The sequence below is a fragment of the Nicotiana tomentosiformis genome, chromosome 5 (genome assembly GCF_000390325.3).
Source record: "Nicotiana tomentosiformis chromosome 5, ASM39032v3, whole genome shotgun sequence".
NCBI lineage: Eukaryota > Viridiplantae > Streptophyta > Magnoliopsida > Solanales > Solanaceae > Nicotiana > Nicotiana tomentosiformis.
Window position 1 is genome coordinate 118,952,986 of NC_090816.1, and position 70,642 is coordinate 119,023,627.

The window sequence follows — 70,642 nt, forward strand, 5'->3', positions numbered from 1 at the left end:
CCGAAGGCGTACTGGTCGAGTGAGTGCTTGCTCGAACTCGTAATAAATGTAGCCTGTAGGCTTAGTAATCAAGTGAATGATTCGAACTCGAAGTAAGGTATCCCGTAGGCATAATGGCTGAGTGAGTGCTAGCTCGAACTCGAAATAAAAGTAAACCGTAGGCTTAGTAGTCGAGTGAATGATTCGAACTCGAAGTAATGTAGCCCGTAGGCGTAATGGTCGAGTGAGTGCTTGCTCAAACTCGCAATCAAAGTAGCGCGTAGGCTTAGTAGTCGAGTGAATGATTCAAACTCGAAGTAATGTAGCCCGTAGGCATAGTTGTCGAGTGAATGATTCGAACTCGAAGTACAGTAGCTCGTAGGCGTAATGCTCGAGTGAGTGCTTGCTCGAACTCGAAATAAAAGTAGCCTGTAGGCTTAGTAGTCAAGTGAATGATTCAAACTCAAAGTAATGTAGCCCGTAGGCGAAATGGTCGAGTGAGTGCTTGCTGGAACTCAAAATAAAAGTAGCCCGTAGGCTTAGTAGTCGACTAAATGATTCGAACTCGAAGTAATGTAGCCCGAAGGCGTACTGGTCGAGTGAGTACTTGCTCGAACACGAAATAAAAATAGCCCGTAGGCTTAGTAGTCGAATAAATGATTCGAACTAGAAGTAATATAGCCCGTATGCATAATGGTCGAGAGAGTGCTTTCTCAAACTCGTAATAAAAGTAACCCGTAGGCTTAGTAGTCGAGTGAATGATTCAAACTCGAAGTAATGTAGCCCATCAGCTTAGTAGTCGAGTGAATGATTCGAACTCAATTTAACATAGTCCGTAGGCGTAATGGTCGAGTGAGTGCTTGCTCGAACTCGAAATAAAAGTAGCCCGTAGGCTTAGTAGTCGAGTGAATGATTCGAACTCGAAATAAAAATAGACCGTTGGCTTCGTAGTCGAGTGAATGATTCGAACTCGAAGTAATGTAGCCCGTAGGCGTAATGGTCGAGTGAGTGCTTGCTCAAACTCGCAATCAAAGTAGCGCGTAGGCTTAGTAGTCGAGTGAATCATTCGAACTCGAAGTAATGTAGCCCGTAGGCATAGTTGTCGAGTGAATGATTCGAACTCGAAGTAAATTAGCCCGTAGGCGTAATGCTCGAGTGAGTGCTTGCTCGAACTCGAAATAAAAGTAGCCCGTAGGCTTAGTAATCAAGTGAATGATTCGAACTCAAAGTAATGTAGCCCGAAGGCGTAATGGTCGAGTGAGTGCTTGCTCGAACTAGAAATAAAAGTAGCCCGTAGGCTTAGTAGTCGAGTGAATGATTCGAAATCGAAGTAATGTAGCCCGAAGGCGTACTGGTCGAGTGAGTGCTTGCTCGAACACGAAATAAAAATAGCCCGTAGGCTTAGTAGTAGAGTGAATGATTCGAATTAGAAGTAATATAGCACGAATGCGTAATGGTGGAGAGAGTGCTTGCTCAAACTCGTAATAAGAGTAGCCCGTAGGCTTAGTAGTCGAGTGAATGATTCGAACTCGAAGTAATGTAGCCCGTAGGCGTAATGGTCGAGTGAGTGCTTGCTCAAACTCGCAATCAAAGTAGCGCGTAGGCTTAGTAGTCAAGTGAATGATTCAAACTCGAAGTAATGTAGCCCGTAGGTATAGTTGTCGAGTGAATGATTCAAACTCGAAGTACAGTAGCCCGTAGGCGTAATGCTCGAGTGAGTTCTTGCTCGAACTCAAAAGAAAAGTAGCCCGTAGGCTTAGTAGTCAAGTGAATGATTCAAACTCAAAGTAATGTAGCCCGTAGGCATAATGGTCGAGTGAGTGCTTGCTCGAACTCAAAATAAAAGTAGCCCGTAGGCTTAGTAGTCGACTAAATGATTAGAACTCGAAGTAATGTAGCCCGAAGGCATTCTGGTCGAGTGAGTGCTTGCTCGAACACGAAATAAAAATAGCCCATAGGCTTAGTAGTCGAGTGAAAGATTTGAACTAGAAGTAATATAGCCCGTATGGGTAATAGTCGAGAGAGTGCTTGCTCAAACTCGTAATAAAAGTAGCCCGTAGGCTTAGTAGTCGAGTGAATGATTCAAACTCGAAGTAATGTAACCCATAAGTTTAGTAGTCGAGTGAATGATTCGAACTCAATTTAACGTAGTCCGTAGGCGTAATGGTCGAGTGAGTGCTTGCTCGAACTCGAAATAAAAGTAGCCCGTAGGCTTTGTAGTTGAGTGAATGATTCGAACTCAAAATAAAAATAGACCGTAGGCTTCGTAGTCGAGTGAATGATTCGAACTCGAAGTAATGTAGCCCGTAGGCGTAATGGTCGAGTGAGTGCTTGCTTAAACTCGCAATCAAAGTTGCGCGTAGGCTTAGTAGTCGAGTAAATGATTCGAACTCGAAGTAATGTAGCCCGTAGGCATAGTTGTCGAATGAATGATTCGAACTCGAAGTAAAGTAGCCCGTAGGCGTAATGCTCGAGTGAGTGCTTGCTCGAACTCGAAATAAAAGTAGCTCGTAGGCTTAGTAGTCAAGTGAATGATTCAAACTCAAAGTAATGTAGCCCGTAGGCATAATGGTCGAGTGAGTGCTTGCTTGAACTCGAATAAAAAGTAGCCCGTAGGCTTAGTAGTTGAGTGAATGATTCGAACTCAAAGTAATGTAGCCCGTAGTCGAAATGGTCGAGTGAGTGCTTGCTCGAACTCAAAATAAAAGTAGCCCGTAGGCTTAGTAGTAGACTAAATGATTCGAACTTCGAAGTAATGTAGCCCGAAGGCGTACTGGTCGAGTGAGTGCTTGCTCGAACACTAAATAAAAATAGCCCGTAGGCTTAGTAGTCGAATGAATGATTCAAACTAGAAGTAATATTGCCCGTATGTGTATTGGTCGGGAGAGTGCTTGCTCAAACTCGTAATAAAAGTAGCCCGTAGGCTTAGTAGTCGAGTGAATGATTCAAACTCGAAGTAATGTAGCTCGTAATTTTAGTAGTCGAGTGAATGATTCGAACTCAATTTAACGTATCCCGTAGGCGTAATGGTCGAGTGAGTGCTTGCTCGAACTCGAAATAAAAATAGACCGTAGGCTTAGTAGTCGACTAAATGATTCGAGCACTAAGTAATGTATCCCGAAGGCGTACTGGTCGAGTGAGTGCTTGCTCGAACTCGCAATAAACGTAGCCTGTAGGCTTAGTAGTCGAGTGAATGATTCAAACACTAAGTAATGTATCCCGAAGGCGTACTGGTCGAGTGAGTGCTTGCTCGAACTCGCAATAAACGTAGCCTGTAGGCTTAGTAGTCGAGTGAATGATTCGAACTCGAAGTAATGTAGCCCGGAGGCGTAATGGTCGAGTGAGTGCTTGCTCAAACTCGCAATCAAAGTAGCGCGTAGGCTTAGTAGTCGAGTGAATGATTCAAACTCGAAGTAATGTAGCCCGTAGGCATAGTTGTCGAGTGAATGATTCAAACTCGAAGTACAGTAGCTCATAGGCGTAATGCTCGAGTGAGTGCTTGCTCGAACTCGAAATAAAAGCAGCCCGTAGGCTTAGTAGTCAAGTGAATTATTCAAACTCAAAGTAATGTAGCCCGTAGGCGAAATGGTCGAGTGAGTGCTTGCTGGAACTCAAAATAAAAGTAGCCCGTAGGCTTAGTAGTCGACTAAATGATTCGAACTCGAAGTAATGTAGCCCGAAGGCGTACTGGTCGAGTGAGTACTTGCTCGAACACGAAATAAAAATAGCCCGTAGGCTTAGTAGTCGAATAAATGATTCGAACTAGAAGTAATATAGCCCGTATGCGTAATGGTCGAGAGAGTGCTTTCTCAAACTCGTAATAAAAGTAGCCCGTAGGCTTAATAGTCGAGTGAATGATTCAAACTCGAAGTAATGTAGCCCATCAGCTTAGTAGTCGAGTGAATGATTCGAACTCAATTTAACGTAGTCCGTAGGCGTAATGGTCGAGTGAGTGCTTGCTCGAACTCGAAATAAAAGTAGCCCGTAGGCTTAGTAGAAGAGTGAATGATTCGAACTCGAAATAAAAATAGACCGTTGGCTTTGTAGTCGAGTGAATGATTCGAACTCGAAGTAATGTAGCCCGTAGGCGTAATGGTCGAGTGAGTGCTTTCTCAAACTCGTAATCAAAGTAGCACGTAGGCTTAGTAGTCGAGTGAATCATTCGAACTCGAAGTAATGTTGCCCGTAGGCATAGTTGTCGAGTGAATGATTCGAACTCGAAGTAAATTAGCCCGTAGGCGTAATGCTCGAGTGAGTGCTTGCTCGATCTCGAAATAAAAGTAGCCCGTAGGCTTAGTAATCAAGTGAATGATTCGAACTCAAAGTAATGTAGCCCGAAGGCGTAATGGTCGAGTGAGTGCTTGCTCGAACTCAAAATAAAAGTAGCCTGTAGGCTTAGTAGTCGAGTGAATGATTCGAAATCGAAGTAATGTAGCCCGAAGGCGTACTGGTCGAGTGAGTGCTTGCTCGGACACGAAATAAAAATAGCCCGTAGGCTTAGTAGTCGAGTGAATGATTCGAACTAGAAGTAAAATAGCACGAATGCGTAATGGTCGAGAGAGTGCTTGCTCAAACTCGTAATAAAAGTAGCCCGTAGGCTTAGCAGTCGAGTGAATGATTCAAACTCGATTTAACGTAGTCCGTACGCGTAATGGTCGAGTGAGTGCTTGCTCGAACTCGAAATAAAAGTAGCCCGTAGGCTTAGTAGTCGAGTGAATGATTTGAACTCAAAATAAAAATACACCGTAGGCTTCGTAGTCGAGTAAATGATTCGAACTCGAAGTAATGTAGCCCGTAGGCGTAATGGTCGAGTAAGTGCTTGCTCAAACTCGCAATCAAAGTAGCGCGTAGGCTTAGTAGTCGAGTGAATGATTCGAACTCGAAGTAATGTAGCCCGTAGGAATAGTTGTCGAGTGAATGATTCGAACTCAAAGTAAAGTAGCCCGTAGGCTTAGTAGTTGAGTGAATGATTCGAACTCAAAATAAAAATAGACCGTAGGCTTCGTAGTCGAGTGAATGATTCGAACTCGAAGTAATGTAGCCCGTAGGCGTAATGGTCGAGTGAGTGCTTGCTCAAACTCGCAATCAAAGTAGCGCGTAGGCTTAGTAGTCGAGTGAATGATTCGAACTCGAAGTAATGTAGCCCGTAGGCATAGTTGTCGAATGAATGATTCAAAATCGAAGTAAAGTAGCCCGTAGGCGTAATGCTCGAGTGAGTGCTTGCTCGAACGCGAAATAAAAGTAGCTCGTAGGCTTAGTAGTCAAGTGAATGATTCGAACTCAAAGTAATGTAGCCCGTAGGCATAATGGTCGAGTGAGTGCTTGCTTGAACTCGAATAAAAAGTAGCCTGTAGGTTTAGTAGTTGAGTGAATGATTCGAACTCAAAGTAATGTAGCCCGTAGTCGAAATGGTCGAGTGAGTGCTTGCTCGAACTCAAAATAAAAGTAGCCCGTAGGCTTAGTAGTCGACTAAATGATTCGAACTCGAAGTAATGTAGCCCGAAGGCATACTGGTCGAGTGAGTGCTTGCTCGAACACTAAATAAAAATAGCCCGTAGGCTTAGTAGTCTAATGAATGATTCAAACTAGAAGTAATATAGCCCGTATGTGTATTGGTCGGGAGAGTGCTTGCTCAAACTCGTAATAAAAGTAGCCCGTAGACTTAGTAGTCGAGTGAATGATTCAAACTCGAAGTAATGTAGCCTGTAATTTTAGTAGTCGAGTGAATGATTCGAACTCAATTTTAACGTAGCCCGTAGGCGTAATGGTCGAGTGAGTGCTTGCTCGAACTCGAAATAAAAATAGACCGTAGGCTTAGTAGTCGACTAAATGATTCGAACTCTAAGTAATGTATCCCGAAGGCGTACTGGTCGAGTGAGTGCTTGCTCGAACTCGCAATAAACGTAGCCTGTAGGCTTAGTAGTCGAGTGAATGATTCGAACTCGAAGTAAGGTATCCCGTAGGCATAATGGCTGAGTGAGTGATAGCTCGAACTCGAAATAAAAGTAAACCGTAGGCTTAGTAGTCGAGTGAATGATTCGAACTCGAAGTAATGTAGACCGTAGGCGTAATGGTCGAGTGAGTGCTTGCTCAAACTCGCAATCAAAGTAGCGCGTAGGCTTAGTAGTCGAGTGAATGATTCAAACTCGAAGTAATGTAGCCCGTAGGCATAGTTGTCGAATGAATGATTCGAAATCGAAGTAAAGTAGCCCGTAGGCGTAATGCTCGAGTGAGTGCTTGCTCGAACTCGAAATAAAAGTAGCTCGTAGGCTTAGTAGTCAAGTGAATGATTCGTACTCAAAGTAATGTAGCCCGTAGGCATAATGGTCGAGTGAGTGCTTGCTTGAACTCGAATAAAAAGTAGCCCGTAGGTTTAGTAGTTGAATGAATGATTCGAACTCAAAGTAATGTAGCCCGTAGTCGAAATGGTCGAGTGAGTGCTTGCTCGAACTCAAAATAAAAGTAGCCCGTAGGCTTAGTAGTCGACTAAATGATTCGAACTCGAAGTAATGTAGCCCGAAGGCGTACTGGTCGAGTGAGTGCTTGCTCGAACACTAAATAAAAATAGCGCGTAGGCTTAGTAGTCGAATGAATGATTCAAACTAGAAGTAATATAGCCCGTATGTGTATTGGTTGGGAGAGTGCTTGCTCAAACTCGTAATAAAAGTAGCCCGTAGACTTAGTAGTCGAGTGAATGATTCAAACTCGAAGTAATGTAGCCTGTAATTTTAGTAGTCGAGTGAATAATTCGAACTCAATTTAACGTAGCCCGTAGGCGTAATGTTCGAGTGAGTGCTTTCTCGAACTCGAAATAAAAATAGACCGTAGGCTTAGTAGTCGACTAAATGATTCGAACTCTAAGTAATGTATCCCGAAGGCGTACTGGTCGAGTGAGTGCTTGCTCGAACTAGCAATAAACGTAGCCTGTGGCTTAGTAGTCGAGTGAATGATTCGAACTCGAAGTAAGGTATCCCGTAGGCATAATGGCTGAGTGAGTGATAGCTCGAACTCGAAATAAAAGTAAACCGTAGGCTTAGTAGTCGAGTGAATGATTCGAACTCGAAGTAATGTAGCCCGTAGGCGTAATGGTCGAGTGAGTGCTAGCTCAAACTCGCAATCAAAGTAGCGCGTAGGCTTAGTAGTCGAGTGAATGATTCAAACTCGAAGTAATGTAGCCCGTAGGCATAGTTGTCGAGTGAATGATTCGAACTCGAAGTACAGTAGCTCGTAGGCGTAATGCTCGAGTGAGTGCTTGCTCGAACTCGAAATAAAAGTAGCCTGTAGGCTTAGTAGTAAAGTGAATGATTCAAACTCAAAGTAATGTAGCCCGTAGGCGAAATGGTCGAGTGAGTGCTTGCTGGAACTCAAAATAAAAGTAGCCCGTAGGCTTAGTAGTCGACTAAATGATTCGAACTCGAAGTAATGTAGCCCGAAGGCGTACTGGTCGAGTGAGTACTTGCTCGAACACGAAATAAAAATAGCCCGTAGGCTTAGTAGTCGAATAAATGATTCGAACTAGAAGTAATATAGCCCGTATGCGTAATGGTCGAGAGAGTGCTTTCTCAAACTCTTAATAAAAGTAGCCCGTAGGCTTAGTAGTCGAGTGAATGATTCAAACTCGAAGTAATGTAGCCCATCAGCTTAGTAGTCGAGTGAATGATTCGAACTCAATTTAACATAGTCCGTAGGCGTAATGGTCGAGTGAGTGCTTGCTCGAACTCGAAATAAAAGTAGCCCGTAGGCTTAGTAGTCGAGTGAATTATTCGAACTCGAAATAAAAATAGACCGTTGGCTTCGTAGTCGAGTGAATGATTCGAACTCGAAGTAATGTAGCCCGTAGGCGTAATGGTCGAGTGAGTGCTTGCTCAAACTCGCAATCAAAGTAGCGCGTAGGCTTAGTAGTCGAGTGAATCATTCGAACTCGAAGTAATGTAGCCCGTAGGCATAGTTGTCGAGTGAATGATTCGAACTCGAAGTAAATTAGCCCGTAGGCGTAATGTTTGAGTGAGTGCTTGCTCGATCTCGAAATAAAAGTAGCCCATAGGCTTAGTAATCAAGTGAATGATTCGAACTCAAAGTAATGTAGCCCGAAGGCGTAATGGTCGAGTGAGTGCTTGCTCGAACTAGAAATAAAAGTAGCCCGTAGGCTTAGTAGTCGAGTGAATGATTCGAAATCGAAGTAATGTAGCCCGAAGGCGTACTGGTCGAGTGAGTGCTTGCTCGAACACGAAATAAAAATAGCCCGTAGGCTTAGTAGTCGAGTGAATGATTCGAACTAGAAGTAATATAGCACGAATGCGTAATGGTCGAGAGAGTGCTTGCTCAAACTCGTAATAAGAGTAGCCCGTAGGCTTAGTAGTCGAGTGAATGATTCGAACTCGAAGTAATGTAGCCCGTAGGCATAATGGTCGAGTGAGTGCTTGCTCAAACTCGCAATCAAAGTAGCGCGTAGGCTTAGTAGTCGAGTGAATGATTCAAACTCGAAGTAATGTAGCCCGTAGGCATAGTTGTCGAGTGAATGATTCAAACTCGAAGTAAAGTAGCCCGTAGGCGTAATGCTCGAGTGAGTTCTTGCTCGAACTTGAAAGAAAAGTAGCCCATAGGCTTAGTAGTCAAGTGAATGATTCAAACTCAAAGTAATGTAGCCCGTAGGCATAATGGTCGAGTGAGTGCTTGCTCGAATTCAAAATAAAAGTAGCCCGTAGGCTTAGTAGTCGACTAAATGATTCGAACTCGAAGTAATGTAGCCCGAAGGCGTACTGGTCGAGTGAGTGCTTGCTCGAACACTAAATAAAAATAGCCCGTAGGCTTAGTAGTCGAATGAATGATTCCAACTAGAAGTAATATAGCCCGTATGTGTATTGGTCGGGAGAGTGCTTGCTCAAACTCGTAATAAAAGTAGCCCGTAGGCTTAGTAGTCGAGTGAATGATTCAAACTCGAAGTAATGTAGCCCGTAAGTTTAGTAGTCGAGTGAATGATTTGAACTCAATTTAATGTAGACCGTAGGCGTAATGGTCTAGTGAGTGCTTGCTAGAACTCGAAATAAAAGTATCCCGTTGGCTTAGTAGTCGACTAAATGATTCGAACTCGAAATACAAATAGACCGTAGGCTTCGTAGTCGAGTGAATGATTCGAACTCGAAGTAATGTAGCCCGTAGGCGTAATGGTGAAGTAAGTGTTTGCTCAAACTCGCAATCAAAGTAGCGCGTAGGCTTAGTAGTCGAGTGAATGATTCGAACTCGAAGTAATGTAGCCCGTAGGCATAGTTGTCGAGTGAATGATTCGAACTCAATGTAAAGTAGCCCGTAGGCGTAATGCTCGAGTGAGTGCTTGCTCGGACTCGAAATAAAAGTAGCCCGTAGGCTTAGTAGTCAAGTGAATGATTCGAACTCAAAGTAATGTAGCCTGTAGGAGTAATGGTCGAGTAAGTGCTTGCTTGAACTCGAAATAAAAGTAGCCCGTAGGCTTAGTAGTCGAGTGAATGATTCGAACTCGAAATAAAAATAGACCGTTGGCTTCGTAGTCGAGTGAATGATTCGAACTCGAAGTAATATAGCCCGTAGGCGTAATGGTCGAGTGAGTGCTTGCTCAAACTCGCAATCAAAGTAGCGCGTAGGCTTAGTAGTCGAGTGAATCATTCGAACTCGAAGTAATGTAGCCCGTAGGCATAGTTGTCGAGTGAATGATTCAAACTCGAAGTAAAGTAGCCCGTAGGCGTAATGCTCGAGTGAGTTCTTGCTCGAACTCGAAATAAAAGTAGCTCGTAGGCTTAGTAGTCAAGTGAATGATTCGTACTCAAAGTAATGTAGCCCGTAGGCATAATGGTCGAGTGAGTGCTTGCTTGAACTCGAATAAAAAGTAGCCCGTAGGTTTAGTAGTTGAATGAATGATTCGAACTCAAAGTAATGTAGCCCGTAGTCGAAATGGTCGAGTGAGTGCTTGCTCGAACTCAAAATAAAAGTAGCCCGTAGGCTTAGTAGTCGACTAAATGATTCGAACTCGAAGTAATGTAGCCCGAAGGCGTACTGGTCGAGTGAGTGCTTGCTCGAACACTAAATAAAAATAGCGCGTAGGCTTAGTAGTCGAATGAATGATTCAAACTAGAAGTAATATAGCCCGTATGTGTATTGGTTGGGAGAGTGCTTGCTCAAACTCGTAATAAAAGTAGCCCGTAGACTTAGTAGTCGAGTGAATGATTCAAACTCGAAGTAATGTAGCCTGTAATTTTAGTAGTCGAGTGAATAATTCGAACTCAATTTAACGTAGCCCGTAGGCGTAATGTTCGAGTGAGTGCTTTCTCGAACTCGAAATAAAAATAGACCGTAGGCTTAGTAGTCGACTAAATGATTCGAACTCTAAGTAATGTATCCCGAAGGCGTACTGGTCGAGTGAGTGCTTGCTCGAACTAGCAATAAACGTAGCCTGTAGGCTTAGTAGTCGAGTGAATGATTTGAACTCGAAGTAAGGTATCCCGTAGGCATAATGGCTGAGTGAGTGATAGCTCGAACTCGAAATAAAAGTAAACCGTAGGCTTAGTAGTCGAGTGAATGATTCGCACTCGAAGTAATGTAGCCCGTAGGCGTAATGGTCGAGTGAGTGCTAGCTCAAACTCGCAATCAAAGTAGCGCGTAGGCTTAGTAGTCGAGTGAATGATTCAAACTCGAAGTAATGTAGCCCGTAGGCATAGTTGTCGAGTGAATGATTCGAACTCGAAGTACAGTAGCTCGTAGGCGTAATGCTCGAGTGAGTGCTTGCTCGAACTCGAAATAAAAGTAGCCTGTAGGCTTAGTAGTAAAGTGAATGATTCAAACTCAAAGTAATGTAGCCCGTAGGCGAAATGGTCGAGTGAGTGCTTGCTGGAACTCAAAATAAAAGTAGCCCGTAGGCTTAGTAGTCGACTAAATGATTCGAACTCGAAGTAATGTAGCCCGAAGGCGTACTGGTCGAGTGAGTACTTGCTCGAACACGAAATAAAAATAGCCCGTAGGCTTAGTAGTCGAATAAATAATTCGAACTAGAAGTAATATAGCCCGTATGCGTAATGGTCGAGAGAGTGCTTTCTCAAACTCTTAATAAAAGTAGCCCGTAGGCTTAGTAGTCGAGTGAATGATTCAAACTCGAAGTAATGTAGCCCATCAGCTTAGTAGTCGAGTGAATGATTCGAACTCAATTTAACATAGTCCGTAGGCGTAATGGTCGAGTGAGTGCTTGCTCGAACTCGAAATAAAAGTAGCCCGTAGGCTTAGTAGTCGAGTGAATTATTCGAACTCGAAATAAAAATAGACCGTTGGCTTCGTAGTCGAGTGAATGATTCGAACTCGAAGTAATGTAGCCCGTAGGCGTAATGGTCGAGTGAGTGCTTGCTCAAACTCGCAATCAAAGTAGCGCGTAGGCTTAGTAGTCGAGTGAATCATTCGAACTCGAAGTAATGTAGCCCGTAGGCATAGTTGTCGAGTGAATGATTCGAACTCGAAGTAAATTAGCCCGTAGGCGTAATGTTTGAGTGAGTGCTTGCTCGATCTCGAAATAAAAGTAGCCCATAGGCTTAGTAATCAAGTGAATGATTCGAACTCAAAGTAATGTAGCCCGAAGGCGTAATGGTCGAGTGAGTGCTTGCTCGAACTAGAAATAAAAGTAGCCCGTAGGCTTAGTAGTCGAGTGAATGATTCGAAATCGAAGTAATGTAGCCCGAAGGCGTACTGGTCGAGTGAGTGCTTGCTCGAACACGAAATAAAAATAGCCCGTAGGCTTAGTAGTCGAGTGAATGATTCGAACTAGAAGTAATATAGCACGAATGCGTAATGGTCGAGAGAGTGCTTGCTCAAACTCGTAATAAGAGTAGCCCGTAGGCTTAGTAGTCGAGTGAATGATTTGAACTCGAAGTAATGTAGCCCGTAGGCATAATGGTCGAGTGAGTGCTTGCTCAAACTCGCAATCAAAGTAGCGCGTAGGCTTAGTAGTCGAGTGAATGATTCAAACTCGAAGTAATGTAGCCCGTAGGCATAGTTGTCGAGTGAATGATTCAAACTCGAAGTAAAGTAGCCCGTAGGCGTAATGCTCGAGTGAGTTCTTGCTCGAACTTGAAAGAAAAGTAGCCCATAGGCTTAGTAGTCAAGTGAATGATTCAAACTCAAAGTAATGTAGCCCGTAGGCATAATGGTCGAGTGAGTGCTTGCTCGAACTCAAAATAAAAGTAGCCCGTAGGCTTAGTAGTCGACTAAATGATTCGAACTCGAAGTAATGTAGCCCGAAGGCGTACTGGTCGAGTGAGTGCTTGCTCGAACACTAAATAAAAATAGCCCGTAGGCTTAGTAGTCGAATGAATGATTCCAACTAGAAGTAATATAGCCCGTATGTGTATTGGTCGGGAGAGTGCTTGCTCAAACTCGTAATAAAAGTAGCCCGTAGGCTTAGTAGTCGAGTGAATGATTCAAACTCGAAGTAATGTAGCCCGTAAGTTTAGTAGTCGAGTGAATGATTTGAACTCAATTTAATGTAGACCGTAGGCGTAATGGTCTAGTGAGTGCTTGCTAGAACTCGAAATAAAAGTATCCCGTTGGCTTAGTAGTCGACTAAATGATTCGAACTCGAAATACAAATAGACCGTAGGCTTCGTAGTCGAGTGAATGATTCGAACTCGAAGTAATGTAGCCCGTAGGCGTAATGGTGAAGTAAGTGTTTGCTCAAACTCGCAATCAAAGTAGCGCGTAGGCTTAGTAGTCGAGTGAATGATTCGAACTCGAAGTAATGTAGCCCGTAGGCATAGTTGTCGAGTGAATGATTCGAACTCAATGTAAAGTAGCCCGTAGGCGTAATGCTCGAGTGAGTGCTTGCTCGGACTCGAAATAAAAGTAGCCCGTAGGCTTAGTAGTCAAGTGAATGATTCGAACTCAAAGTAATGTAGCCTGTAGGAGTAATGGTCGAGTAAGTGCTTGCTTGAACTCGAAATAAAAGTAGCCCGTAGGCTTAGTAGTCGAGTGAATGATTCGAACTCGAAATAAAAATAGACCGTTGGCTTCGTAGTCGAGTGAATGATTCGAACTCGAAGTAATATAGCCCGTAGGCGTAATGGTCGAGTGAGTGCTTGCTCAAACTCGCAATCAAAGTAGCGCGTAGGCTTAGTAGTCGAGTGAATCATTCGAACTCGAAGTAATGTAGCCCGTAGGCATAGTTGTCGAGTGAATGATTCGAACTCGAAGTAAATTAGCCCGTAGGTGTAATGCTCGAGTGAGTGCTTGCTCGAACTCGAAATAAAAGTAGCCCGTAGGCTTAGTAATCAAGTGAATGATTCGAACTCAAAGTAATGTAGCCCGAAGGCGTAATGGTCGACTGAGTGCTTGCTCGAACTAGAAATAAAAGTAGCCCGTAGGCTTAGTAGTCGAGTGAATGATTCGAAATCGAAGTAATGTAGCCCGAAGGCGTACTGGTCGAGTGAGTGCTTGCTCGAACATGAAATAAAAATAGCCCGTAGGCTTAGTAGTCGAGTGAATGATTCGAACTAGAAGTAATATAGCACGAATGCGTAATGGTCGAGAGAGTGCTTGCTCAAACTCGTAATAAGAGTAGCCCGTAGGCTTAGTAGTCGAGTGAATGATTCGAACTCGAAGTAATGTAGCCCGTAGGCGTAATGGTCAAGTGAGTGCTTGCTCAAACTCGCAATCAAAGTAGCGCGTAGGCTTAGTAGTCGAGTGAATGATTCAAACTCGAAGTAATGTAGCCCGTAGGCATAGTTGTCGAGTGAATGATTCAAACTCGAAGTACAGTAGCTCGTAGGCGTAATGCTCGAGTGAGTGCTTGCTCGAACTCGAAATAAAAGTAGCCTGTAGGCTTAGTAGTCAAGTGAATGATTCAAACTCAAAGTAATGTAGCCCGTAGGCGAAATGGTCGAGTGAGTGCTTGCTGGAACTCAAAATAAAAGTAGCTCGTAGGCTTAGTAGTCGACTAAATGATTCGAACTCGAAGTAACGTAGCCCGAAGGCGTACTGGTCGAGTGAGTACTTGCTCGAACACGAAATAAAAATAGCCCGTAGGCTTAGTAGTCAAATAAATGATTCGAACTAGAAGTAATATAGCCCGTATGCGTAATGGTCGAGAGAGTGCTTTCTCAAACTCGTAATAAAAGTAGCCCATAGGCTTAGTAGTCGAGTGAATGATTCAAACTCGAAGTAATGTAGCCCATCAGCTTAGTAGTCGAGTGAATGATTCGAACTCAATTTAACATAGTCCGTAGGCGTAATGGTCGAGTGAGTGCTTGCTCGAACTCGAAATAAAAGTAGCCCGTAGGCTTAGTAGTCGAGTGAATGATTCGAACTCGAAATAAAAATAGACCGTTGGCTTCGTAGTCGAGTGAATGATTCGAACTCGAAGTAATGTAGCCCGTAGGCATAATGGTCGAGTGAGTGCTTGCTCAAACTCGCAATCAAAGTAGCGCGTAGGATTAGTAGTCGAGTGAATCATTCGAACTGGAAGTAATGTAGCCCGTAGGCATAGTTGTCGAGTGAATGATTCGAACTCGAAGTAAATTAGCCCGTAGGCGTAATGCTCGAGTGAGTGCTTGCTCGAACTCAAAATAAAAGTAGCCCGTAGGCTTAGTAATCAAGTGAATGATTCGAACTCAAAGTAATGTAGCCCGAAGGCGTAATGGTCGAGTGAGTGCTTGCTCGAACTAGAAATAAAAGTAGCCCGTAGGCTTAGTAGTCGAGTGAATGATTCGAAATCGAAGTAATGTAGCCCGAAGGCATACTGGTCGAGTGAGTGCTTGCTCGAACACGAAATAAAAATAGCCCGTAGGCTTAGTAGTCGAGTGAATGATTCGAACTAGAAGTAATATAGCACGAATGCGTAATTGTCGAGAGAGTACTTGCTCAAACTCGTAATAAGAGTAGCCCGTAGGCTTAGTAGTCGAGTGAATGATTCGAACTCGAAGTAATGTAGCCCGTAGGCGTAATGGTCGAGTGAGTGCTTGCTCAAACTCGCAATCAAAGTAGCGCGTAGGCTTAGTAGTCGAGTGAATGATTCAAACTCGAAGTAATGTAGCCCGTAGGCATAGTTGTCGAGTGAATGATTCAAACTCGAAGTAAAGTAGCCCGTAGGCATAATGCTCGAGTGAGTTCTTGCTCGAACTCGAAAGAAAAGTAGCCCGTAGGCTTAGTAGTCAAGTGAATGATTCAAACTCAAAGTAATGTAGCCCGTAGGCATAATGGTCGAGTTAGTGTTTGCTCGAACTCAAAATAAAAGTAGCCCGTAGGCTTAGTAGTCGACTAAATGATTCGAACTCGAAGTAATGTAGCCCGAAGGCGTACTGGTCGAGTGAGTGCTTGCTCGAACACTAAATAAAAATAGCCCGTAGGCTTAGTAGTCGAATGAATGATTCAAACTAGAAGTAATATAGCCCGTATGTGTATTGGTCGGGAGAGTGCTTGCTCAAACTCGTAATAAAAGTAGCCCGTAGGCTTAGTAGTCGAGTGAATGATTCAAACTCGAAGTAATGTAGCCCGTAAGTTTAGTAGTCGAGTGAATGATTCGAACTCAATTTAATGTAGCCCGTAGGCGTAATGGTCTAGTGAGTGCTTGCTAGAACTCGAAATAAAAGTATCCCGTAGGCTTAGTAGTCGACTAAATGATTCGAACTCGAAATACAAATAGACCGTAGGCTTCGTAGTCGAGTGAATGATTCGAACTTGAAGTAATGTAGCCCGAAGGCGTAATGGTCAAGTAAGTGCTTGCTCAAACTCGCAATCAAAGTAGCGCGTAGGCTTAGTAGTCGAGTGAATGATTCGAACTCGAAGTAATGTAGCCCGTAGGCATAATTGTCGAGTGAATTATTCGAACTCAATGTAAAGTAGCCCGTAGGCGTAATGCTCGAGTGAGTGCTTGCTCGGACTCGAAATAAAACTAGCCCGTAGGCTTAGTAGTCAAGTGAATCATTCGAACTCAAAGTAATGTAGCCTGTAGGAGTAATGGTCGAGTGAGTGCTTGCTTGAACTCGAAATAAAAGTAGCCCGTAGGCTTAGTAGTCGAGTGAATGATTCGAACTCGAAATAAAAATAGACCGTTGGCTTCGTAGTCGAGTGAATGATTCGAACTCGAAGTAATATAGCCCGTAGGCGTAATGGTCGAGTGAGTGCTTGCTCAAACTCGCAATCAAAGTAGCGCGTAGGCTTAGTAGTCGAGTGAATCATTCGAACTCGAAGTAATGTAGCCCGTAGGCATAGTTGTCGAGTGAATGATTCGAACTCGAAGTAAATTAGCCCGTTGGCGTAATGCTCGAGTGAGTGCTTGCTCGAACTCAAAATAAAAGTAGCCCGTAGGCTTAGTAATCAAGTGAATGATTCGAACTCAAAGTAATGTAGCCCGAAGGCGTAATGGTCGACTGAGTGCTTGCTCGAACTAGAAATAAAAGTAGCCCGTAGGCTTAGTAGTCGAGTGAATGATTCGAAATCGAAGTAATGTAGCCCGAAGGCGTACTGGTCGAGTGAGTGCTTGCTCGAACACGAAATAAAAATAGCCCGTAGGCTTAGTAGTCGAGTGAATGATTCGAACTAGAAGTAATATAGCACGAATGCGTAATTGTCGAGAGAGTGCTTGCTCAAACTCGTAATAAGAGTAGCCCATAGGCTTAGTAGTCGAGTGAATGATTCGAACTCGAAGTAATGTAGCCCGTAGGCGTAATGGTCGAGTGAGTACATGAAATAAAAATAGCCCGTAGGCTTAGTAGTCGAGTGAATGATTCGAACTAGAAGTAATATAGCACGAATGCGTAATGGTCGAGAGAGTGCTTGCTCAAACTCGTAATAAGAGTAGCCCGTAGGCTTAGTAGTCGAGTGAATGATTCGAACTCGAAGTAATGTAGCCCGTAGGCGTAATGGTCGAGTGAGTGCTTGCTCAAACTCGCAATCAAAGTAGCGCGTAGGCTTAGTAGTCGAGTGAATGATTCAAACTCGAAGTAATGTAGCCCGTAGGCATAGTTGTCGAGTGAATGATTCAAACTCGAAGTACAGTAGCTCGTAGGCGTAATGCTCGAGTGAGTGCTTGCTCGAACTCGAAATAAAAGTAGCCTGTAGGCTTAGTAGTCAAGTGAATGATTCAAACTCAAAGTAATGTAGCCCGTAGGCAAAATGGTCGAGTGAGTGCTTGCTGGAACTCAAAATAAAAGTAGCTCGTAGGCTTAGTAGTCGACTAAATGATTCGAACTCGAAGTAACGTAGCCCGAAGGCGTACTGGTCGAGTGAGTACTTGCTCGAACACGAAATAAAAATAGCCCGTAGGCTTAGTAGTCAAATAAATGATTCGAACTAGAAGTAATATAGCCCGTATGCGTAATGGTCGAGAGAGTGCTTTCTCAAACTCGTAATAAAAGTAGCCCATAGGCTTAGTAGTCGAGTGAATGATTCAAACTCGAAGTAATGTAGCCCATCAGCTTAGTAGTCGAGTGAATGATTCGAACTCAATTTAACATAGTCCGTAGGCGTAATGGTCGAGTGAGTGCTTGCTCGAACTCGAAATAAAAGTAGCCCGTAGGCTTAGTAGTCGAGTGAATGATTCGAACTCAAAATAAAAATAGACCGTTGGCTTCGTAGTCGAGTGAATGATTCGAACTCGAAGTAATGTAGCCCGTAGGCATAATGGTCGAGTGAGTGCTTGCTCAAACTCGCAATCAAAGTAGCGCGTAGGATTAGTAGTCGAGTGAATCATTCGAACTGGAAGTAATGTAGCCCGTAGGCATAGTTGTCGAGTGAATGATTCGAACTCGAAGTAAATTAGCCCGTAGGCGTAATGGTCGAGTGAGTGCTTGCTCGAACTCAAAATAAAAGTAGCCCGTAGGCTTAGTAATCAAGTGAATGATTCGAACTCAAAGTAATGTAGCCCGAAGGCGTAATGGTCGAGTGAGTGCTTGCTCGAACTAGAAATAAAAGTAGCCCGTAGGCTTAGTAGTCGAGTGAATGATTCGAAATCGAAGTAATGTAGCCCGAAGGCATACTGGTCGAGTGAGTGCTTGCTCGAACACGAAATAAAAATAGCCCGTAGGCTTAGTAGTCGAGTGAATGATTCGAACTAGAAGTAATATAGCACGAATGCGTAATTGTCGAGAGAGTACTTGCTCAAACTCGTAATAAGAGTAGCCCGTAGGCTTAGTAGTCGAGTGAATGATTCGAACTCGAAGTAATGTAGCCCGTAGGCGTAATGGTCGAGTGAGTGCTTGCTCAAACTCGCAATCAAAGTAGCGCGTAGGCTTAGTAGTCGAGTGAATGATTCAAACTCGAAGTAATGTAGCCCGTAGGCATAGTTGTCGAGTGAATGATTCAAACTCGAAGTAAAGTAGCCCGTAGGCATAATGCTCGAGTGAGTTCTTGCTCGAACTCGAAAGAAAAGTAGCCCGTAGGCTTAGTAGTCAAGTGAATGATTCAAACTCAAAGTAATGTAGCCCGTAGGCATAATGGTCGAGTTAGTGCTTGCTCGAACTCAAAATAAAAGTAGCCCGTAGGCTTAGTAGTCGACTAAATGATTCGAACTCGAAGTAATGTAGCCCGAAGGCGTACTGGTCGAGTGAGTGCTTGCTCGAACACTAAATAAAAATAGCCCGTAGGCTTAGTAGTCGAATGAATGATTCAAACTAGAAGTAATATAGCCCGTATGTGTATTGGTCGGGAGAGTGCTTGCTCAAACTCGTAATAAAAGTAGCCCGTAGGCTTAGTAGTCGAGTGAATGATTCAAACTCGAAGTAATGTAGCCCGTAAGTTTAGTAGTCGAGTGAATGATTCGAACTCAATTTAATGTAGCCCGTAGGCGTAATGGTCTAGTGAGTGCTTGCTAGAACTCGAAATAAAAGTATCCCGTAGGCTTAGTAGTCGACTAAATGATTCGAACTCGAAATACAAATAGACCGTAGGCTTCGTAGTCGAGTGAATGATTCGAACTTGAAGTAATGTAGCCCGAAGGCGTAATGGTCAAGTAAGTGCTTGCTCAAACTCGCAATCAAAGTAGCGCGTAGGCTTAGTAGTCGAGTGAATGATTCGAACTCGAAGTAATGTAGCCCGTAGGCATAATTGTCGAGTGAATTATTCGAACTCAATGTAAAGTAGCCCGTAGGCGTAATGCTCGAGTGAGTACTTGCTCGGACTCGAAATAAAACTAGCCCGTAGGCTTAGTAGTCAAGTGAATGATTCGAACTCAAAGTAATGTAGCCTGTAGGAGTAATGGTCGAGTGAGTGCTTGCTTGAACTCGAAATAAAAGTAGCCCGTAGGCTTAGTAGTCGTGTGAATGATTCGAACTCGAAATAAAAATAGACCGTTGGCTTCGTAGTCGAGTGAATGATTCGAACTCGAAGTAATATAGCCCGTAGGCGTAATGGTCGAGTGAGTGCTTGCTCAAACTCGCAATCAAAGTAGCGCGTAGGCTTAGTAGTCGAGTGAATCATTCGAACTCGAAGTAATGTAGCCCGTAGGCATAGTTGTCGAGTGAATGATTCGAACTCGAAGTAAATTAGCCCGTAGGCGTAATGCTCGAGTGAGTGCTTGCTCGAACTCAAAATAAAAGTAGCCCGTAGGCTTAGTAATCAAGTGAATGATTCGAACTCAAAGTAATGTAGCCCGAAGGCGTAATGGTCGACTGAGTGCTTGCTCGAACTAGAAATAAAAGTAGCCCGTAGGCTTAGTAGTCGAGTGAATGATTCGAAATCGAAGTAATGTAGCCCGAAGGCGTACTGGTCGAGTGAGTGCTTGCTCGAACACGAAATAAAAATAGCCCGTAGGCTTAGTAGTCGAGTGAATGATTCGAACTAGAAGTAATATAGCACGAATGCGTAATTGTCGAGAGAGTGCTTGCTCAAACTCGTAATAAGAGTAGCCCATAGGCTTAGTAGTCGAGTGAATGATTCGAACTCGAAGTAATGTAGCCCGTAGGCGTAATGGTCGAGTGAGTACATGAAATAAAAATAGCCCGTAGGCTTAGTAGTCGAGTGAATGATTCGAACTAGAAGTAATATAGCACGAATGCGTAATGGTCGAGAGAGTGCTTGCTCAAACTCGTAATAAGAGTAGCCCGTAGGCTTAGTAGTCGAGTGAATGATTCGAACTCGAAGTAATGTAGCCCGTAGGCGTAATGGTCGAGTGAGTGCTTGCTCAAACTCGCAATCAAAGTAGCGCGTAGGCTTAGTAGTCGAGTGAATGATTCAAACTCGAAGTAATGTAGCCCGTAGGCATAGTTGTCGAGTGAATGATTCAAACTCGAAGTACAGTAGCTCGTAGGCGTAATGCTCGAGTGAGTGCTTGCTCGAACTCGAAATAAAAGTAGCCTGTAGGCTTAGTAGTCAAGTGAATGATTCAAACTCAAAGTAATGTAGCCCGTAGGCGAAATGGTCGAGTGAGGGCTTGCTGGAACTCAAAATAAAAGTAGCTCGTAGGCTTAGTAGTCGACTAAATGATTCGAACTCGAAGTAACGTAGCCCGAAGGCGTACTGGTCGAGTGAGTACTTGCTCGAACACGAAATAAAAATAGCCCGTAGGCTTAGTAGTCAAATAAATGATTCGAACTAGAAGTAATATAGCCCGTATGCGTAATGGTCGAGAGAGTGCTTTCTCAAACTCGTAATAAAAGTAGCCCATAGGCTTAGTAGTCGAGTGAATGATTCAAACTCGAAGTAATGTAGCCCATCAGCTTAGTAGTCGAGTGAATGATTCGAACTCAATTTAACATAGTCCGTAGGCGTAATGGTCGAGTGAGTGCTTGCTCGAACTCGAAATAAAAGTAGCCCGTAGGCTTAGTAGTCGAGTGAATGATTCGAACTCGAAATAAAAATAGACCGTTGGCTTCGTAGTCGAGTGAATGATTCGAACTCGAAGTAATGTAGCCCGTAGGCATAATGGTCGAGTGAGTGCTTGCTCAAACTCGCAATCAAAGTAGCGCGTAGGATTAGTAGTCGAGTGAATCATTCGAACTGGAAGTAATGTAGCCCGTAGGCATAGTTGTCGAGTGAATGATTCGAACTCGAAGTAAATTAGCCCGTAGGCGTAATGCTCGAGTGAGTGCTTGCTCGAACTCAAAATAAAAGTAGCCCGTAGGCTTAGTAATCAAGTGAATGATTCGAACTCAAAGTAATGTAGCCCGAAGGCGTAATGGTCGAGTGAGTGCTTGCTCGAACTAGAAATAAAAGTAGCCCGTAGGCTTAGTAGTCGAGTGAATGATTCGAAATCGAAGTAATGTAGCCCGAAGGCATACTGGTCGAGTGAGTGCTTGCTCGAACACGAAATAAAAATAGCCCGTAGGCTTAGTAGTCGAGTGAATGATTCGAACTAGAAGTAATATAGCACGAATGCGTAATTGTCGAGAGAGTACTTGCTCAAACTCGTAATAAGAGTAGCCCGTAGGCTTAGTAGTCGAGTGAATGATTCGAACTCGAAGTAATGTAGCCCGTAGGCGTAATGGTCGAGTGAGTGCTTGCTCAAACTCACAATCAAAGTAGCGCGTAGGCTTAGTAGTCGAGTGAATGATTCAAACTCGAAGTAATGTAGCCCGTAGGCATAGTTGTCGAGTGAATGATTCAAACTCGAAGTAAAGTAGCCCGTAGGCATAATGCTCGAGTGAGTTCTTGCTCGAACTCGAAAGAAAAGTAGCCCGTAGGCTTAGTAGTCAAGTGAATGATTCAAACTCAAAGTAATGTAGCCCGTAGGCATAATGGTCGAGTTAGTGCTTGCTCGAACTCAAAATAAAAGTAGCCCGTAGGCTTAGTAGTCGACTAAATGATTCGAACTCGAAGTAATGTAGCCCGAAGGCGTACTGGTCGAGTGAGTGCTTGCTCGAACACTAAATAAAAATAGCCCGTAGGCTTAGTAGTCGAATGAATGATTCAAACTAGAAGTAATATAGCCCGTATGTGTATTGGTCGGGAGAGTGCTTGCTCAAACTCGTAATAAAAGTAGCCCGTAGGCTTAGTAGTCGAGTGAATGATTCAAACTCGAAGTAATGTAGCCCGTAAGTTTAGTAGTCGAGTGAATGATTCGAACTCAATTTAATGTAGCCCGTAGGCGTAATGGTCTAGTGAGTGCTTGCTAGAACTCGAAATAAAAGTATCCCGTAGGCTTAGTAGTAGACTAAATGATTCGAACTCGAAATACAAATAGACCGTAGGCTTCGTAGTCGAGTGAATGATTCGAACTTGAAGTAATGTAGCCCGAAGGCGTAATGGTCAAGTAAGTGCTTGCTCAAACTCGCAATCAAAGTAGCGCGTAGGCTTAGTAGTCGAGTGAATGATTCGAACTCGAAGTAATGTAGCCCGTAGGCATAATTGTCGAGTGAATTATTCGAACTCAATGTAAAGTAGCCCGTAGGCGTAATGCTCGAGTGAGTGCTTGCTCGGACTCGAAATAAAAGTAGCCCGTAGGCTTAGTAGTCAAGTGAATGATTCGAACTCAAAGTAATGTAGCCTGTAGGAGTAATGGTCGAGTGAGTGCTTGCTTGAACTCGAAATAAAAGTAGCCCGTAGGCTTAGTAGTCGAGTGAATGATTCGAACTCGAAATAAAAATAGACCGTTGGCTTCGTAGTCGAGTGAATGATTCGAACTCGAAGTAATATAGCCCGTAGGCGTAATGGTCGAGTGAGTGCTTGCTCAAACTCGCAATCAAAGTAGCGCGTAGGCTTAGTAGTCGAGTGAATCATTCGAACTCGAAGTAATGTAGCCCGTAGGCATAGTTGTCGAGTGAATGATTCGAACTCGAAGTAAATTAGCCCATAGGCGTAATGCTCGAGTGAGTGCTTGCTCGAACTCGAAATAAAAGTAGCCTGTAGGCTTAGTAATCAAGTGAATGATTCGAACTCAAAGTAATGTAGCCCGAAGGCGTAATGGTCGACTGAGTGCTTGCTCGAACTAGAAATAAAAGTAGCCCGTAGGCTTAGTAGTCGAGTGAATGATTCGAAATCGAAGTAATGTAGCCCGAAGGCGTACTGGTCGAGTGAGTGCTTGCTCGAACACGAAATAAAAATAGCCCGTAGGCTTAGTAGTCGAGTGAATGATTCGAACTAGAAGTAATATAGCACGAATGCGTAATGGTCGAGAGAGTGCTTGCTCAAACTCGTAATAAGAGTAGCCCGTAGGCTTAGTAGTCGAGTGAATGATTCGAACTCGAAGTAATGTAGCCCGTAGGCGTAATGGTCGAGTGAGTGCTTGCTCAAACTCGCAATCAAAGTAGCGCGTAGGCTTAGTAGTCGAGTGAATGATTCAAACTCGAAGTAATGTAGCCCGTAGGCATAGTTGTCGAGTGAATGATTCGAACTCGAAGTACAGTAGCTCGTAGGCGTAATGCTCGAGTGAGTGCTTGCTCGAACTCGAAATAAAAGTAGCCTGTAGGCTTAGTAGTCAAGTGAATGATTCAAACTCAAAGTAATGTAGCCCGTAGGCGAAATGGTCGAGTGAGTGCTTGCTGGAACTCAAAATAAAAGTAGCCTGTAGGCTTAGTAGTCGACTAAATGATTCGAACTCGAAGTAATGTAGCCCGAAGGCGTACTGGTCGAGTGAGTACTTGCTCGAACATGAAATAAAAATAGCCCGTAGGCTTAGTAGTCGAATAAATGATTCGAACTAGAAGTAATATAGCCCGTATGCGTAATGGTCGAGAGAGTGCTTTCTCAAACTCGTAATGAAAGTAGCCCGTAGGCTTAGTAGTCGAGTGAATGATTCAAACTCGAAGTAATGTAGCCCATCAGCTTAGTAGTCGAGTGAATGATTCGAACTCAATTTAACATAGTCCGTAGGCGTAATGGTCGAGTGAGTGCTTGCTCGAACTCGAAATAAAAGTAGCCCGTAGGCTTAGTAGTCGAGTGAATGATTCGAACTCGAAATAAAAATAGACCGTTGGCTTCGTAGTCGAGTGAATGATTCGAACTCGAAGTAATGTAGCCCGTAGGCGTAATGGTCCAGTGAGTGCTTTCTCAAACTCGCAATCAAAGTAGCGCGTAGGCTTAGTAGTCGAGTGAATCATTCGAACTCGAAGTAATGTAGCCCGTAGGCATAGTTGTCGAGTGAATGATTCGAACTCGAAGTAAATTAGCCCGTAGGCGTAATGCTCGAGTGAGTGCTTGCTCGAACTCAAAATAAAAGTAGCCCGTAGGCTTAGTAATCAAGTGAATGATTCGAACTCAAAGTAATGTAGCCCGAAGGCGTAATGGTCGAGTGAGTGCTTGCTCGAACTAGAAATAAAGGTAGCCCGTAGGCTTAGTAGTCGAGTGAATGATTCGAAATCGAAGTAATGTAGCCCGAAGGCATACTGGTCGAGTGAGTGCTTGCTCGAACACGAAATAAAAATAGCCCGTAGGCTTAGTAGTCGAGTGAATGATTCGAACTAGAAGTAATATAGCACGAATGCGTAATTGTCGAGAGAGTGCTTGCTCAAACTCGTAATAAGAGTAGCCCATAGGCTTAGTAGTCGAGTGAATGATTCGAACTCGAAGTAATGTAGCCCGTAGGCGTAATGGTCGAGTGAGTGCTTGCTCAAACTCGCAATCAAAGTAGCGCGTAGGCTTAGTAGTCGAGTGAATCATTCGAACTCGAAGTAATGTAGCCCGTAGGCATAGTTGTCGAGTGAATGATTCGAACTCGAAGTAAATTAGCCCGTAGGCGTAATGCTCGAATGAGTGCTTGCTCGAACTCGAAATAAAAGTAGCCCGTAGGCTTAGTAATCAAGTGAATGATTCGAACTCAAAGTAATGTAGCCCGAAGGCGTAATGGTCGAGTGAGTGCTTGCTCGAACTAGAAATAAAAGTAGCCCGTAGGCTTAGTAGTCGAGTGAATGATTCGAAATCAAAGTAATGTAGCCCGAAGGTGTACTGGTCGAGTGAGTGCTTGCTCGAACACGAAATAAAAATAGCCCGTAGGCTTAGTAGTCGAGTGAATGATTCGAACTAGAAGTAATATAGCACGAATGCTTAATGGTCGAGAGAGTGCTTGCTCAAACTCGTAATAAGAGTAGCCCGTAGGCTTAGTAGTCGAGTGAATGATTCGAACTCGAAGTAATGTAGCCCGTAGGCGTAATGGTCGAGTGAGTGCTTGCTCAAACTCGCAATCAAAGTAGCGCGTAGGCTTAGTAGTCGAGTGAATCATTCGAACTCGAAGTAATGTAGCCCGTAGGCATAGTTGTCGAGTGAATGATTCGAACTCGAAGTAAATTAGCCCGTAGGCGTAATGCTCGAATGAGTGCTTGCTCGAACTCGAAATAAAAGTAGCCAGTAGGCTTAGTAATCAAGTGAATGATTCGAACTCAAAGTAATGTAGCCCGAAGGCGTAATGGTCGAGTGAGTGCTTGCTCGAACTAGAAATAAAAGTAGCCCGTAGGCTTAGTAGTCGAGTGAATGATTCGAAATCGAAGTAATGTAGCCCGAAGGCGTACTGGTCGAGTGAGTGCTTGCTCGAACACGAAATAAAAATAGCCCGTAGGCTTAGTAGTCGAGTGAATGATTCGAACTAGAAGTAATATAGCACGAATGCGTAATGGTCGAGAGAGTGCTTGCTCAAACTCGTAATAAGAGTAGCCCGTAGGCTTAGTAGTCGAGTGAATGATTCGAACTCGAAGTAATGTAGCCCGTAAGTTTAGTAGTCGAGTGAATGATTCGAACTCAATTTAATGTAGCCCGTAGGCGTAATGGTCTAGTGAGTGCTTGCTAGAACTCGAAATAAAAGTATCCCGTAGGCTTAGTAGTCGACTAAATGATTCGAACTCGAAATATAAATAGACCGTAGGCTTCGTAGTCGAGTGAATGATTCGAACTCGAAGTAATGTAGCCCGTAGGCGTAATGGTCAAGTAAGTGCTTGCTCAAACTCGCAATCAAAGTAGCGCGTAGGTTTAGTAGTCGAGTGAATGATTCGAACCCGAAGTAACGTAGCCCGTAGGCATAGTTGTCGAGTGAATGATTCGAACTCAATGTAAAGTAGCCCGTAGGCTTAATGCTCGAGTGAGTGCTTGCTCGGACTCGAAATAAAAGTAGCCCGTAGGCTTAGTAGTCAAGTGAATGATTCGAACTCAAAGTAATGTAGCCTGTAGGAGTAATGGTCGAGTGCTTGCTTGAACTCGAAATAAAAGTAGCCCGTAGGCTTAGTAGTCGAGTGAATGATTCGAACTCAAAGTAATGTAGCTCGTAGGCGAAATGGTCGAGTGAGTGCTTGCTCGAACTCAAAATAAAAGTAGCCCGTAGGCTTAGTAGTCGACTAAATGATTTGAACGCGAAGTAATGTAGCCCGAAGGCGTACTGGTGGAGTGAGTTTTTGCTCGAACACGAAATAAAAATAGCCCGTAGGCTTAGTAGTCGAATGAATGATTAGAACTAGAATTAATATAGCCCGTATGCGTAATGGTCGAGAGAGTGATTGCTCAAACTCGTAATAAAAGTAGACCGTAGGCTTAGTAGTCGAGTGAATGATTCAATCTCGAAGTAATGTAGCCCGTAAGTTTAGTAGTCGAGTGAATGATTCGAACTCAATTTAACGTAGCCCGTAGGCGTAATGGTCTAGTGAGTGCTTGCTAGAACTCGAAATAAAAGTATCCCGTAGGCTTAGTAGTCGACTAAATGATTCGAACTCTAAATACAAATAGACCGTAGGCTTCGTAGTCGAGTGAATGATTCGAACTCGAAGTAATGTAGCCCGTAGGCGTAATGGTCGAGTGAGTGCTTGCTCAAACTCGCAATCAAAGTAGCGGGTAGTCTTAGTAGCCAAGTGAATGATTCGAACTCGAAGTAATGTAGCCCGTAGGCATAGTTGTCGAGTGAATGATTCGAACTCGAAGTAAAGTAGCCCGTAGGCGTAATGCTCGAGTGAGTGCTTGCTCGAACTCGAAATAAAAGTAGCCCGTAGGCTTAGTAGTCAAGTGAGTGATTCGAACTCAAAGTAATGTAGCCCGTAGGCAAAATGGTCGAGTGGGTGCTTGCTCGAACTCAAAATAAAAGTAGCCCGTAGGCTTAGTAGTCGACTAAATGATTCGAACTCGAAGTAATATAGCCCGAAGGCATACTGGTCGAGTGAGTGCTTGCTCGAACACGAAATAAAAATAGCCCGTAGGCTTAGTAGTCGAGTGAATGATTCGAACTAGAAGTAATATAGCCCATATGCGTAATGGTCGTGAGAGAGCTTGCTCAAACTCGTAATAAAATTAGCTCGTAGGCTTAGTAGTCGACTAAATGATTCGAGCTCGAAGTAATGTAGCCCGAAGGCGTACTGGTCGAGTGAGTGCTTGCTCGAACACGAAATAAAAATAGCCCGTAGGCTTAGTAGTCGAGTGAATGATTCGAACTAGAAGTAATATAACCCGTATGCGTAATGGTCGAGAGAGTGCTTGCTCAAACTCGTAATAAAAGTAGCCCGTAGGCTTAGTAGTCGAGTGAATGATTCAAACTTGAAGTAATGTAGCCTGTAAGTTTAGTAGTCGAGTGAATGATTCGAACTCAATTTAACGTAGCCCGTAGGCATAATGGTCGAGTGAGTGCTTGCTCGAACTCGAAATAAAAGTAGCCCGTAGGCTTAGTAGTCGAGTGAATGATTCGAACTAGAAATAAAAATAGACCGTAGGCTTAGTAGTCGAGTGAATGATTCGAACACGAAGTGATGTAGCCCGTAGGCATAGTTGTCGAGTGAATGATTCGAACTCGAAGTAATGTAGCCCGTAGGCGTAATGGTCAAGTCAGTGGTTGCTGAAACTTGTAATCAAAGTAGCCCGTAGGCTTAGTAGTCGAGTGAATGATTCGATCTCGAAGTAATGTAGCCCGTAGGCATAGTTGTCGAGTGAATGATTCGAACTCGAAGTAATGTAACCTGTAGGCGTAATGGTCAAGTGAGTGCTTGCCCGAACTCGCAATAAAAGTAGCCTGTAGGATTAGTAGTCGAGTGAATGATTCAAACTCGAAGTAAGGTATCCCGTAGGCATAATGGGCGAGTGAGTGCTTGCTCAAACTCGAAATAAAAGTAGACCGTAGGCTTAGTAGTCGAGTGAATGATTCGAACTCGAAGTAATGTAGCCCGTAGGCGTAATGGTCGAGTGAGTGCTTGTTTAAACTCAAAATAAAAGTAGCCCGTAGGCTTATTAGTCGAGTAATTGATTCAAATTCGAAGTAATGTAGCCTGTAGGCATAATGGTCGAGTGAATGATTCGAACTCGAAGTAATGTAGCCCGTAGGCGTAATGGTCGAGTGAGTGCTTGCTCAAACTCGCAATCAAAGTAGCGGGTAGTCTTAGTAGCCAAGTGAATGATTCGAACTCGAAGTAATGTAGCCCGTAGGCATAGTTGTCGAGTGAATGATTCGAACTCGAAGTAAAGTAGCCCGTAGGCGTAATGCTCGAGTGAGTGCTTGCTCGAACTCGAAATAAAAGTAGCCCGTAGGCTTAGTAGTCAAGTGAGTGATTCGAACTCAAAGTAATGTAGCCCGTAGGCAAAATGGTCGAGTGGGTGCTTGCTCGAACTCAAAATAAAAGTAGCCCGTAGGCTTAGTAGTCGACTAAATGATTCGAACTCGAAGTAATATAGCCCGAAGGCATACTGGTCGAGTGAGTGCTTGCTCGAACACGAAATAAAAATAGCCCGTAGGCTTAGTAGTCGAGTGAATGATTCGAACTAGAAGTAATATAGCCCATATGCGTAATGGTCGTGAGAGAGCTTGCTCAAACTCGTAATAAAATTAGCTCGTAGGCTTAGTAGTCGACTAAATGATTCGAGCTCGAAGTAATGTAGCCCGAAGGCGTACTGGTCGAGTGAGTGCTTGCTCGAACACGAAATAAAAATAGCCCGTAGGCTTAGTAGTCGAGTGAATGATTCGAACTAGAAGTAATATAACCCGTATGCGTAATGGTCGAGAGAGTGCTTGCTCAAACTCGTAATAAAAGTAGCCCGTAGGCTTAGTAGTCGAGTGAATGATTCAAACTTGAAGTAATGTAGCCTGTAAGTTTAGTAGTCGAGTGAATGATTCGAACTCAATTTAACGTAGCCCGTAGGCATAATGGTCGAGTGAGTGCTTGCTCGAACTCGAAATAAATGTAGCCCGTAGGCTTAGTAGTCGAGTGAATGATTCGAACTAGAAATAAAAATAGACCGTAGGCTTAGTAGTCGAGTGAATGATTCGAACACGAAGTGATGTAGCCCGTAGGCATAGTTGTCGAGTGAATGATTCGAACTCGAAGTAATGTAGCCCGTAGGCGTAATGGTCAAGTCAGTGGTTGCTGAAACTTGTAATCAAAGTAGCCTGTAGGCTTAGTAGTCGAGTGAATGATTCGATCTCGAAGTAATGTAGCCCGTAGGCATAGTTGTCGAGTGAATGATTCGAACTCGAAGTAATGTAACCTGTAGGCGTAATGGTCAAGTGAGTGCTTGCCCGAACTCGCAATAAAAGTAGCCTGTAGGATTAGTAGTCGAGTGAATGATTCAAACTCGAAGTAAGGTATCCCGTAGGCATAATGGGCGAGTGAGTGCTTGCTCGAACTCGAAATAAAAGTAGACCGTAGGCTTAGTAGTCGAGTGAATGATTCGAACTCGAAGTAATGTAGCCCGTAGGCGTAATGGTCGAGTGAGTGCTTGTTTAAACTCAAAATAAAAGTAGCCCGTAGGCTTATTAGTCGAGTAATTGATTCAAATTCGAAGTAATGTAGCCTGTAGGCATAATGGTCGAGTGAATGATTCGAACTCGAAGTAATGTATCCCGTAGGCTTAGTAGTCGAGTGAATGATTTGAACTCGAAGTAATGTAGCCCGTAGGCATAATGGTCGAGTGAGTGCTTGCTTGAACTCGAAATAAAAGTAGCCCATAAGCTTAGTAGTCGAGTGAAGGATTCGAACTAAAAGTAATGTAGCCCGTAGGCGTAATGGTCGCGTGAGTGCTTGCTCAAACTCGAAATAAAAGTAGCTCGTAGGCTTAGTAGTCGAGGGAATGATTCGAACTCAAAGTAATGTATCCCGTAGGAGTAATGGTCGAGTGAGTGCTTGCTCAAACTCGAAATAAAAGTAGCCCGTAGTGTTAGTAGTCGAGTGAATGATTCGAACTCGAAGTAATGTAGCCCGTAGGCATAATGGTTGAGTGAGTGCTAGCTCAAACTCTAAATAAAAGTAGCCCGTAGGCTTAGTAGTCGAGTGAATGATTCGAACTCAAAGTAATATAGCCCGTAGGTGTAATAGTTGAGTGAGTGCTTGCTCAAACTCGAATTAAAAGTAGCCCGTAGGCATAATGATCGAGTGAGTGCTTGCTCGAACTCGAAATAAAAGAAGCTCGTAGGCTTAGTAGTCGAGTGAATGATTCGAACTAAAAATAATGTAGCCCGTAGTCGTAATGGTCGAGTGAGTGCTTGCTTGAACTTAAAATAAAAGTAGCCCGTAGGCGTAATGATCGAGTGAGTGATTGCTCGAACTCGCAATACAAGTAGCCCGTAAGCTTAGCAGTCGAGTGAATAATTCAAACTCGAAGTAATGTAGCCCGTAGGCTTAGTAGTCAAGTGAGTGCTTCCTCGAACGCGAAAAAAAATAGCTCGTACGCTTAGTAGTCGAGTGAATGATTCAAACTCGAAGTAATGTAGCCCGTAGTCGTAATGGTCGAGTGAGTGCTTGCTCGAACTCACAATAAAAGTAGCCCGTAAGCTTAGTAGTCGAGTGAATGATTCGAACTCGAAGTAATATAGCACATAGGCGTAATGGTTGAGTTAGTGCTTGCTCGAACTCGAAATAAAAGTAGCCCGTAGGCTTTGTAGTCAAGTGAATGATTCGAACTTGAAGTAATGTAGCCCGTAGGCATAATGATCGAGTGAGTGCTTGCTCGAACTCGAAATAAAAGAAGCTCGTAGGCTTAGTAGTCGAGTGAATGATTCGAACTAAAAATAATGTAGCCCGTAGTCTTAATGGTCGAGTGAGTGCTTGCTTGAACTTAAAATAAAAGTAGCCCGTAGGCTTAGTAGTCGAGTGAATGATTCGAACTCGAAGTAATGTAGCCAGTAGGCGTAGTTGTCGAGTGAATGATTCGAACTCAAAGTAATGTAGCCCGTAGGCGTAATGGTCAAGTGAGTGCTTGCTCGAACTCGCAATAAAAGTAGCATGTACACTTAGTAGTCGAGTGAATGACTCGAACTCGAAGTAATGTAGCCCGTAGGCGTAATGGTTGAGTGAGTGCTTGCTCAAACTCGAAATAAAAGTTGCCCGTAGGCTTTGTAGTCGAGTGAATGATTCGAACTCAAAGTAATGTAGCTCGTAGGCATAATAGTTGAGTGAGTGCTTGCTCAAACTCGAATTAAAAGTAGCCCGTAGGCTTAGTAGTCGAGTGAATGATTCGAACTCAAAGTAATGTAGCCCGTAGTTGTAATGATCGAGTGAGTGCTTGCTCGAACTCGCAATAAAAGTAACCCGTAAGCTTAGTAGTCGAGTGAATGATTCAAACTCGAAGTAATATAGCCCGTAGGTGTAATGCTCGAGTGAGTGCTTGCTCGAACTCGAAATAAAAGTAGCCCGTAGGCTTAGTAGTCAAGTGAATGATTCAAACTCGAAGTAATGTAGCCCGTAGGCATAATGGTCGAGTGAGTGCTTGCTCGAACTCGAAATAAAAGAAGCTCGTAGGCTTAGTAGTCGAGTGAATGATTCGAACTAAAAGTAATGTAGCCCGTAGTCATAATGGTCGAGTGAGTTCTTGTTTAAACTCAAAATAAAAGTAGCCCGTAGGATTAGTAGTCGAGTAATTGATTCAAATTCGAAGTAATGTAGCCTGTAGGCATAATGGTCGAGTGAATGATTCGAACTCGAAGTAATGTATCCCGTAGGCTTAGTAGTCGAGTGAATGATTTGAACTCAAAGTAATGTAGCCCGTAGGAATAGTGGTCGAGTGAGTGCTTGCTTGAACTCGAAATAAAAGTAGCCCATAGGCTTAGTAGTCGAGTGAAGGATTCGAACTCGAAGTAATGTAACCCATAGGCTTAGTAGTCGAGTGAATGATTCGAACTCGAAGTAATATAGCCCGTAGGCGTAATGGTCGAGTGAATGATTCGAACTCAAAGTAATGTAGCACGTAGGCGTAATGGTTGAGTTAGTGCTTGCTCGAAGTCAAAATAAAAGTAGCCCGTAGGCTTAATAATCGAGTGAAAAATTCGAACTCGAATTAATATAGCCCGTAGGCATAATGCTCGAGTGAGTCCTTGCTCGAACTCAAAATAAAAGTAGCCCGTAGGTTTAGTAGTCGAGTGAATGATTCGAACTAAAAGTAATGTAGCCCGTAGGCGTAATGGTCGAGTGAGTGCTTGCTCAAACTCGAAATAAAAGTAGCTCGTAGGCTTAGTAGTCGAGGGAATGATTCGAACTCAAAGTAATGTAGCCTGTAGGCATAATTGTCGAGTGAGTGCTTGCTCAAACTCGAAAGAAAAGTAGCCCGTAGGCTTAGTAGTCGGGTGAATTATTCAAACTCGATGTAATGTATCCCGTAGGCGTAATGGTCGAGTGAGTGCTTGCTCAAACTCGAAATAAAAGTAGCCCGTAGGGTTAGTAGTCGAGTGAATGATTTGAACTCGAAGTAATGTAGCCCATAGGCGTAATGGTTGAGTGAGTGCTTGCTTAAACCCGAAATAAAAGTAGCTCGTAGGATTAGTAGTCGAGTGAATGATTCGAACTCAAAGTAATATAGCCCGTAGGCATAATAGTTGAGTGAGTGCTTGCTCAAACTCGAATTAAAAGTAGCCCGTAGGCTTAGTAGTCGAGTGAATGATTCGAACACGAAATAATGTAGACCGTAGGCGTAATGATCGAGTGAGTGATTGCTCGAACTCGCAATACAAGTATCCCGTAAGCTTAGCAGTCGAGTGAATGATTCGAACTCGAAGTAATGTAGCCCGTAGGCTTAGTAGTCAAGTGAGTGTTTCCTCAAACGCAAAAAAAAAATAGCTCGTAAGCTTAGTAGTCAAGTGAATGATTCAAACTCGAAGTAATGTAGCCCGTAGTCGAAATGGTCGAGTGCGTGCTTGCTCGAACTCGCAATAAAATTAGCCCGTAAGCTTAGTAGTCGAGTGAATGATTCAAAGTCGAAGTAATATAGCCCGTAGGAGTAATGCTCGAGTGAGTTCTTGCTCGAACTCGAAATAAAAGTAGGCCGTAGGCTTAGTAGTCGAGTGAATTATTCAAACTCGAAGTAATGTATCCCGTAGGCATAATGATCGAGTGAGTGCTTGCTCAAACTCGAAATAAAAGTAGCCCGTAGGGTTAGTAGTCGAGTGAATGATTCGAACTCAAAGTAATGTAGCCCGTAGGCGTAATGGTTGAGTGAGTGCTTGCTCAAACTCGAAATAAAAGTAGCCCGTAGGGTTAGTAGTCGAGTGAATGATTTGAACTCGAAGTAATGTAGCCCATAGGCGTAATGGTTGAGTGAGTGCTTGCTCAAACCCGAAATAAAAGTAGCTCGTTGGATTAGTAGTCGAGTGAATGATTCGAACTCAAAGTAATATAGCCCGTAGGCATAATAGTTGAGTGAGTGCTTGCTCAAACTCGAATTAAAAGTAGCCCGTAGGCTTAGTAGTCGAGTGAATGATTCGAACACGAAATAATGTAGCCCGTAGGCGTAATGATCGAGTGAGTGATTGCTCGAACTCGCAATACAAGTATCCCGTAAGCTTAGCAGTCGAGTGAATGATTCGAACTCGAAGTAATATAGCCCGTAGGCTTAGTAGTCAAGTGAGTGTTTCCTCGAACGCAAAAAAAAAAAAAGCTCGTAAGCTTAGTAGTCAAGTGAATGATTCAAACTCGAAGTAATGTAGCCCGTAGTCGAAATGGTCGAGTGCGTGCTTGCTCGAACTCGCAATAAAATTAGCCCGTAAGCTTAGTAGTCGAGTGAATGATTCAAAGTCGAAGTAATATAGCCCGTAGGTGTAATGCTCGAGTGAGTGCTTGCTCGAACTCGAAATAAAAGTAGGCCGTAGGCTTAGTAGTCGAGTGAATTATTCAAACTCGAAGTAATGTATCCCGTAGGCGTAATGATCGAGTGAGTGCTTGCTCAAACTCGAAATAAAAGTAGCCCGTAGGGTTAGTAGTCAAGTGAATGATTCGAACTCGAAGTAATGTAGCCCTTAGGCGTAATGGTCGAGTGAGTGCTTGCTCGAACTCGAAATAAAAGAAGCTCGTAGGCATAGTAGTCGAGTGAATGATTCGAACTAAAATTAATGTAGCCCGTAGTCGTAATGGTCGAGTGAGTGCTTGCTTAAACTCAAAATAAAAGTAGCCGGTAGGCTTAGTAGTCGAGTGAATGATTCAAATTCGAAGTAATGTAGCCTGTAGGCATAATGGTCGAGTGAATGATTCGAACTCGAAGTAATGTATCCCGTAGGCTTAGTAGTCGAGTGAATGATTTGAACTCGAAGTAATGTAACCCGTAGGCATAATGGTCGAGTGAGTGCTTGCTTGAACTCGAAATAAAAGTAGCCCATAGGCTTAGTAGTCGAGTGAATGATTCGAACTCGAAGTAATGTAGCCCATAGGCTTAGTAGTCGAGTGAATGATTCTAACTCAAAGTAATGTATACCGTAGGCTTAGTAGTCGAGTGAATGATTCGAACTCAAAGTATTGTAGCCCGTAGGCGTAATGGTTGAGTTAGTGCTTGCTCGAAGTCAAAATAAAAGTAGCCCGTAGGCTTAATAATCGAGTGAAAAATTCGAACTCGAAGTAATATAGCCCGTAGGCATAATGCTCGACTGAGTGCTTGCTCGAACTCGAAATAAAAGTAGCCCATAGGCTTAGTAGTCGAGTGAATGATTCGAAGTAAAAGTAACGTAGCCCGTAGGCGTAATGGTCGAGTGAGTGCTTGCTCAAACTCGAAATAAAAGTAGCCCGTAGGCTTAGTAGTCGAGGGAATGATTCGAACTCGAAGTAATGTAGCCCGTAGGCATAATTTTCGAGTGAGTGCTTGCTCAAACTCGAAATAAAAGTATCTTGTAGGCTTAGTAGTCGAGTGAATTATTCAAACTCGAAGTAATGTATCCCGTAGGCGTAATGATCGAGTGAGTGCTTGCTCAAACTCGAAATAAAAGTAGCCCGTAGGCTTAGTAGTCGAGTGAATTATTCAAACTCGAAGTAATGTATCCCGTAGGCGTAATGATCGAGTGAGTGCTTGCTCAAACTCGAAATAAAAGTAGCCCGTAGGGTTAGTAGTCAAGTGAATGATTCGAACTCAAAGTAATGTAGCCCGTAGGCGTAATGGTTGAGTGAGTGCTTGCTCAAACTCTAAATAAAAGTAGCCCGTAGGCTTAGTAGTCGAGTGAATGATTCGAACTCAAAGTAATATAGCCCGTAGGCGTAATAGTTGAGTGAGTGCTTGCTCAAACTCGAATTAAAAGTAGCCCGTAGGATTAGTAGTCGAGTGAATGATTCGAACTCGAAATAATGTAGCCTGTAGGCGTAATGGTCGAGTGAGTGATTGCTCGAACTCGCAATACAAGTAGCTCGTAAGCATAGCAGTCGAGTGATTGATTCGAACTCGAAGTAATTTAGCCCGTAGGCTTAGTAGTCAAGTGAGTGCTTACTCGAACGCAAAAAAACAATAGCTCGTAGGCTTAGTTGTCGAGTGAATTATTCGAACTAGAAGTAATGTAGCCCGTAGGCGTAATGGTTGAGTGAGTGCTTGCTCAAACTCAAAATAAAAGTAGCCTGTAGGCTTTGTAGTCGAGTGAATGATTCGAAATTGAAGTAATGTAGCCCGTAGGTGTAATGGTCGAGTGAGTGCTTGCTCGAACTCGCAATAAACGTAGGCCGTTGGCTTTGTAGTCGAGTGAATGATTCGAACTCGAAGTAATGTAGCCCATAGGCTTAGAAGTCGAGTGAATGATTCAAACTCGAAATCAAAATAGACCGTAGGCTTAGTATTCGAGTGAATGATTCGAACTCAAAGTAATGTAGCCCGTAGGCGTAAAGGTCGAGTGAGTTCTTGCTCGAACTCGCAATAAAAGTAGCCCGTAAGCTTAGTAGTCGAGTGAATGATTCGAACTCGAAGTAATATAGCCCATAGGCGTAATGCTCGAGTGAGTGCTTGCTCGAACTCGAAATAAAAGTAGCCCGTAGGCTTAGTAGTCAAGTGAATGATTCGAACTTGAAGTAATGTAGCTCGTAGGTGTAATGGTCGAGTGAGTGCTTGCTCGAACTCGAAATAAAAGAAGCTCGTAGGCTTAGTAGTTGAGTGAATGATTCGAACTAAAAGTAATGTAGCCCGTAGTCGTAATGGACGAGTGAGTGCTTGCTTAAACTCAAAATAAAAGTAGCCCGTAGGCTTAGTAGTCGAGTGAATGATTCAAATTCGAAGTAATGTAGCCCGTAGGCATAATGGTCGAGTGAGTGCTTGCTCAAACTCGAAATAAAAGTAGCCCGTAGGCTTAGTATTCGAGTGAATGATTAGAACTCAAAGTAATGTAGCCCGTAGGCGTAATGGTTGAGTGAGTGCTTGTTTAACTCGAATTAAATGTATCCCGTAGGCTTAGTAGTCGAGTGAATGATTCGAACTTGAACTAATGCAGCCCGTAGTTATAATGGTCGAGTGAGTGCTTGCTCGAACTCGCAATAAAAGTAGCCCGTAAGCTTAGTAGTTGAGTGAATGATTCGCACTTGAAGTAAAGTAGCCCGTAGGCTTAGTCGTCGAGTGACTGATTCGAACTCGAAGTAATGTATCCCGTAGGCTTATTGGTCGAGTGAATGATTCGAACGTGAAGTAATGTAGTCTGTAGACATAATGGTCGAGTGAGTGCTTGCTTGAACTCGAAATAAAAGTAGCCCATAGGCTTAGTAGTCGAGTGTATGATTCTAACTCAAAGTAATGTATCCCGTAGGCTTAGTAGTCGAGTGAATGATTCAAACTCGAAGTAATGTAGCCCGTAGGCGTAATGGTTGAGTTAGTGCTTGCTCGAACTAAAAATAAAAGTAACCCGTAGGCGTAATAATTGAGTGAAAAATTCGAACTCGAAGTAATATAGCCCGTAGGCATAATGCTCGAATGAGTGCTTGCTCGAACTTGAAATAAAAGTAGCCCGTAGGCTTAGTAGTCGAGGGAATGATTCGAACTCAAAGTAATGTAGCCGGTAGGCATAATTGTCGAGTGAGTGCTTGCTCAAACTCGAAATAAAAGTAGCCCGTAGGCTTAGTAGTCGAGTGAATGATTCAAACTAAAAGTAATGTAGCCCGTAGGCGTAATGGTCGAGTGAGTGCTTGCTCAAACTCGAAATAAAAGTAGCCCGTAGGCTTAGTAGTCGAGTGAATGATTCGATTTCGAAGTAATGTAGCCCATAGGCATAATGATCGAGTGAGTGCTTGCTCAAACTCGAAATAATAGTAGCCCGTAGGCTTAGTAGTCGAGTGAATTATTCAAACTCGAAGTAATGTATCTCGTAGGCGTAATGGTCGAGTGAGTGCTTGTTCAAACTTGAAATAAAAGTAGCCCGTAGGGTTAGTAGTCGAGTGAATGATTTGAACTCGAAGTAATGTAGCCCGTAGGCGTAATGGTTGAGTGAGTGCTTGCTCAAATTCGAAATAAAAGTAGCCCGTAGGCATAATAGTTGAGTGAGCGCTTGCTCAAAGTCGAAATAAAAGTAGCCCGTAGGGTTAGTAGTCGAGTGAATGATTCGAACTCGAAGTAATGTAGCCCGTAGGCGTAATGGTTGAGTGAGTGCTTGCTCAAAATCGAAATAAGAGTAGCCCGAAGGCTTAGTAGTCAAGTGAATGATTCGAACTCAAAGTAATATAGCCCGTAGGCATAATAGTTGAGTGAGTGCTTGCTCAAACTCGAATTAAAAGTAGCCCGTAGGCTTAGTAGTCGAGTGAATGATTCAAACTCGAAGTAATGTAGCCCGTAGGCATAATGGTCGAGTGAGTGACTGCTCGAACTCGCAATACAAGTAGCCTGTAAGCTTAGCAGTCGAGTGAATGATTCGAACTCGAAGTAATGTAGCCCGTAGGCTTAGTAGTCAAGTGAGTGCTTCCTCGAACGCAAAAAAAAAATAGCTCGTACGCTTACTAGTCGAGTGAATTATTCGAACTCGGAGTAATGTAGCCCGTAGGCGTAATGGTTGAGTGAGTGCTTGCTCGAACTCAAAATAAAAGAAGCCCGTAGGCTTAGTAGTTGACTGAATGGTTTGAACTCGAAGTAATGTAGCCCGAAGAAGTAATGCTCAAGTGAGTGCCTGCTCGAACTCGAAATATAAGTAGCCCGTAGGCTTAGTAGTCAAGTGAATGATTCGAACTCGAAGTAACGTAGCCCGTTGGCATAATTTTCGAGTGAGTACTTGCTCGAACTCGAAATAAAATTCTCCCGTAAGCTTAGTAGTCGAGTGAATGATTTGAACTCGAAGTAATGTAGCCCATAGGCTTAGTAGTCGAGTGAATGATTCGAACTCGAAGTAATGTAGCCCGTATGCATAATGGTCGAGTGAGTGCTTGCTCAAACTCGAAATAAAAGTAGCCCGTAGGCCTAGTAGTCGAGTGAATGATTCAAACTCGAAGTAATGTAGCATGTAGGGTTAATGGTCGAGTGAGTGCTTCCTCTATCTAAAAATAAAAATAGCTGGTAGGCTTAGTAGTCGAGTGAAAGATTCGAACTTGAAGTAATGTAGCTCGTAGGCGTAACGGTTGGGTGAGTGCTTGCTCAAACTCGAAATAAAAGTAGCCCGTAGGCTTAATAGTCGAGTGAATGATTCAAACTCGAAATAATGTAGCCCGTAGGCGTAATGGTCGAGTGTGTGCTTTCTCGAACTCGCATTAAAAGTATCCCGTATACATAGTAGTGGAGTGAATGCTCCGAACTCGAAGTAATGTAGCCCATAGGCTTAATAGTGAGTGAATGATTCGAACTCGAAGTAATATAGCTTGTAGGTTTAATAGTTGAGTGAATGATTCGAACTCAAAGTAATGTAGCCCGTAGGCGTAATGGTCGAGTGAGTGCTTGCTCAAACTCGAAATAAAAGAAGCCCGTATGCTTAGTAGTCGAGTGAATGATTCGAACACGAAGTAATGTATCCCGTAGGCTTAATGGTGGAGTGAGTGCTTGTTCAAACTCGAAATAAAAGAAGCCCGTAGGCTTAGTAGTCGAGTGAATGATTCGAACTCGAAGTAATGTAGCCCGTAGGCTTAATGGTCGAGTGACTGCTTGCTCTAACTGGCAATAAAAGTAACCCATAGGCTTAGTAGTCGAGTGAATGATTCAAACTCAAAGTAATATAGCCCGTAGGCTTAGTAGTCGAGTGAATGATTCGAACTCGAAGTAATGTAGCCCGTTGGCGTAATAGTGGAGTGAGTGCTTGTTCAAACTCGAAATAAAAGTAGCCAATAGGCTTAGTAGTCGAGTGAATTATTCGAACTCGAAGTAATGTAGCCCGTAGGCGTAATGGTCAAGTGTGTGCTTTCCCGAAATCAAAATAAAAGTAGCTCGTAGGCTTAGTAGTCGAGTGAATGATTCGAAGTCGAAGTAATGTAGGCCGTAGGCTTAATGGTCGAGTGATTGCCTGCTCGAACTAAAAATTAAAATAGCTCGTAGGCTTAGTAGTCGAGTGAAAGATTTGAACTCGAAGTAATGTAGCTCGTAGGCATAATGGTTGACTGAGTGCTTGCTCAAACTTGAAATAAAAGTAACCCGTAGTCTTAGTAGTCGAGTGAATGATTCAAACTCGAAGTAAGGTAGCCCGTAGGCATAATGGTCGAGTGAGTGCTTGCTCGAACTCGCAATAAAAGTAGCCCATAGGCTTAGTAGTGGAGTGAATAATTCGAACTCGATGTAATGTAGCCCATAGGCTTAGTAGTCGAGTGAATGATTCGAACTCGAAGTAATATAGCCCGTAGGTTTAGTAGTCGAGTGAATGATTCTAACTCAAAGTAATGTAGCCCGTAGGCGTAATGGTCAAGTGAGTGCTTGCTCAAACTCGAAATAAAAGTAGCCCGTAGGCTTAGTAGTCGAGTGAATGATTCGAACTCGAAGTAATGTAGCCCGTAAGCGTAATGGTCGAGTGAGTGCTTGCTCAAACTCGAAATAAAAGTAGCCCGTAGGCTTAGGAGTCGAGTGAATGATTCGAACTCGAATTAATGTAGCCCGTAGGCATAATGGTCGAGTGATTGCTTGCTCGAACTCGCAATAAACGTAGCCCGTAGGCTTAGTATTCGAATGAATGATTCGAACTCGAAGTAATGTAGCCCGTAGGCTTCGTAATCGAGTGAATGATTCGAACTCGAAATAAAAATAGACAGTAGGCTTAGTAGTCGAGTGAATGATTCGTACTCGAAGTAATATAGCCCGTACGTTTAGTAGTCGAGTGAATGATTCGAACTCCTAGTATTGTAGCCCGTAGGCGTAATGGTCGAGTGAGTGCTTTCTCAAACTCAAAATAAAAGTAGCCTGTAGGCTTAGTAGTCGAGTTAATGATTCGCACTCGAAGTAATGTAGCCCGTAGGCATAATGGTCGAGTTAGTGCTTGCTCAAATTCGAAATAAAAGTAGCCTGTAGGCTTAGTAGTCGAGTGAATGATTCGAACACAATGTAATATAGCCCGTAGGCATAATAGTTGAGTGAGCGCTTGCTCAAACTCGAAATAAAAGTAGCCCGTAGGGTTAGTAGTCGAGTGAATGATTCGAACTCGAAGTAATGTAGCCCGTAGGCGTAATGGTTGAGTGAGTGCTTGCTCAAAATCGAAATAAGAGTAGCCCGAAGGCTTAGTAGTCGAGTGAATGATTCGAACTCAAAGTAATATAGCCCGTAGGCATAATAGTTGAGTGAGTGCTTGCTCAAACTCGAATTAAAAGTAGCCCGTAGGCTTAGTAGTCGAGTGAATGATTCAAACTCGAAGTAATGTAGCCCGTAGGCATAATGGTCGAGTGAGTGACTGCTCGAACTCGCAATACAAGTAGCATGTAAGCTTAGCAGTCGAGTGAATGATTCGAACTCGAAGTAATGTAGCCCGTAGGCTTAGTAGTCAAGTGAGTGCTTCCTCGAACGCAAAAAAAAAAATAGCTCGTACGCTTACTAGTCGAGTGAATTATTTGAACTCGGAGTAATGTAGCCCGTAGGCGTAATGGTTGAGTGAGTGCTTGCTCGAACTCAAAATAAAAGAAGCCCGTAGGCTTAGTAGTTGACTGAATGGTTTGAACTCGAAGTAATGTAGCCCGAAGAAGTAATGCTCAAGTGAGTGCCTGCTCGAACTCGAAATATAAGTAGCCCGTAGGCTTAGTAGTCAAGTGAATGATTCGAACTCGAAGTAACGTAGCCCGTTGGCATAATTTTCGAGTGAGTACTTGCTCGAACTCGAAATAAAATTCTCCCGTAAGCTTAGTAGTCGAGTGAATGATTTGAACCCGAAGTAATGTAGCCCATAGGCTTAGTAGTCGAGTGAATGATTCGAACTCGAAGTAATGTAGCCCGTATGCATAATGGTCGAGTGAGTGCTTGCTCAAACTCGAAATAAAAGTAGCCCGTAGGCCTAGTAGTCGAGTGAATGATTCAAACTCGAAGTAATGTAGCATGTAGGGTTAATGGTCGAGTGAGTGCTTGCTCTATCTAAAAATAAAAATAGCTCGTAGGCTTAGTAGTCGAGTGAAAGATTCGAACTTGAAGTAATGTAGCTCGTAGGCGTAACGGTTGGGTGAGTGCTTGCTCAAACTCGAAATAAAAGTAGCCCGTAGGCTTAATAGTCGAGTGAATGATTCAAACTCGAAATAATGTAGCCCGTAGGCATAATGGTCGAGTGTGTGCTTTCTCGAACTCGCATTAAAAGTATCCCGTATACATAGTAGTGGAGTGAATGCTCCGAACTCGAAGTAATGTAGCCCATAGGCTTAATAGTGAGTGAATGATTCGAACTCGAAGTAATATAGCTTGTAGGTTTAATAGTTGAGTGAATGATTCGAACTCAAAGTAATGTAGCCCGTAGGCGTAATGGTCGAGTGAGTGCTTGCTCAAACTCGAAATAAAAGAAGCCCGTATGCTTAGTAGTCGAGTGAATGATTCGAACACGAAGTAATGTATCCCGTAGGCTTAATGGTGGAGTGAGTGCTTGTTCAAACTCGAAATAAAAGAAGCCCGTAGGCTTAGTAGTCGAGTGAATGATTCGAACTCGAAGTAATGTAGCCCGTAGGCTTAATGGTCGAGTGACTGCTTGCTCTAACTGGCAATAAAAGTAACCCATAGGCTTAGTAGTCGAGTGAATGATTCAAACTCAAAGTAATATAGCCCGTAGGCTTAGTAGTCGAGTGAATGATTCGAACTCGAAGTAATGTAGCCCGTTGGCGTAATAGTGGAGTGAGTGCTTGTTCAAACTCGAAATAAAAGTAGCCAATAGGCTTAGTAGTCGAGTGAATTATTCGAACTCGAAGTAATGTAGCCCGTAGGCGTAATGGTCAAGTGTGTGCTTTCCCGAAATCAAAATAAAAGTAGCTCGTAGGCTTAGTGGTCGAGGGAATGATTCGAAGTCGAAGTAATGTAGGCCGTAGGCTTAATGGTCGAGTGATTGCTTGCTCGAACTAAAAATTAAAATAGCTCGTAGGCTTAGTAGTCGAGTGAAAGATTTGAACTCGAAGTAATGTAGCTCGTAGGCGTAATGGTTGACTGAGTGCTTGCTCAAACTCGAAATAAAAGTAACCCGTAGTCTTAGTAGTCGAGTGAATGATTCAAACTCGAAGTAAGGTAGCCCGTAGGCATAATGGTCGTGTGAGTGCTTGCTCGAACTAGCAATAAAAGTAGCCCATAGGCTTAGTAGTGGAGTGAATAATTCGAACTCGATGTAATGTAGCCCATAGGCTTAGTAGTCGAGTGAATGATTCGAACTCGAAGTAATATAGCCCGTAGGTTTAGTAGTCGAGTGAATGATTCTAACTCAAAGTAATGTAGCCCGTAGGCGTAATGGTCGAGTGAGTGCTTGCTCAAACTCGAAATAAAAGTAGCCCGTAGGCTTAGTAGTCGAGTGAATGATTCGAACTCGAAGTAATGTAGCCCGTAAGCGTAATGGTCGAGTGAGTGCTTGCTCAAACTCGAAATAAAAGTAGCCCGTAGGCTTAGGAGTCGAGTGAATGATTCGAACTCGAATTAATGTAGCCCGTAGGCATAATGGTCGAGTGATTGCTTGCTCGAACTCGCAATAAACGTAGCCCGTAGGCTTAGTATTCGAATGAATGATTCGAACTCGAAGTAATGTAGCCCGTAGGCTTCGTAATCGAGTGAATGATTCGAACTCGAAATAAAAATAGACAGTAGGCTTAGTAGTCGAGTGAATGATTCGAACTCGAAGTAATATAGCCCGTACGTTTAGTAGTCGAGTGAATGATTCGAACTCCTAGTATTGTAGCCCGTAGGCGTAATGGTCGAGTGAGTGCTTGCTCAAACTCAAAATAAAAGTAGCGTGTAGGCTTAGTAGTCGAGTTAATGATTCGCACTCGAAGTAATGTAGCCCGTAGGCATAATGGTCGAGTGAGTGCTTGCTCAAATTCGAAATAAAAGTAGCCTGTAGGCTTAGTAGTCGAGTGAATGATTCGAACACAATGTAATATAGCCCGTAGGCATAATAGTTGAGTGAGCGCTTGCTCAAACTCGAAATAAAAGTAGCCCGTAGGGTTAGTAGTCGAGTGAATGATTCGAACTCGAAGTAATGTAGCCCGTAGGCGTAATGGTTGAGTGAGTGCTTGCTCAAAATCGAAATAAGAGTAGCCCGAAGGCTTAGTAGTCGAGTGAATGATTCGAACTCAAAGTAATATAGCCCGTAGGCATAATAGTTGAGTGAGTGCTTGCTCAAACTCGAATTAAAAGTAGCCCGTAGGCTTAGTAGTCGAGTGAATGATTCAAACTCGAAGTAATGTAGCCCGTAGGCATAATGGTCGAGTGAGTGACTGCTCGAACTCGCAATACAAGTAGCATGTAAGCTTAGCAGTCGAGTGAATGATTCGAACTCGAAGTAATGTAGCCCGTAGGCTTAGTAGTCAAGTGAGTGCTTCCTCGAACGCAAAAAAAAAAATAGCTCATACGCTTACTAGTCGAGTGAATTATTCGAACTCGGAGTAATGTAGCCCGTAGGCGTAATGGTTGAGTGAGTGCTTGCTCGAACTCGAAATAAAAGAAGCCCGTAGGCTTAGTAGTTGACTGAATGGTTTGAACTCGAAGTAATGTAGCCCGAAGAAGTAATGCTCAAGTGAGTGCCTGCTCGAACTCGAAATATAAGTAGCTCGTAGGCTTAGTAGTCAAGTGAATGATTCGAACTCGAAGTAACGTAGCCCGTTGGCATAATTTTCGAGTGAGTACTTGCTCGAACTCGAAATAAAATTCTCCCGTAAGCTTAGTAGTCGAGTGAATGATTTGAACTCGAAGTAATGTAGCCCATAGGCTTAGCAGTCGAGTGAATGATTCGAACTCGAAGTAATGTAGCCCGTATGCATAATGGTCGAGTGAGTGCTTGCTCAAACTCGAAATAAAAGTAGCCCGTAGGCCTAGTAGTCGAGTGAATGATTCAAACTCGAAGTAATGTAGCATGTAGGGTTAATGGTCGAGTGAGTGCTTGCTCTATCTAAAAATAAAAATAGCTCGTAGGCTTAGTAGTCGAGTGAAAGATTCGAACTTGAAGTAATGTAGCTCGTAGGCGTAACGGTTGGGTGAGTGCTTGCTCAAACTCGAAATAAAAGTAGCCCGTAGGCTTAATAGTCGAGTGAATGATTCAAACTCGAAATAATGTAGCCCGTAGGCGTAATGGTCGAGTGTGTGCTTTCTCGAACTCGCATTAAAAGTATCCCGTATACATAGTAGTGGAGTGAATGCTCCGAACTCAAAGTAATGTAGCCCATAGGCTTAATAGTGAGTGAATGATTCGAACTCGAAGTAATATAGCTTGTAGGTTTAATAGTTGAGTGAATGATTCGAACTCAAAGTAATGTAGCCCGTAGGCGTAATGGTCGAGTGAGTGCTTGCTCAAACTCGAAATAAAAGAAGCCCGTATGCTTAGTAGTCGAATGAATGATTCGAACACGAAGTAATGTATCCCGTAGGCTTAATGGTGGAGTGAGTGCTTGTTCAAACTCGAAATAAAAGAAGCCCGTAGGCTTAGTAGTCGAGTGAATGATTCGAACTCGAAGTAATGTAGCCCGTAGGCTTAATGGTCGAGTGACTGCTTGCTCTAACTGGCAATAAAAGTAACCCATAGGCTTATTAGTCGAGTGAATGATTCAAACTCAAAGTAATATAGCCCGTAGGCTTAGTAGTCGAGTGAATGATTCGAACTCGAAGTAATGTAGCCCGTTGGCGTAATAGTGGAGTGAGTGCTTGTTCAAACTCGAAATAAAAGTAGCCAATAGGCTTAGTAGTCGAGTGAATTATTCGAACTCGAAGTAATGTAGCCCGTAGGCGTAATGGTCAAGTGTGTGCTTTCCCGAAATCAAAATAAAAGTAGCTCGTAGGCTTAGTAGTCGAGTGAATGATTCGAAGTCGAAGTAATGTAGGCCGTAGGCTTAATGGTCGAGTGATTGCTTGCTCGAACTAAAAATTAAAATAGCTCGTAGGCTTAGTAGTCGAGTGAAAGATTTGAACTCGAAGTAATGTAGCTCGTACGCGTAATGGTTGACTGAGTGCTTGCTCAAACTCGAAATAAAAGTAACCCGTAGTCTTAGTAGTCGAGTGAATGATTCAAACTCGAAGTAAGGTAGCCCGTAGGCATAATGGTCGAGTGAGTGCTTGCTCGAACTCGCAATAAAAGTAGCCCATAGGCTTAGTAGTGGAGTGAATAATTCGAACTCGATGTAATGTAGCCCATAGGCTTAGTAGTCGAGTGAATGATTCGAACTCGAAGTAATATAGCCCGTAGGTTTAGTAGTCGAGTGAATGATTCTAACTCAAAGTAATGTAGCCCGTAGGCGTAATGGTCGAGTGAGTGCTTGCTCAAACTCGAAATAAAAGTAGCCCGTAGGCTTAGTAGTCGAGTGAATGATTCGAACTCGAAGTAATGTAGCCCGTAAGCGTAATGGTCGAGTGAGTGCTTGCTCAAACTCGAAATAAAAGTAGCCCGTAGGCTTAGGAGTCGAGTGAATGATTCGAACTCGAATTAATGTAGCCCGTAGGCATAATGGTCGAGTGATTGCTTGCTCGAACTCGCAATAAACGTAGCCCGTAGGCTTAGTATTCGAATGAATGATTCGAACTCGAAGTAATGTAGCCCGTAGGCTTCGTAATCGAGTGAATGATTCGAACTCGAAATAAAAATAGACAGTAGGCTTAGTAGTCGAGTGAATGATTCGAACTCGAAGTAATATAGCCCGTACGTTTAGTAGTCGAGTGAATGATTCGAACTCCTAGTATTGTAGCCCGTAGGCGTAATGGTCGAGTGAGTGCTTGCTCAAACTCAAAATAAAAGTAGCCTGTAGGCTTAGTAGTCGAGTTAATGATTCGCACTCGAAGTAATGTAGCCCGTAGGCATAATGGTCGAGTGAGTGCTTGCTCAAATTCGAAATAAAAGTAGCCTGTAGGCTTAGTAGTCGAGTGAATGATTCGAACACAATGTAATATAGCCCGTAGGCATAATAGTTGAGTGAGCGCTTGCTCAAACTCGAAATAAAAGTAGCCCGTAGGGTTAGTAGTCGAGTGAATGATTCGAACTCGAAGTAATGTAGCCCGTAGGCGTAATGGTTGAGTGAGTGCTTGCTCAAAATCGAAATAAGAGTAGCCCGAAGGCTTAGTAGTCGAGTGAATGATTCGAACTCAAAGTAATATAGCCCGTAGGCATAATAGTTGAGTGAGTGCTTGCTCAAACTCGAATTAAAAGTAGCCCGTAGGCTTAGTAGTCGAGTGAATGATTCAAACTCGAAGTAATGTAGCCCGTAGGCATAATGGTCGAGTGAGTGACTGCTCGAACTCGCAATTCAAGTAGCCTGTAAGCTTAGCAGTCGAGTGAATGATTCGAACTCGAAGTAATGTAGCCCGTAGGCTTAGTAGTCAAGTGAGTGCTTCCTCGAACGCAAAAAAAAAATAGCTCGTACGCTTACTAGTCGAGTGAATTATTCAAACTCGGAGTAATGTAGCCCGTAGGCGTAATGGTTGAGTGAGTGCTTGCTCGAACTCGAAATAAAAGAAGCCCGTAGGCTTAGTAGTTGACTGAATGGTTTGAACTCGAAGTAATGTAGCCCGAAGAAGTAATGCTCAAGTGAGTGCCTGCTCGAACTCGAAATATAAGTAGCCCGTAGGCTTAGTAGTCAAGTGAATGATTCGAACTCGAAGTAACGTAGCCCGTTGGCATAATTTTCGAGTGAGTACTTGCTCGAACTCGAAATAAAATTCTCCCATAAGCTTAGTAGTCGAGTGAATGATTTGAACTCGAAGTAATGTAGCCCATAGGCTTAGTAGTCGAGTGAATGATTCGAACTCGAAGTAATGTAGCCCGTATGCATAATGGTCGAGTGAGTGCTTGCTCAAACTCGAAATAAAAGTAGCCCGTAGGCCTAGTAGTCGAGTGAATGATTCAAACTCGAAGTAATGTAGCATGTAGGGTTAATGGTCGAGTGAGTGCTTGCTCTATCTAAAAATAAAAATAGCTCGTAGGCTTAGTAGTCGAGTGAAAGATTCGAACTTGAAGTAATGTAGCTCGTAGGCGTAACGGTTGGGTGAGTGCTTGCTCAAACTCGAAATAAAAGTAGCCCGTAGGCTTAATAGTCGAGTGAATGATTCAAACTCGAAATAATGTAGCCCGTAGGCGTAATGGTCGAGTGTGTGCTTTCTCGAACTCGCATTAAAAGTATCCCGTATACATAGTAGTGGAGTGAATGCTCCGAACTCGAAGTAATGTAGCCCATAGGCTTAATAATGAGTGAATGATTCGAACTCGAAGTAATATAGCTTGTAGGTTTAATAGTTGAGTGAATGATTCGAACTCAAAGTAATGTAGCCCGTAGGCGTAATGGTCGAGTGAGTGCTTGCTCAAACTCGAAATAAAAGAAGCCCGTATGCTTAGTAGTCGAGTGAATGATTCGAACACGAAGTAATGTATCCCGTAGGCTTAATGGTGGAGTGAGTGCTTGTTCAAACTCGAAATAAAAGAAGCCCGTAGGCTTAGTAGTCGAGTGAATGATTCGAACTCGAAGTAATGTAGCCCGTAGGCTTAATGGTCGAGTGACTGCTTGCTCTAACTGGCAATAAAAGTAACCCATAGGCTTAGTAGTCGAGTGAATGATTCAAACTCAAAGTAATATAGCCCGTAGGCTTAGTAGTCGAGTGAATGATTCGAACTCGAAGTAATGTAGCCCGTTGGCGTAATAGTGGAGTGAGTGCTTGTTCAAACTCGAAATAAAAGTAGCCAATAGGCTTAGTAGTCGAGTGAATTATTCGAACTCGAAGTAATGTAGCCCGTAGGCGTAATGGTCAAGTGTGTGCTTTCCCGAAATCAAAATAAAAGTAGCTTGTAGGCTTAGTAGTCGAGTGAATGATTCGAAGTCGAAGTAATGTAGGCCGTAGGCTTAATGGTCGAGTGATTGCTTGCTCGAACTAAAAATTAAAATAGCTCGTAGGCTTAGTAGTCGAGTGAAAGATTTGAACTCGAAGTAATGTAGCTCGTACGCGTAATGGTTGACTGAGTGCTTGCTCAAACTCGAAATAAAAGTAACCCGTAGTCTTAGTAGTCGAGTGAATGATTCAAACTCGAAGTAAGGTAGCCCGTAGGCATAATGGTCGAGTGAGTGCTTGCTCGAACTCGCAATAAAAGTAGCCCATAGGCTTAGTAGTGGAGTGAATAATTCGAACTCGATGTAATGTAGCCCATAGGCTTAGTAGTCGAGTGAATGATTCGAACTCGAAGTAATATAGCCCGTAGGTTTAGTAGTCGAGTGAATGATTCTAACTCAAAGTAATGTAGTCCGTAGGCGTAATGGTCGAGTGAGTGCTTGCTCAAACTCGAAATAAAAGTAGCCTGTAGGCTTAGTAGTCGAGTGAATGATTCGAACTCGAAGTAATGTAGCCCGTAAGCGTAATGGTCGAGTGAGTGCTTGCTCAAACTCGAAATAAAAGTAGCCCGTAGGCTTAGGAGTCGAGTGAATGATTCGAACTCGAATTAATGTAGCCCGTAGGCATAATGGTCGAGTGATTGCTTGCTCGAACTCGCAATAAACGTAGCCCGTAGGCTTAGTATTCGAATGAATGATTCGAACTCGAAGTAATGTAGCCCGTAGGCTTCGTAATCGAGTGAATGATTCGAACTCGAAATAAAAATAGACAGTAGGCTTAGTAGTCGAGTGAATGATTCGAACTCGAAGTAATATAGCCCGTACGTTTAGTAGTCGAGTGAATGATTCGAACTCCTAGTATTGTAGCCCGTAGGCGTAATGGTCGAGTGAGTGCTTGCTCAAACTCAAAATAAAAGTAGCCTGTAGGCTTAGTAGTCGAGTTAATGATTCGCACTCGAAGTAATGTAGCCCGTAGGCATAATGGTCGAGTGAGTGCTTGCTCAAACTCGAAATAAAAGTAGCACGTAAGCTTAGGAGTCGAGTGAATGATTCGAACTCGAATTAATGTAGCCCGTAGGCATAATGATCGAGTGATTGCTTGCTCAAACTCGCAATAAATGTAGCCCGTAGGCTTAGTATTCGAGTGAATGATTCGAACTCGAAGTAATGTAGCTCGTAGGCTTCGTAGTCGAGTGAATGATTCGAACTCGAAATACAAAATAGACAGTAGGCTTAGTAGTCGAGTGAATGATTCGAACTCCGAGTAATGTAGCCCGTAGGCATAATGGTCGAGTGAGTGCTTGCTCAAACTCAAAATAAAAGTAGCCCGTAGGCTTAGTAGTCGAGTGAATTATTCGAACTCAAAATAATGTAGCACGTAGGCATAATGGTCGAGTGAGTGCTTGCTCAAACTCGAAATAAAAGTAGCCCGTAGGCTTAGGAGTCGAGTGAATGATTTGAACGCGAATTAATGTAGTCCGTATGCGTAATGGTCGAGTGATTTCTTACTCGAACTCGCAATAAACGTAGCCCGTAAGCTTAGTATTCGAGTGAATGATTCGAACTCGAAGTAATGTATCCCGTAGTCTTAGTAGTCGAGTGAATCATTCGAACTCAAAGTAATGTAGCCCGTAGGCGTAATGGTCGTGTGAACGCTTGCTCGAACTCGCAATAAAAGTAGCCTGTAGGCTTAGTAGTCGAGTTAATGATTGGAACTCGAAGTAATGTAGCCCGTAGGCATAATGATCGAGTGAGTGCTTTCTCAAACTCGAAATAAAAGAAGCTCGTAGGCTTAGTAGTTGAGTGAATGCTTCCAACTCAAAGTAATATAGCCCGTAGGTTTAGTAGTCGAGTGAGTACTTGCTCAAACTCGAAATAAAAGTAGCGTGTAGGCTTAGTAGTCGAGTGAATGATTCGAACTCGAAGTAATGTAGCCCATAGGCGTAATGGTCGAGTGAGTGCTTGCTGGAACTCAAAATAAAAGTCGCCCATAGGCTTAGTAGTCGAGTGAATGATTCGAACTCGAAGTAATGTAGCCCGTAGGCTTAGTAGTCGAGTGAATGATTCGAACTCGAAGTAATGTAACCCGTAGGCGTAATGGTCGAGTGAACGCTTCCTCGAACTCAAAATAAAAGTAGTCCGTAGTCTTAGTAGTCAAGTGAATGATTCGAACTCGAAGTAATGTAGCCCGTAGGCGTAATGGTTGAGTGAGTGCTTGCTCGAACTCACAATAAAAGTAGCCTGTAGGCTTAGTAGTCGAGTGAATGATTCGAAATCGAAATAATGTTGCCCATAGGCGTAATGGTCGAGTGAGTGCTTGCTCAAACTCGAAATAAATGAAGCCCGTAGGCTTAGTAGTTGAGTGAATGATTCGAACTCGAAGTAATGTAGCCCGTAGGCGTAATGCTCGAGTGAGTGCCTGCTCGAACTCAAAATAAAAGGAGCCTGTAGGCTTAGTAGTCAAGTGAATGATACGAACTTAAAGTAATGTAGCCCGTAGGCATAATGGTCGAGTGAGTGCTTGCTCGAACTCGAAATAAAAGTCGCCCGTAGGCTTAGTAGTCGAGTGAATGATTTGAACTCGAAGTAATGTAGCCCGTATGAATAAAGGTTGAGTGAGAGCTTGCTCAAACTCGAAATAAAAGTAGCCTGTAGGCTTAGAAGTCGAGTGAATGATTCCAACTCGATGTAATGTAGCCCGTAGGCTTAATGGTCAAGTGAGTGCTTGCTCGAACTCGGAATAAAAGTAGCACATAGGCTTAGTAGTCGAGTGAATGATTCGAACTCGAAGTAATATAGCCCGTAGGTTTAGTAGTCGAGTGAATGATTCGAACTCAAAGTAATGTAGCCCGTAGGCGTAATGGTCGAGTGATTGCTCTCTCAAACTCGAAATAAAAGTATCCCGTAGGCGTAGTAGTCGAGTGAATGATTCGAACTCGAAGTAATGTAGCCCGTAGGCGTAATGGTTGTGTGAGTGCTTGCTCAAACTCGAAATAAAAGTAGCATGTAGGCTTAGAAGTCGAGTGAATGATTCGAACTCGAAGTAATGTAGCCCGTAGGCTTAATGGTCAAGTGGGTGCTTGCTCGAACTTGGAATAAAAGTAGCCCGTAGGATTAGTAGTTGAGTGAATGATTCGAACTCGAAGTAATGTAGTCTGTAGGCTTATTAGTCGAGTGAATGATTCGAACTCGAAATAAAAATAGACAGTAGGCTTAGTAGTCGAGTGAATGATTCGAACTCGAAGTAATATAACCCGTAGGTTTAGTAGTCGAGTGAGTACTTGCTCAAACTCGAAATAAATGTAGCCCGTAGGCTTAGTAGTCGAGTGAATGATTCGAACTCGAAGTAATGTAGCCCGTAGGCGTAATGGTCGAGTGAGTGCTTGCTCAAACTCGAAATAAAAGTAGCCCGTAGGCTTAATAGTCGAGTGAATGATTCGAACTCAATGTAATGTAGCCCGTAGGCTTAGTAGTCGAGTGCATGATTCGAACTCGAAGTAATGAAGCCCGTAGGCGTAATGGTCGAGTAAATGCTTGCTCGAACTGAAAATAAAAGTAGCCCGTAGGCTTAGTAGTCAAGTGAATGATTTGAACTCGAAGTAATGTAGCCCGTAGGCGTAATGGTCGAGTGAGTGCTTGCTCAAACTCGAAATAAAAGTAGCCCGTAGGCTTAATAGTCGAGTGAATGATTCTAACTCAATGTAATGTAGCCCGTAGGCTTAGTAGTCGAGTGCATGATTCGAACTCAAAGTAATGTAGCCCGTAGGCATAATGGTGGAGTGAATGCTTGCTCGAACTCAAAATAAAAGTAGCCCGTAGGCTTAGTAGTCAAGTGAATGATTTGAACTCGAAGTAATGTAGCCCGTAGGCGTAATGGTTGAGTGAGTGCTTGCTCGAACTCAAAATAAAAGTATCCTGTAGGCTTAGTAGGCGAGTGAATGATTCGAACTCGAAGTAATGTTGCCCATAGGCGTAATGGTCGAGTGAGTGCTTGCTCAAACTCGAAATAAAAGAAGCCCGTAGGCTTAGTAGTTGAGTGAATGATTCGAACTCGAAGTAATGTACCCGTAGGCGTAATGCTCGAGTGAGTGCCTGCTCGAACTCAAAATAAAAAGAGCCCGTAGGCTTAGTAGTCGAGTGAATGATACGAACTCGAAGTAATGTAGCCCGTAGGCTTAATGGTCGAGTGACACCTTGCTCGAAATCGAAATAAAAGTAGCATGTAGGCTTAGTAGTCAAGTGAATAATACGAACTCGAAGTAATGTAGCCCGTAGGCATAATGGTCGAGTGAGTGCTTGCTCAAACTCGAAATAAAAGTCGCTCGTAGGCTTAGTAGTCGAGTGAATGATTCGAACTCGAAGTAATGTAGCCCGTATGCGTAATGGTCGAGTGAGTGCTTGCTCAAACTCGAAATAAAAGGAGCCCGTAGGCTTAGTAGCCAAGTGAATGATTCGAACTCGAAGTAATGTAGCCCGTAGGCTTAGTAGTCGAGTGAATGATTCGAACTCGAAGTAATGTAACCCGTAGGCGTAATGGTCGAGTGAACGCTTACTCGAACTCAAAATAAAAGTAGCCCGTAGGTTTAGTAGTCTAGTGAATGATTCGAACTCGAAGTAATGTAGCCCGTAGGCGTAATGGTTGAGTGAGTGCTTGCTCGAACTCAGAATAAAAGTAGCCTGTAGGCTTAGTAGTCGAGTGAATGATTCAAACTCGAAGTAATGTTACCCATAGGCGTAATGGTCGAGTGAGTGCTTGCTCAAACTCGAAATAAAAGAAGCCCGTAGGCTTAGTAGTTGAGTGAATGATTCGAACTTGAAGTAATGTAGCCCATAGGAGTAATGCTCGAGTGAGTGCCTGCTCGAACTCAAATAAAAGGAGAGTGTAGGCTTAGTAGTCAAGTGAATGATACGAACTCGAAGTAATGTAGCCCGTAGGCATAATGGTCGAGTGAGTGCTTGCTCAAACTCGAAATAAAAGTAGCCCGTAGGCTTAATAGTCGAGTGAATGATTCGAACTCAATGTAATGTAGCCCGTAGGCTTAGTAGTCGAGTGCATGATTCGAACTCAAAGTAATGTAGCTCGTAGGCATAATGGTCGAGTGAATGCTTGCTCGAACTCAAAATAAAAGTAGCCCGTAGGCTTAGTAGTCAAGTGAATGATTTGAACTCGAAGTAATGTAGCCCGTAGGCGTAATGGTTGAGTGAGTGCTTGCTCGAACTCAAAATAAAAGTATCCTGTAGGCTTAGTAGGCGAGTGAATGATTCGAACTCGAAGTAATGTTGCCCATAGGCGTAATGGTCGAGTGAGTGCTTGCTCAAACTCGAAATAAAAGAAGCCCGTAGGCTTAGTAGTTGAGTGAATGATTCGAACTCGAAGTAATGTAGCCCGTAGGCGTAATGCTCGAGTGAGTGCCTGCTCGAACTCAAAATAAAAAGAGCCCGTAGGCTTAGTAGTCAAGTGAATGATACGAACTCGAAGTAATGTAGCCCGTAGGCGTAATGCTCGAGTGAGTACCTGCTCGAAATCGAAATAAAAGTAGCATGTAGGCTTAGTAGTCAAGTGAATAATACGAACTCGAAGTAATGTAGCCCGTAGGCATAATGGTCGAGTGAGTGCTTGCTCAAACTCGAAATAAAAGTCGCTCGTAGGCTTAGTAGTCGAGTGAATGATTCGAACTCGAAGTAATGTAGCCCGTATGCGTAATGGTCGAGTGAGTGCTTGCTCAAACTCGAAATAAAAGGAGCCCGTACGCTTAGTAGTCAAGTGAATGATTCGAACTCGAAGTAATGTAGCCCGTAGTCTTAGTAGTCGAGTGAATGATTCGAACTCGAAGTAATGTAACCCGTAGGCATAATGGTCGAGTGAACGCTTCCTCGAACTCAAAATAAAAGTAGCCCGTAGGCTTAATAGTCGAGTGAATGATTCGAACTCAATGTAATGTAGCCCGTAGGCTTAGTAGTCGAGTGCATGATTCGAACTCAAAGTAATGTAGCCCGTAGGCATAATGGTCGAGTGAATGCTTGCTCGAACTCAAAATAAAAGTAGCCCGTAGGCTTAGTAGTCAAGTGAATGATTTGAACTCGAAGTAATGTAGCCCGTAGGCGTAATGGTTGAGTGAGTGCTTGCTCGAACTCAAAATAAAAGTATCCTGTAGGCTTAGTAGGCGAGTGAATGATTCGAACTCGAAGTAATGTTGCCCATAAGCGTAATGGTCGAGTGAGTGCTTGCTCAAACTCGAAATAAAAGAAGCCCGTAGGCTTAGTAGTTGAGTGAATGATTCGAACTCGAAGTAATGTAGCCCGTAGGCGTAATGCTCGAGTGAGTGCCTGCTCGAACTCCAAATAAAAAGAGCCCGTAGGCTTAGTAGTCAAGTGAATGATACCAACTCGAAGGAATGTAGCCCGTAGGCGTAATGGTCGAGTGAGTGCTTGCTCGAAATCAAAATAAAAGTAGCATGTAGGCTTAGTAGTCGAGTGAATGATTTGAACTCGAAGTAATGTAGCCCGTATGCATAATGGTTGAGTAAGATCTTGCTCAAACTCGAAATAAAAGTAGCCCGTAGGCTTAGTAGTCGAGTGAATGATTCGAACTCGAAGTAATATAGCCCGTAGGCTTAATGGTCGAGTGAGTGCTTGCTCGAACTCGCAATAAAAGTAACCTGTAGGCTTAGTAGTCGAGTGAATGATTCGAACTCGAAGTAATGTAGCCCGTAGGCTTAGTAGTCGAGTGAATGATTCGAACTCGAAGTAATGTAACCCGTAGGCGTAATGGTCGAGTGAACGCTTACTCGAACTCAAAATAAAAGTAGCCTGTAGGCTTAGTAGTCTAGTGAATGATTCGAACTCGAAGTAATGTAGCCCGTAGGCGTAATGGTCGAGTGAGTGCTTGCTCGAACTCAGAATAAAAGTAGCATGTAGGCTTAGTAGTCGAGTGAATGATTCGAACTCGAAGTAATGTTACCCATAGGCGTAATGGTCGAGTGAGTGCTTGCTCAAACTCGAAATAAAAGAAGCCCGTAGGCTTAGTAGTTGAGTAAATGATTCGAACTCGAAGTAATGTAGCCCGTAGGAGTAATGCTCGAGTGAGTGCCTGCTCGAACTCAAAATAAAAGTAGCCCGTAGGCTTAGTAGTCATGTGAATGATACGAACTCGAAGTAATGTAGCACGTAGGCATAATGGTCGAGTGAGTGCTTGCTCGAACTTGAAATAAAAGTCGCCCGTAGGCTTAGTAGTCGAGTGAATGATTTGAACTCAAAGTAATGTAGCCCGTATGCGTAATGGTTGAGTGAGAGCTTGCTCAAACTCGAAATAAATGTAGCCCGCAGGCTTAATGGTCGAGTGACAGCTTGCTCGAACTCGCAATAAAAGTAGCCCGTAGGCTTAGTAGTCGAGTGAATGATTCGAACTCGAAGTAATGTAGCCCGTAGGCGTAATGCTCGAGTGAGTACCTGCTTGAAATCCAAATAAAAGTAGCCTGTAGGCTTAGTAGTCAAGTGAATAATACGAACTCGAAGTAATGTAGCCCGTAGGCATAATGGTCGAGTGAGTGCTTGCTCGAACTCGAAATAAACGTCGCTCGTAGGCTTAGTAGTCGAGTGAATGATTCGAACTCGAAGTAATGTAACCCGTAGGCGTAATGGTCGAGTGAGTGCTTCCTCAAACTCGTAATAAAAGGAGCCCGTAGGCTTAGTAGTCAAGTGAATGATTCGAACTCGAAGTAATGTAGCCCGTAGGCTTAGTAGTCGAGTGAATGATTCGAACTCAAAGTAATGTAACCCGTAGGCGTAATGGTCGAGTGAACGCTTCCTCGAACTCAAAATAAAAGTAGTCCGTAGGCTTAGTAGTCAAGTGAATGATTCGAACTCGAAGTAATGTAGCCCGTAGGCATAATGGTTGAGTTAGTGCTTGCTCGAACTCAGAATAAAAGTGGCCTGTAGGCTTAGTAGTCGAGTGAATGATTCTAACTCGAAATAATGTTGCCCATAGGCGTAATGGTCGAGTGAGTGCTTGCTCAAACTCGAAATAATAGAAGCACGTAGGCTTAGTAGTTGAGTGAATGATTCGAACTCGAAGTAATGTAGCCCGTAGGCGTAATGCTCGAGTGAGTGCCTGCTCGAACTCAAAATAAAAGTATCCCGTAGGCTTAGTAGTCAAGTGAATGATACGAACTCGAAGTAATGTAGCCCGTAGGCATAATGGTCGAGTGAGTGCTTGCTCGAACTCGAAATAAAAGTCGCCCGTAGGCTTAGTAGTCGAGTGAATGATTTGAACTCGAAGTAATGTAGCCCGTATGCGTAATGGTTGAGTGAGAGTTTGCTCAAACTCGAAATAAAAGTAGCCCGTAGGCTTAGGAGTCGAGTGAATGATTCGAACTCGAAGTAATATAGCCCGTAGGCTTAATGGTCGAGTGACACCTTGCTCGAACTCGCAATAAAAGTAGCCTGTAGGCTTAGTAGTCAAGTGAATAATACGAACTCGAAGTAATGTAGCCCGTAGGCATAATGGTCGAGTGAGTGCTTGCTCGAACTCGAAATAAACGTCGCTCGTAGGCTTAGTAGTCGAGTGACTGATTCGAACTCGAAGTAATGTAGCCCGTATGCGTAATGGTCGAGTGAGTGCTTGCTCAAACTCGAAATAAAAGGAGCCCGTAGGCTTAGTAGCCAAGTGAATGATTCGAACTCGAAGTAATGTAGCCCGTAGGCTTAGTAGTCGAGTGAATGATTCGAACTCGAAGTAATGTAACCCGTAGGCGTAATGGTCGAGTGAACGCTTACTCGAACTCAAAATAAAAGTAGCCCGTAGGCTTAGTAGTCTAGTGAATGATTCGAACTCGAAGTAATGTAGCCCGTAGGCGTAATGGTTGAGTGAGTGCTTGCTCGAACTCAGAATAAAAGTAGCCTGTAGGCTTAGTAGTCGAGTGAATGATTCGAACTCGAAGTAATGTTACCCATAGGCGTAATGGTCGAGTGAGTGCTTGCTCAAACTCGAAATAAAAGAAGCCCGTAGGCTTAGTAGTTGAGTGAATGATTCAAACTTGAAGTAATGTAGCCCGTAGGAGTAATGCTCGAGTGAGTGCCTGCTCGAACTCAAATAAAAGGAGCATGTAGGCTTAGTAGTCAAGTGAATGATACGAACTCGAAGTAATGTAGCCCGTAGGCATAATGGTCGAGTGAGTGCTTGCTCGAACTCGAAATAAAAGTTGCCCGTAGGCTTAGTAGTCGAGTGAATGATTTGAACTCGAAGTAATGTAGCCCGTATGCGTAATGGTTGAGTGAGAGTTTGCTCAAACTCGAAATAAAAGTAGCCCGTAGGCTTAATAGTCGAGTGAATGATTCGAACTCAATGTAATGTAGCCCGTAGACTTAGTAGTCGAGTGCATGATTCGAACTCAAAGTAATGTAGCCCGTAGGCATAATGGTTGAGTGAATGCTTGCTCGAACTCAAAATAAAAGTAGCCCGTAGGCTTAGTAGTCAAGTGAATGATTTGAACTCGAAGTAATGTAGCCCGTAGGCGTAATGGTTGAGTGAGTGCTTGCTCGAACTCAAAATAAAAGTATCCTGTAGGCTTAGTAGGCGAGTGAATGATTCGAACTCGAAATAATGTTGCCCATAGGCGTAATGGTCGAGTGAGTGCTTGCTCAAACTCGAAATAAAAGAAGCCCGTAGGCTTAGTAGTTGAGTGAATGATTCGAACTCGAAGTAATGTAGCCCGTAGGCGTAATGCTCGAGTGAGTGCCTGCTCGAACTCAAAATAAAAGTAGCCCGTAGGCTTAGTAGTCAAGTGAATGATACGAACTCGAAGTAATGTAGCCCGTAGGCATAATGGTCGAGTGAGTGTTTGCTCAAACTCGAAATAAAAGTCGCCCGTAGGCCTAGTAGTCGAGTGAATGATTTGAAGTTGAAGTAATGTAGCCCGTATGCGTAATGGTTGAGTGAGAGCTTGCTCTAACTCGAAATAAAAGTCACCCGTAGGCTTAGTAGTCTAGTGAATGATTTGAACTCGAAGTAATGTAGCCCGTAGGCGTAATGGTTGTGTGAGTGCTTGCTCAAACTCGAAATAAAAGTAGCCTGTAGGCTTAGAAGTCGAGTGAATGATTCGAACTCGAAGTAATGTAACCCGTAGGCTTAATGGCAAGTGAGTGCTTGCTCGAACTCGGAATAAAAGTAGCCCGTAGGCTTAGTAGTCGAGTGAATGATTCGAACTCGAAGTAATGTAGTCCGTAGGCTTAGTAGTCGAGTGAATGATTCGAACTCGAAATAAAAATAGACAGTAGGCTTAGTAGTCGAGTGAATGATTCGAACTCGAAGTAATATAGCCCGTAGATTTAGTAGTCGAGTGAGTACTTGCTCAAACTCGAAATAAAAGTAGCCCGTAGGCTTAGTAGTCAAGTGAATGATACGAACTCAAAGTAATGTAGCCCGTAGGCATAATGGTCGAGTGAGTGCTTGCTCGAACTCGAAATAAAAGTCACCTGTAGGCTTAGTAGTCTAGTGAATGATTTGAACTCAAAGTAATGTAGCCCGTAGGCATAATGGTTGTGTGAGTGCTTGCTCAAACTCGAAATAAAAGAAGCCTGTAGGCTTAGAAGTCGTGTGAATGATTCGAACTCGAAGTAATGTAGCCCGTAGGCTTAATGGTCAAGTGAGTTCTTGCACGAACTCGGAATAAAAGTAGCCCGTAGGCTTAGTAGTCGAGTGAATGATTCGAACTCAAAGTAATGAAGTCCGTAGGCTTAGTAGTCGAGTGAATGATTCGAACTCGAAATAAAAATAGACAGTAGGCTTAGTAGTCGAGTGAATGATTCGAACTTGAAGTAATATAGCCCGTAGGTTTAGTAGTCGAGTGAGTACTTGCTCAAACTCGAAATAAAAGTAGCCCGTAGGCTTAGTAGTCGAGTGAATGATTCGAACTCGAAGTAATGTTGCCCGTAGGCGTAATGGTCGAGTGAGTGCTTGCTCAAACTCGAAATAAAAGTAGCCCGTAGGCTTAGTAGTCGAGTGAATGATTCGAACTCAAAGTAATGTAGCCCGTAGGCTTAGTAGTCGAGTGCATGATTCGAACTCGAAGTAATGTAGCCCGTAGGCGTAATGGTCGAGTGAATGCTTGCTCGAACTCAAAATAAAAGTAGCCCGTAGGCTTAGTAGTCAAGTGAATGATTCGAACTCAAAGTAATGTAGCCCGTAGGCGTAATGGTTGAGTGAGTGCTTGCTCGAACTCACAATAAAAGTAGCCTGTAGGCTTAGTAGTCGATTGAATGATTCAAACTCGAAGTAAGGTAGCCCGTAGGCGTAATGGTCGAGTGAGTGCTTGCTCAAACTTGAAATAAAAGAAGCCGTAGGCTTTGTAGTTGAGTGAATGATTCGAACTCGAAGTAATGTAGCCCGTAGGCGTAATGCTCGAGTGAGTACCTGCTCGAAATCGAAATAAAAGTAGCATGTAGGCTTAGTAGTCAAGTGAATAATACGAACTCGAAGTAATGTAGCCCGTAGGCATAATGGTCGAGTGAGTGCTTGCTCGAACTCGAAATAAAAGTCGCTCGTAGGCTTAGTAGTCGAGTGAATGATTCGAACTCGAAGTAATGTAGCCCGTATGCGTAATGGTCGAGTGAGTGCTTGCTCAAACTCGAAATAAAAGGAGCCCGTACGCTTAGTAGTCAAGTGAATGATTCGAACTCGAAGTAATGTAGCCCGTAGTCTTAGTAGTCGAGTGAATGATTCGAACTCGAAGTAATGTAACCCGTAGGCATAATGGTCGAGTGAACGCTTCCTCGAACTAAAAATAAAAGTAGCTCGTAGGCTTAGTAGTCAAGTGAATGATTCGAACTCGAAGTAATGTAGCCCGTAGGCATAATGGTTGAGTGAGTGCTTGCTCGAACTCACAATAAAAGTAGCCTGTAGGCTTAGTAGTCGAGTGAATGATTCGAACTCGAAGTAATGTAGCCCGTAGGCTTAATGGTCAAGTGAGTTCTTGCACGAACTCGGAATAAAAGTAGCCCGTAGGCTTAGTAGTCGAGTGAATGATTCGAACTCGAAGTAATGTAGTCCGTAGGCTTAGTAGTCGAGTGAATGATTCGAACTCGAAATAAAAATAGACAATAGGCTTAGTAGTCGAGTGAATGATTCGAACTTGAAGTAATATAGCCCGTAGGTTTAGTAGTCGAGTGAGTACTTGCTCAAACTCGAAATAAAAGTAGCCCGTAGGCTTAGTAGTCGAGTGAATGATTCGAACTCGAAGTAATGTTGCCCGTAGGCGTAATGGTCGAGTGAGTGCTTGCTCAAACTCGAAATAAAAGTAGCCCGTAGGCTTAGTAGTCGAGTGAATGATTCTAACTCAAAGTAATGTAGCCCGTAGGCTTAGTAGTCGAGTGCATGATTCGAACTCGAAGTAATGTAGCCCGTAGGCGTAATGGTCGAGTGAATGCTTGCTCGAACTCAAAATAAAAGTAGCCCGTAGGCTTAGTAGTCAAGTGAATGATTCGAACTCGAAGTAATGTAGCCCGTAGGCGTAATGGTTGAGTGAGTGCTTGCTCGAACTCACAATAAAAGTAGCATGTAGGCTTAGTAGTCGATTGAATGATTCAAACTCGAAGTAATGTAGCCCGTAGGCGTAATGGTCGAGTGAGTGCTTGCTCAAACTTGAAATAAAAGAAGCCGTAGGCTTTGTAGTTGAGTGAATGATTCGAACTCGAAGTAATGTAGCCCGTAGGCGTAATGCTCGAGTGAGTACATGCTCGAAATCGAAATAAAAGTAGCATGTAGGCTTAGTAGTCAAGTGAATAATACGAACTCGAAGTAATGTAGCCCGTAGGCATAATGGTCGAGTGAGTGCTTGCTCGAACTCGAAATAAAAGTCGCTCGTAGGCTTAGTAGTCGAGTGAATGATTCAAACTCGAAGTAATGTAGCCCGTATGCGTAATGGTCGAGTGAGTGCTTGCTCAAACTCGAAATAAAAGGAGCCCGTACGCTTAGTAGTCAAGTGAATGATTCGAACTCGAAGTAATGTAGCCCGTAGTCTTAGTAGTCGAGTGAATGATTCGAACTCGAAGTAATGTAACCCGTAGGCATAATGGTCGAGTGAACGCTTCCTCGAACTCAAAATAAAAGTAGCCCGTAGGCTTAGTAGTCAAGTGAATGATTCGAACTCGAAGTAATGTAGCCCGTAGGCATAATGGTTGAGTGAGTGCTTGCTCGAACTCACAATAAAAGTAGCCTGTAGGCTTAGTAGTCGAGTGAATGATTCGAACTCGAAGTAATGTAACCCGTAGGCATAATGGTCGAGTGAACGCTTCCTCGAACTAAAAATAAAAGTAGCTCGTAGGCTTAGTAGTCAAGTGAATGATTCGAACTCGAAGTAATGTAGCCCGTAGGCATAATGGTTGAGTGAGTGCTTGCTCGAACTCACAATAAAAGTAGCCTGTAGGCTTAGTAGTCGAGTGAATGATTCGAACTCGAAGTAATGTAGCCCGTAGGCTTAATGGTCAAGTGAGTTCTTGCACGAACTCGGAATAAAAGTAGCCCGTAGGCTTAGTAGTCGAGTGAATGATTCGAACTCGAAGTAATGTAGTCCGTAGGCTTAGTAGTCGAGTGAATGATTCGAACTCGAAATAAAAATAGACAATAGGCTTAGTAGTCGAGTGAATGATTCGAACTTGAAGTAATATAGCCCGTAGGTTTAGTAGTCGAGTGAGTACTTGCTGAAACTCGAAATAAAAGTAGCCCGTAGGCTTAGTAGTCGAGTGAATGATTCGAACTCGAAGTAATGTTGCCCGTAGGCGTAATGGTCGAGTGAGTGCTTGCTCAAACTCGAAATAAAAGTAGCCCGTAGGCTTAGTAGTCGAGTGAATGATTCTAACTCAAAGTAATGTAGCCCGTAGGCTTAGTAGTCGAGTGCATGATTCGAACTCGAAGTAATGTAGCCCGTAGGCGTAATGGTCGAGTGAATGCTTGCTCGAACTCAAAATAAAAGTAGCCCGTAGGCTTAGTAGTCAAGTGAATGATTCGAACTCGAAGTAATGTAGCCCGTAGGCGTAATGGTTGAGTGAGTGCTTGCTCGAACTCACAATAAAAGTAGCATGTAGGCTTAGTAGTCGATTGAATGATTCAAACTCGAAGTAATGTAGCCCGTAGGCGTAATGGTCGAGTGAGTGCTTGCTCAAACTTGAAATAAAAGAAGCCGTAGGCTTTGTAGTTGAGTGAATGATTCGAACTCGAAGTAATGTAGCCCGTAGGCGTAATGCTCGAGTGAGTACATGCTCGAAATCGAAATAAAAGTAGCATGTAGGCTTAGTAGTCAAGTGAATAATACGAACTCGAAGTAATGTAGCCCGTAGGCATAATGGTCGAGTGAGTGCTTGCTCGAACTCGAAATAAAAGTCGCTCGTAGGCTTAGTAGTCGAGTGAATGATTCAAACTCGAAGTAATGTAGCCCGTATGCGTAATGGTCGAGTGAGTGCTTGCTCAAACTCGAAATAAAAGGAGCCCGTACGCTTAGTAGTCAAGTGAATGATTCGAACTCGAAGTAATGTAGCCCGTAGTCTTAGTAGTCGAGTGAATGATTCGAACTCGAAGTAATGTAACCCGTAGGCATAATGGTCGAGTGAACGCTTCCTCGAACTCAAAATAAAAGTAGCCCGTAGGCTTAGTAGTCAAGTGAATGATTCGAACTCGAAGTAATGTAGCCCGTAGGCATAATGGTTGAGTGAGTGCTTGCTCGAACTCACAATAAAAGTAGCCTGTAGGCTTAGTAGTCGAGTGAATGATTCGAACTCGAAGTAATGTTGCCCATAGGCGTAATGGTCGAGTGAGTGCTTGCTCAAACTCGAAATAAAAGAAGCCCGTAGGCTTAGTAGTTGAGTGAATGATTCGAACTCGAAGTAATGTAGCCCGTAGGCGTAATGCTCGAGTGAGTGCCTGCTCGAACTCAAATTAAAAGGAGCCCGTAGGCTTAGTAGTCAAGTGAATCATACGAACTCGAAGTAATGTAGCCCGTAGGCATAATGGTCGAGTGAGTGCTTGCTCGAACTCGAAATAAAAGTCGCCCGTAGGCTTAGTAGTCGAGTGAATGATTTGAACTCGAAGTAATGTAGCCCGTATGCGTAATGGTTGAGTGAGAGCTTGCTCAAACTCGAAATAAAAGTAGCCCGTAAGCTTAATGGTCGAGTGAGTGCTTGCTCGAACTCGCAATAAAAGTAGCACGTAGGCTTAGTAGTCGAGTGAATGATTCGAACTCGAAGTAATGTAGCCCGTAGGCTTAGTAGTCGAGTGAATGATTCGAACTCGAAATAAAAATAGACAGTAGGCTTAGTAGTCGAGTGAATGATTCGAACTCGAAGTAATATAGCCCGTAGGTTTAGTAGTCGAGTGAATGATTCGAACTCAAAGTAATGTAGCCCGTAGGCGTAATGGTCGAGTGATTGCTTTCTCAAACTCGAAATAAAAGTATCCCGTAGGCTTAGTAGTCGAGTGAATGATTCGAACTCAAAGAAATGTAGCCCGTAGGCGTAATGGTTGAGTAAGTGCTTGCTCAAACTCGAAATAAAAGTAGCCTGTAGGCTTAGGAGTCGAGTGAATGATTCGATTTCGAAGTAATGTAGCCCGTAGGCTTAATGGTCAAGTGAGTGCTTGCTCGAACTCGGAATAAAAGTAGCCCGTAGGCTTAGTAGTCGAGTGAATGATTCGAACTCGAAGTAATGTAGTCCGTAGGCTTAGTAGTCGAGTGAATGATTCGAACTCGAAATAAAAATAGACAGTAGGCTTAGTAATCGAGTGAATGATTCGAACTCGAAGTAATATAGCCCGTAGGTTTAGTAGTCGAGTGAGTACTTGTTCAAACTCGAAATAAAAGTAGCCCGTAGGCTTAGTAGTCGAGTGAATGATTCGAACTCGAAGTAATGTAGCCCGTAGGCGTAATGGTCGAGTGTGTGCTTGCTCAAACTCGAAATAAAACTAGTCCGTAGGCTTAGTAGTCGAGTGAATGATTCGAACTCAAAGTAATGTAGCCCGTAGGCTTAGTAGTCGAGTGCATGATTCGAACTCGAAGTAATGTAGCCCGTAGGCGTAATGGTCGAATGAATGCTTGCTCCAACTCAAAATAAAAGTAGCCCGTAGGCTTAGTAGTCAAGTGAATGATTCGAACTCGAAGTAATGTAGCCCGTAGGCGTAATGGTTGAGTGAGTGCTTGCTCGAACTCATAATAAAAGTAGCCTGTAGGCTTAGTAGTCGAGTGAATGATTCAAACTCGAAGTAATGTAGCCCGTAGGCATAATGGTCGAGTGAGTGCTTGCTCAAACTCGAAATAAAAGAAGCCCGTAGGCTTAGTAGTTGAGTGAATGATTCGAACTCGAAGTAATGTAGCCCGTAGGCGTAATGCTCGAGTGAGTGCCTGCTCGAACTCAAAATAAAAAGAGCCCGTAGGCTTAGTAGTCGAGTGAATGATACGAACTCGAAGTAATGTAGCCCGTAGGCATAATGGTCGAGTGAGTGCTTGCTCGAACTCGAAATAAAAGTCGCTCGTAGGCTTAGTAGTCGAGTGAATGATTCGAACTCGAAGTAATGTAGCCCGTATGCGTAATGGTCGAGTGAGTGCTTGCTCAAACTCGAAATAAAAGGAGCCCGTACGCTTAGTAGTCAAGTTAATGATTCGAACTCGAAGTAATGTAGCCCGTAGGCATAATGGTCGAGTGAGTGCTTGCTCGAACTTGAAATAAAAGTCACTCGTAGGCTTAGTAGTCGAGTGAATGATTTAAACTCGAAGTAATGTAGCCCGTATGCATATTGGTTGAGTGAGTGCTTGTTCACACTCGAAATAAAAGTAGCCAGTAGGCTTAGTAGTCGAGTGAATTATTCGAACTCGAAGTAATGTAGACCGTAGGCGTAATGGTCAAGTGTGTGCTTTTTCGAACTAAAAATAAAAATAGCTCGTAGGCTTAGTAGTCGAGTGAAAGATTCGAACTCGAAGTAATGTAGCTCGTAGGGGTAATGGTTGAGTGAGTGCTTGCTCAAACTCGAAATAAAAGTAACCCGTAGGCTTAGTAGTCGAGTGAATGATTCGAACTCGAAGTAATGTAGCCCGTAGGCGCAATGGTCGAGTGAGTGCTTGCTCAAACTCGAAATAAAATTAGCCCGTAGGCTTAGGAGTCGAGTGAATGATTCGAACTCGAATTAATGTAGCCCGTAGGCATAATGGTCGAGTGATTCCTTGCTCGAACTCGCAATAAACGTAGCCCGTAGGCTTAGTATTCGAGTGAATGATTTGAACTGGAAGTAATGTAGCCCGTAGGCTTCGTAGTCGAGTGAATGATTCGAACTCGAAATAAAAATAGACAGTAGGCTTAGTAGTCGAGTGAATGATTCGAACTCGAAGTAATATAGCCCGTACATTTAGTAGTCGAGTGAATGATTGGAACTCCGAGTAATGTAGCCCGTAGGCGTAATGGTTGAGTGAGTGCTTGCTCAAACTCAAAATAAAAGTAGCCCGTAGGCTTAGTAGTCGAGTGAATGATTCGAACTCGAAGTAATGTAGCCCGTAGGCGTAATGGTCGAGTGTGTGCTTGCTCAAACTCGAAATAAAACTAGTCCGTAGGCTTAGTAGTCGAGTGAATGATTCGAACTCAAAGTAATGTAGCCCGTAGGCTTAGTAGTCGAGTGCATGATTCGAACTCGAAGTAATGTAGCCCGTAGGCGTAATGGTCGAATGAATGCTTGCTCCAACTCAAAATAAAAGTAGCCCGTAGGCTTAGTAGTCGAGTGAATGATTCGAACTCAAAGAAATGTAGCCCGTAGGCGTAATGGTTGAGTAAGTGCTTGCTCAAACTCGAAATAAAAGTAGCCTGTAGGCTTAGGAGTCGAGTGAATGATTCGATTTCGAAGTAATGTAGCCCGTAGGCTTAATGGTCAAGTGAGTGCTTGCTCGAACTCGGAATAAAAGTAGCCCGTAGGCTTAGTAGTCGAGTGAATGATTCGAACTCGAAGTAATGTAGTCCGTAGGCTTAGTAGTCGAGTGAATGATTCGAACTCGAAATAAAAATAGACAGTAGGCTTAGTAATCGAGTGAATGATTCGAACTCGAAGTAATATAGCCCGTAGGTTTAGTAGTCGAGTGAGTACTTGTTCAAACTCGAAATAAAAGTAGCCCGTAGGCTTAGTAGTCGAGTGAATGATTCGAACTCGAAGTAATGTAGCCCGTAGGCGTAATGGTCGAGTGTGTGCTTGCTCAAACTCGAAATAAAACTAGTCCGTAGGCTTAGTAGCCGAGTGAATGATTCGAACTCAAAGTAATGTAGCCCGTAGGCTTAGTAGTCGAGTGCATGATTCGAACTCGAAGTAATGTAGCCCGTAGGCGTAATGGTCGAATGAATGCTTGCTCCAACTCAAAATAAAAGTAGCCCGTAGGCTTAGTAGTCAAGTGAATGATTCGAACTCGAAGTAATGTAGCCCGTAGGCGTAATGGTTGAGTGAGTGCTTGCTCGAACTCATAATAAAAGTAGCCTGTAGGCTTAGTAGTCGAGTGAATGATTCAAACTCGAAGTAATGTAGCCCGTAGGCATAATGGTCGAGTGAGTGCTTGCTCAAACTCGAAATAAAAGAAGCCCGTAGGCTTAGTAGTTGAGTGAATGATTCGAACTCGAAGTAATGTAGCCCGTAGGCGTAATGCTCGAGTGAGTGCCTGCTCGAACTCAAAATAAAAAGAGCCCGTAGGCTTAGTAGTCGAGTGAATGATACGAACTCGAAGTAATGTAGCCCGTAGGCATAATGGTCGAGTGAGTGCTTGCTCGAACTCGAAATAAAAGTCGCTCGTAGGCTTAGGAGTCGAGTGAATGATTCGATTTCGAAGTAATGTAGCCCGTAGGCTTAATGGTCAAGTGAGTGCTTGCTCGAACTCGGAATAAAAGTAGCCCGTAGGCTTAGTAGTCGAGTGAATGATTCGAACTCGAAGTAATGTAGTCCGTAGGCTTAGTAGTCGAGTGAATGATTCGAACTCGAAATAAAAATAGACAGTAGGCTTAGTAGTCGAGTGAATGATTCGAACTCGAAGTAATGTAGCCCGTATGCGTAATGGTCGAGTGAGTGCTTGCTCAAACTCGAAATAAAAGGAGCCCGTACGCTTAGTAGTCAAGTGAATGATTCGAACTCGAAGTAATGTAGCCCGTAGTCTTAGTAGTCGAGTGAATGATTCGAACTCGAAGTAATGTAACCCGTAGGCATAATGGTCGAGTGAACGCTTCCTCGAACTAAAAATAAAAGTAGCTCGTAGGCTTAGTAGTCAAGTGAATGATTCGAACTCGAAGTAATGTAGCCCGTAGGCATAATGGTTGAGTGAGTGCTTGCTCGAACTCACAATAAAAGTAGCATGTAGGCTTAGTAGTCGAGTGAATGATTCGAACTCGAAGTAATGTAGCCCGTAGGCTTAATGGTCAAGTGAGTTCTTGCACGAACTCGGAATAAAAGTAGCCCGTAGGCTTAGTAGTCGAGTGAATGATTCGAACTCGAAGTAATGTAGTCCGTAGGCTTAGTAGTCGAGTGAATGATTCGAACTCGAAATAAAAATAGACAATAGGCTTAGTAGTCGAGTGAATGATTCGAACTTGAAGTAATATAGCCCGTAGGTTTAGTAGTCGAGTGAGTACTTGCTCAAACTCGAAATAAAAGTAGCCCGTAGGCTTAGTAGTCGAGTGAATGATTCGAACTCGAAGTAATGTTGCCCGTAGGCGTAATGGTCGAGTGAGTGCTTGCTCAAACTCGAAATAAAAGTAGCCCGTAGGCTTAGTAGTCGAGTGAATGATTCTAACTCAAAGTAATGTAGCCCGTAGGCTTAGTAGTCGAGTGCATGATTCGAACTCGAAGTAATGTAGCCCGTAGGCGTAATGGTCGAGTGAATGCTTGCTCGAACTCAAAATAAAAGTAGCCCGTAGGCTTAGTAGTCAAGTGAATGATTCGAACTCGAAGTAATGTAGCCCGTAGGCGTAATGGTTGAGTGAGTGCTTGCTCGAACTCACAATAAAAGTAGCATGTAGGCTTAGTAGTCGATTGAATGATTCAAACTCGAAGTAATGTAGCCCGTAGGCGTAATGGTCGAGTGAGTGCTTGCTCAAACTTGAAATAAAAGAAGCCGTAGGCTTTGTAGTTGAGTGAATGATTCGAACTCGAAGTAATGTAGCCCGTAGGCGTAATGCTCGAGTGAGTACATGCTCGAAATCGAAATAAAAGTAGCATGTAGGCTTAGTAGTCAAGTGAATAATACGAACTCGAAGTAATGTAGCCCATAGGCATAATGGTCGAGTGAGTGCTTGCTCGAACTCGAAATAAAAGTCGCTCGTAGGCTTAGTAGTCGAGTGAATGATTCAAACTCGAAGTAATGTAGCCCGTATGCGTAATGGTCGAGTGAGTGCTTGCTCAAACTCGAAATAAAAGGAGCCCGTACGCTTAGTAGTCAAGTGAATGATTCGAACTCGAAGTAATGTAGCCCGTAGTCTTAGTAGTCGAGTGAATGATTCGAACTCGAAGTAATGTAACCCGTAGGCATAATGGTCGAGTGAACGCTTCCTCGAACTCAAAATAAAAGTAGCCCGTAGGCTTAGTAGTCAAGTGAATGATTCGAACTCGAAGTAATGTAGCCCGTAGGCATAATGGTTGAGTGAGTGCTTGCTCGAACTCACAATAAAAGTAGCCTGTAGGCTTAGTAGTCGAGTGAATGATTCGAACTCGAAGTTATGTTGCCCATAGGCGTAATGGTCGAGTGAGTGCTTGCTCAAACTCGAAATAAAAGAAGCCCGTAGGCTTAGTAGTTGAGTGAATGATTCGAACTCGAAGTAATGTAGCCCGTAGGCGTAATGCTCGAGTGAGTGCCTGCTCGAACTCAAATTAAAAGGAGCCCGTAGGCTTAGTAGTCAAGTGAATCATACGAACTCGAAGTAATGTAGCCCGTAGGCATAATGGTCGAGTGAGTGCTTGCTCGAACTCGAAATAAAAGTCGCCCGTAGGCTTAGTAGTCGAGTGAATGATTTGAACTCGAAGTAATGTAGCCCGTATGCGTAATGGTTGAGTGAGAGCTTGCTCAAACTCGAAATAAAAGTAGCCCGTAAGCTTAATGGTCGAGTGAGTGCTTGCTCGAACTCGCAATAAAAGTAGCACGTAGGCTTAGTAGTCGAGTGAATGATTCTAACTCGAAGTAATGTAGCCCGTAGGCTTAGTAGTCGAGTGAATGATTCGAACTCGAAATAAAAATAGACAGTAGGCTTAGTAGTCGAGTGAATGATTCGAACTCGAAGTAATATAGCCCGTAGGTTTAGTAGTCGAGTGAATGATTCGAACTCAAAGTAATGTAGCCCGTAGGCGTAATGGTCGAGTGATTGCTTTCTCAAACTCGAAATAAAAGTATCCCGTAGGCTTAGTAGTCGAGTGAATGATTCGAACTCAAAGAAATGTAGCCCGTAGGCGTAATGGTTGAGTAAGTGCTTGCTCAAACTCGAAATAAAAGTAGCCTGTAGGCTTAGGAGTCGAGTGAATGATTCGATTTCGAAGTAATGTAGCCCGTAGGCTTAATGGTCAAGTGAGTGCTTGCTCGAACTCGGAATAAAAGTAGCCCGTAGGCTTAGTAGTCGAGTGAATGATTCGAACTCGAAGTAATGTAGTCCGTAGGCTTAGTAGTCGAGTGAATGATTCGAACTCGAAATAAAAATAGACAGTAGGCTTAGTAATCGAGTGAATGATTCGAACTCGAAGTAATATAGCCCGTAGGTTTAGTAGTCGAGTGAGTACTTGTTCAAACTCGAAATAAAAGTAGCCCGTAGGCTTAGTAGTCGAGTGAATGATTCGAACTCGAAGTAATGTAGCCCGTAGGCGTAATGGTCGAGTGTGTGCTTGCTCAAACTCGAAATAAAACTAGTCCGTAGGCTTAGTAGTCGAGTGAATGATTCGAACTCAAAGTAATGTAGCCCGTAGGCTTAGTAGTCGAGTGCATGATTCGAACTCGAAGTAATGTAGCCCGTAGGCGTAATGGTCGAATGAATGCTTGCTCCAACTCAAAATAAAAGTAGCCCGTAGGCTTAGTAGTCAAGTGAATGATTCGAACTCGAAGTAATGTAGCCCGTAGGCGTAATGGTTGAGTGAGTGCTTGCTCGAACTCATAATAAAAGTAGCCTGTAGGCTTAGTAGTCGAGTGAATGATTCAAACTCGAAGTAATGTAGCCCGTAGGCATAATGGTCGAGTGAGTGCTTGCTCAAACTCGAAATAAAAGAAGCCCGTAGGCTTAGTAGTTGAGTGAATGATTCG